The following is a 72089-nucleotide window of genomic DNA, read 5'->3' on the forward strand; positions in this document are numbered from 1 at the left end:
TACTGAATCTCGCTCACAAGGTTTAGTAAAATACTGTAATTTTTTTTATTATTATTATTATTTTTTTTTTTTTTTTTGGCTTTGAAAGAATCTTGGTGTTCCTATTGACACTTTTTTTTACGATGGAAAAAGATTATAAATGTTTTCTTTCAAGCAATAGTTCCAAAAGGTTCACCGTACAAAACTTTAAGTGAAGTTCCAAGTTCGAATTATCACCTCTGACATTTTGGTTGATCAAAAAATTTATTGGAAGAGGTTTCATTGTGAATGAAAAAGAATAGTACAAGATGGAAGAAATTTCATTGTGAATGGAAATTTTAATCTCACATTAGGAGTTTTTGTTGGTACAAAATTCTCCAGAGTTTTGATGTTTGACAAGCAACATGAGTTGACCAAGTTTGTAAAAGTGTCCAAGCAAGTCAAGATTGACTAAATGCATGAAGTAAGTGAAAAGTCTAAGTAGCACCAGATACTTAGCAGTTTGGGAACAAGTTCTGATAGATTAAGGTTAACCTAGGCAAGAGAAAAGTTCTAACAGATCAAGATTGACATAATCAAGTGAGGAGTCCAGTCTAGTCAAAGTTGACCAAATGACAAATAAAGGGCAAAGTCCAAGAAGGTCAAGGTTGATCGGATGCTCAGCAAGGGAAAGACTAAGCAAGTCAGATGCTTGGCAAAGGTAAAACCCAAGCAGGTCAAGGATTATCAGATGCTTGGTAAATAGAAAATCTTGAAAGAGAAAACCCTCAATAGTGAGATATCTTGGATGAGTAAACTCAAAGCAAGTTTGATCAAAATAATATTTTCGATCGACCATGTGTGGTCAACCAGATCAGCATATTTGAACTTTCAAAGCATAATGTTTTGCATTACTACTATTTTATTGTACTAATTTGGTGCTACAAGAAAGTCGTAATAAATTAGGTTAATCGAACACTAAGAAAAAAGAAGTCCAAATAGCAAAGTTTTAGTTGATCAGGTTGACTGATAATAAGGATAAGTCAACCGAACGCATATGGAAACCGATGATCTAATGCGATCAGATCAAACAATAAAGGAAGCTTTGGGGTTCGGTTGACAGATCAAGCAAATTCCTCGAGATTAGATTTGATCAAATAGAGCCAACAAGAAAAGAAATAGAGTTCAATCGACCGATAAAATGTTCAGCTGATCAAAAAACCTTGAATCAAGCTCGAACATGGCGGGATATGATTGGATTCAATCGACTAAACGTGGTATTCGGTCTACTAAATAAAAGTTATTAAAAGAGCTTGAGTTCCAAGGCTCCGCATAATCAATTCGATCAAGTTTTCAAGTATGGTACACGGTCATGACATGGGGCTATGGGAAGACCATGTATGGTGCTACAATGAGGCTCACCATCTCCAATTAATGCTTCCAAAAACCGAGATCTTTGTGGCTTGTTAATAAAAAATGCAAATGAGCAGTGTCCTGAACTAAAAGTATGAAAATGCATGAAAAATGTTGGAAGTAAATGTAAGTATGTTCTTGTAATGTCAGAAATAAATACTAAATAAGATAGGAAATATGGGTACGAATCACACACATCAATAGTCATATTTATCTAGTGAGGATCTTAGCTATGCTTATTCTTTATCCTTTTTGTAAGTGAGCTACACTCATGACATTTGTAACTCTAGAACTTGTTTTACATATTTTCAAGTCTATAGAAACATAAACATGCATGAATGTGATGAAGGTTATCTCACTTGTTCTTCCTTGTTTAGTTAGTAATTGAATAATTCCCTTAGCACTTTCATTGTCTTTTATATTTTTCTTGTCATACCTTTATTTGTCTATCCCTTGTCCTATCATTGAGTTTTTGGTGATGACATGACGATCTACATTGTCCGACGAGCAAATTTTAAATGTGTGTGAGAGGGGGTAGTCCTGTGTGAAGAAGATGTGTCCAAAATGAAACAAAGGTAGGTCATGTTGAGCACCATGGTCACATGGTCATGCTCTGATTACATTACAAGGCTGATTATTTTGTTTGTTTTAACTTTAAATATGTAATGTAATGTAATCTCGATTACAAAAGGTAGTGAAGTTTTGTAATCTGGATTACAAAGCAAATACTATGTAATCCGATTACATTACGAGGTCACTATTTAACCAAAATTTGAATGTCGAATATACCCCTAATCAATTGTCGGCCGCCAACCCCCCGTCGACCGCTGCCCGCCCACCACCCGCCAGTCACCGCCGCCGATCGTCAGTCGTCGGCCGCCGCCGTCGATCGTCGGTCGCCGGCCGCCGCCGCCGATTGGTGGTCGTCGCCGTCGATTGTCGGCCGCCGACCGCCGTCGCTGCCCCCGGTCGCCAACTGCCAACACCGACTCCGCCGTCCGTCGTCGCCGACCGCCGCCGGCCGTTGCAGCCGCCGTCGCCGACTGTCGTCGGGCGCCACCGTCGCCGGCAGCCGCCGCCGGTCACCGGCCGCCGGCCGTCGATGGTCGCAAGCTCCGACATAGGTGTGGCGGCCGTCGGTAGAAGTCGAAAGATATTTTTGTCATTTTATAATAATATGAATTACATTCTTATAAAAAATAATGAATATCAAACAAAAGAACGTAATCATCCTTGTAATCAAAAATTACTTACATTATATTACCAAACGTAATAATGTAATCAAGATCATGAGCGGAGTCGGCATAGGCTCAGTGTGGGCCAGGACCCACCTAAAAAATATTATTAACAAAAAAAGATTATGCAAACGAGACAACAAAAAAAAGAGAAAGTGTTTGTTCATTTTGTCTTGTTACAATAATATTTGATGCATGTTAATAATATTTTTTTTCAATCCCAAATTCTTTATAAAATTTCATTGCACTTCAAATATATTAGTGAGCATAAACATTATTTTTTACATTTTTTTTTGCTGGACTTAGGACCGAAACCACTCTTAATTTTATGATTCTCTCCTCTATTATTTGCTTTTTCCTAACTAAATAGCATAACAAGCATATGCAGTATGCCGAAAGCAAGATACATGTTGATACACTTCTTTTCTTATTGTGTTTTCCATACAAGTATAAGAAAAAAATTAGGCAAATGATGAAAAAAAATTAGCAATATACACGACGACATGACTTGTAAAGCGGAGAGCTTTAGTTGCAATTGTAATGTAATGTAATGTAATCTTGATCAAGGGCGGAGCTAGGATATTGGTTTAGTGTCGGAACTGGGTGAGGCACCCTCCGCAACATGTCCGTTAGTGGTAGCTGCAAGTACCTACACTAAACCAATATCCTAGCTCCGCCCCTGATCAAGATTACATTACATTATATTATATTACAAATTTGATTACATTATAAGCTTGATTACATTACATCCAACCAAACGTAGTCTAAGTGTAAACTCTATCCTCACAAATGTTTTTTTTGAGCGAGCGATAACATTTATCTTGTAAGCCTTTATCATTTTTAATTTACTCAAGTTAATTGAAATTACTAAGCTTGCTGACTAGTGTAAGAATTGAATCCAAAAATATCTTGATTCTTAACAATTTGATGGTCATAAGTAATTTGATTTAGAGATTAACTAGGAGATAAATTTTTAGTTGCTTTTTAGTTTTGTTAATTTATCCGAGACATGCAAAGAATAAGTGGAGGAGGGAATTTGATAACCAATATTTTGATATATTATTGTGCACTCGTACTTGACGTTTTAATCCTCTCACGTGTTTAAATTCATGTTTATATCGTATTTCACGAGTAAGGGCTTAGTTTGATCTTTATTTCAATTCCTTTCTAATAGATAGGATTTTTATTGAGATATGAGTGTATCTTGTTTTGTAGGGACTCAAAGGAGAAATCAATCAAAGCTCCGAACACTTACAAAGGAGAACAAGGCATACCCTCCATAGCCATGTCCCATTTTAAACTAATTAACCATGTCCCATTTTAAAGCTCGTTCAGAAGCTGGTCAAGCCCTCGATAGCAGCCTACACAACCTAGTCATACCCTCTGGCACTACCATAGCACATTGGCATTGGTTCAAAAAAAGCAATTGGTTCACTTGTGGGGAGCTACCAATTCAAATATAGGGCATCACGTAGCTTCTTCCTCCACCTCCATCTAGATCTCTATCATCCTCCATCAAAGAGATATCTCCGATGAAACTTCACGATCATCACCATCTCCGGCGGTCATCTCCATCTCCATCCATCGAGGAGAAGGGATGAAAGGGGATTCCCATCATCAACTCTATCTTGGGTCATCTCCATCTCACCCTGATTGGGAAGGTTCTCTCATGAGGAAAGGTGTAGAGATTTTCCATCTTCTTCCACAAGTTCATCATCCTCTATCGACAAATCAACCATCTGTGAGCCCTCTGCAAGATTGGGAGAAGCGCCTCCATCTACATCACTTGAATTGCAAGTCGGTTAGATTAAATTAGGATGTATTATTTTATATTTTCATTAATTCCTTTGCAATCGCAAGTAGGTTAGATTAAATTAGGATGCATTACTTTATGTTTTCATTAATTCCTTTGTAATTGTAGTTTAGTTATGTTAGATTAGATTATGATGATTTTCATTTATTAGTAGCATTTGAATCCAACAACAACCCTCATTTAAAACATCAAAAATCAAACCCCACAAATAACTTAATCTTGAAATTATCGTTCATCGTTGTATTCTTTGAGGATCAACCCTATACTACACTAGAATAAGGGATTTGGTTATTAAATTATAACCGTAGTACAACATACGACTTATAACGATTAGTGATAATTTTTATAATCCTTATACAAAATAAAACACGTATAGTTGTCAATATAACCGAATTTAACTGTCATTGAAATTAATCTTTATTACAATAATAATAATAAATAATGACACTTTATATTATCGTTATCTCTAAATCGAGAAACATCTAAAGTTGACGTTGATATGATATTATAAAATGTCATAAAGTTAAGGTAGCATCATATGGAGGAGGTCAGATCCTCTGATCCAAAATCTTCTGGGTTAGAGGAGACCTTGCATATTCATTGATGGAATGAACTGAACCTATCTAACAGATGGAGTACAGTTCACTCATCCAATGAACATGTAAGGATCAAAGATTGGTCCAGAGATCCTGGATCAGAGGATCCCTGCCCCACATGGAGGGCTTTTATTAGTGATCATGTCATCAAAACTTAAATATAGTTAAAAATTTAATATATGAAAAAATAATAATTCTAATTAGTCTCATTGATTATTTTTGGAATGATTAATCCGGTTTCACATAAGGTTCTCATTGACCATCAGAGTAAATCGGGAAACACACGCAGTGGTCAGTTCAGAAACCCAGTATCCTTTGATTACGCCTCCTATTTGGAAATACGTTATAGTTAGAGTTCGAATCACGGGTACTTAGGTGACAACTTAGATATCCTACCATGATACCATGACCCGAGGTTAGAAAGCTAAATATAATGACGCGGAATTTATTCACTGATATGTTATACCAATGAAACTAAACTAATTGCAAACTCGCGTACAGATGATAGACTTGAAAACAGTTCGTTTTCAATATCAAATAAAATTTTCTTTCAAGTAAAACAATTACAAATTCTCACTCAAATATCACATATCAATAACCAATTCCAACCCAAATAATTAAATCTGCAAGTGCCTCGGCCTAACAAGTCAGTAATTAAGCTCCTAAGCACTTGTTTAATTTTTTTTTTAAAAAAATAAATAAATATGGCATTGCTAATTAAACTCGATCGATATCCATGATCGAGTGCTTCACAAGGTTGATTAAATTCATGGAGCTTTGGAGCCACTCGGCGTTGCCGCATTAGTTTCTGCACAAACAAATATACTTTCATATATTAGTCTTAAGCAAATATATCCACCAACAAATTAAAGACAAATAATTTAAAGCAAAATAATTAAGAAGAAACACTCACGTGATTGATGCTCATCTGCTGGCGATCCGGCGAAGTAGCATCTGATCCTGCATAATAATCCCTCAGGGCACTTATCCTGGCACGAGTGATGATGTGCAGGAGTCGCCGACGCCGGTGCCGGCTCCGGCGAGGTCACTTCAAAAGGGGCGACCATGTTTGTCATCAGGGTTTGCAGGTGCGCCGACGTCGCCGGTGCCGGTGCCGGCGAGGTCACTTCCAAAGGGGCGACCATGTGTGTCATCAGGATTTGCAGGCGCGCTGACGCCGCTGGAACCGTGACAAGAAGCAGACACAAAATGAGAACCGCGCAGCTCTGCCTCGTCGCCATCGCCATTAATTCTAATTGCAGTAGCTTGATTTAATTGTTTAATTAATTAATTAAAATTTATTTGGGATTTGATTTATTATTATATTTTATTTAGTGGGGGATTAATTATATTAGGAGGAGGAAGAGGGGGGTCTTTATACTCGTGCAGTGGGCTATTTTTGGATTGCGAGCTTAATTAATGGTCGATGAATGCTTTACGTGGCCTCTTTGTTAGTGAGGAAGAGTGAATTAAGCAGGTCTTGTGTTTGGCCATTTCTTATCAGCTTTATTAAGCCATTGCACATCTTTGACTACGATGCATCGCCTCTAATTATCAATTAAGAGTCGCTGATGAACTACTTGGGAATTATGTTTTACAAGGTCATATCCGAGCTTTTGGCAATAAGACACACATTCCATCCCGCTTAAATCGCCTTTGTGAAGGGAAGAAATATAACAAAAAAACACAGATGGTGAACGTATGACAATTCTGACGTAATAGTCAAGAGTCGATTCTCAGGAACTGACGACTTAGGATTTATCCCACTATATACCTATGACATGTGTACCTGTATGTACCTCCCTACATATCCATGGGATCAGTACTAGGGGCCGCTAAAGTTACGGATCTACCTTTTGGCAATAAAACACACATTCCATCCTGCTTAGATCCTCCTCAACCACATTGAGTCACAAACTCCGCGAGCTCCGTATATTTGTTATCAAATCCCTAAAATCTTCATGCATACATCAGCAAAATAGGCAAAAACCTAATTTAAAACTCTTTATCAAATACATCAAAACTAACTGGTCGAACACAACCTCTCAAAAATTGATTGCACTTATATAAGTTACTCTTGGGACTAATGTAATAAGATGCTCATATGCTAGAGAGGGTTGTTGAGGTTACAAGGTTATAAATATAGTTCCACATTGAAAACATATGGGAAAGATCATGAATTTATAAGAGAAAATATATCTCCATTGACATGAAACCTTTTGGGTAGAGCCCAAGAGCAAAACCATGAGAGCTTAGGTCCAAAGTGGATAATATCATGTAATTGTGGAGATATCTAAATTATTTTCGATCCTACAATTGATATTAGAGCTCAGACTGTCAGAAGGTTTAACCATCGACTGTGCACGAGATCTATGGTATGATTGAGCCATGTGGGTACAATTTTGACGGGGGGATTGTTGGGGTCGCAAGGTTACAAATATAGTCCCACATTGAAAACACATGGGAAAGATCATGGATTTATAAGAGAAAAGATATCTTTATTAGCATGAGACATTTTGGATAGAATCTCATTGTAGAGATATCTAAATTCTTTTCGATCCTACAAGGTGTATAATAATCTTATTCCTTGACTTATGATTTGTCAACTCCTTCTCGATCAACTACTTAAAATAGAGAAATCATACAACATGCAAGAATACAAGAATTCACGAGGAAGGTTTAACATTACAATGGACAAGCTTCTAAAAGAATTTAATTAACTTGGTTTTGTCAACCTCCAAGCTTCCACCAAGCTCCCCTTTACAACCTTCATCACCTCTTCATTCTTCACTCGTTATAAGCTAACCTTTGTAGCTTGACTTTGCCGGACAATCTCTACTCATCCTCAAATGTACCAAAGCCTCAACTCGCTTCACCTATTAGCTTTCACGCTTCACATACATAGTGAACCTCCATCGAATGTCATTAACACTACCCTCCATGCTCCTTATCCTACAGTTCTCCAAATGCCCCCTTTCAACCTTCTCAAAACTCATTGAACCACAAGCCACCGAGCCACTAATTTAGTGATGTCAAGTCGTGCTTTAGAGCTACTCTAACATCACCTCAATGTTTCTCCGATCTCCGCAAACCTCCAAGTCACTAAATGTATCGCCTTGGCTGCACCAAGTCGTCGTCGTCATCATCATTACCTTGACCTAATTGAGTCACAAGCTCTCTAAATCTCTACAAATTCAAACATACATATTAAAACACAATGCAACACATCTTAAATCCATGCACAAACATCAAAATCAAAGTCAACCCCAACCGTTTAAAACACAATTCCATCGTGCTATAACCAATTGAATATAATCATCATCCAAATTTGTTTATCATCATTTGAAAATCATTCTAGCATGGCTTTACTCCATTCTATCATCTCCAACCAGTTGAGTAGAGGGACTAAGTCTACCTAGGAGCACAGGGCAAAGTTAATTTTTGATCATTCAACATTTCTAGGTCCATCCTATAGTCAAAAATTTACTTCTACCACAAAGTCACTAAAATTTTGTTATGTCCATAATAGAATACCTCAAACATGCAAATAAAATAAAAAGCAATTTAACATGATCAAGCATAAATCTGAGCCTGTAAAAAAATCTAAATGGGAAAAGGAAAGTGCAATAAAAATAGAACAAATGCAAGACAAAATTTATACAAAATCCTTTCTAATCCTCTCTATACTCCTCTCAACACAAATGAGAGAAAATAAACTCATCTCTAACATCACCATACACCAAAAATGTTTCATAGAGAATGAAAATGTTCTTGTCTGCAAATTGTTGATCTCTCACAATTTATTCACACTTTCTAAGATATCTATAGGCTGCAAAATGCTCCCGCAATGTAAACAAGTCAGCTACCAGAATTTCAATCATCAAACTCATACACAAATTGACATCAAATAATCTTGACAGAGTGAAATAAGAATTTTCCAACTTGTTGGAAGAATGTACAACAGCCCTATGTTGCAGAGTGAAAAAATCATACAACAGAAATGCAGGAATCTGTACGACAAGAATGTACAGAACTAAACCAAAAAGATTACATAACCAAAAAATTGCATGATCAAATAAAACAAGATAAATCTGTCTAATGTACCAACTCTCCACATCTTAACATCTTTACAGTCATCACTCTCTTTATCATCTTTACAGTCATCACTCTCTTTATCATCTCTTTGAACTAATTAGAGCTTACTTACCTAGAGAATTTACAACTTTTGGTACCCAGGTAAACATTCGTACTGTCTATTAACCCTGTAAGAACCTACAAAATGGCAGGAGCTCAAACTATCCTCAGCTGTACAATGTTGGTTCTCGTGCTACTGGACTGGTGCTTGGGGTCTGAAATTCAATCCTCCTTTCTGCAAAAGGACATAATGAAATGCCAATATGAAAAGGAACTTGGAAGATATAAGTGTGGGTAGTGGCAAATTGTAGAACCATTTTAATCTGTCACATGTTTTCTGTGTTCGACAATGAGAAGAGTAGCACAAGCGTTAAGAAAAGAAGGGACAAATAGAACATATTAAAAATTATAAATTTCGGTCTTTGCAAGAAGGTTTCAGCTCCACACAACATGAATGTGGCTGAATTTTGCACTGTGTTCATCTATCCTAAGGGTATTAATCAGCCCTAGGTGGATCCAACATGTATGATTTGTTTTTGCATCCCGCTACTTTAGTACACATACAAATTCTGTGATGGTTGCATTCGAGAGCACAAGTTTTCTTGTCATGGATTGTCCATCAAGCACACGAGGTGAAATATTGTTTACAATCCATCAATTTTGGATTTTAGAGGACAATAGCACTGTATGCAAACTGATTGAGAGTCTAACCACACACCATTTTTTATCTTCTGCGTATTTATTTTCTTTATCATCTTGTGCCATTGAAGATGATCAAAGTTACACAAGGTGTTTAGGGTTTTTCACCAAGGAGATGAATTTAAGCCGCATGGCTGTGTAATGATTTCAAAGTGAAAGCTAATCTATTCTCTCTTCTTGGGGCAGAAAACAAGAAATTTCTTGCTATTTTAACCTAGCAAATGTTCTCAGAGAAGAGTCAACCCCAACACTTTGATAGAGCATAAATTTTAAACAAAATCTAAATGAAATGAAGAATTTGAATAAGCTAAAAGGGAATATTCTAGTAATGCTAGGTAGTGGTAAATGGTAGAAACATTCAAAGATGGTGTATCATGTATGTATCCCATGTTTGCTATATCTTTTGATAAATAATTATGCTATAATCAAAATCATAAGCATCAACAACCAATCTATTTCTAGACAATAGGATTCATCTTCCAAACCAGAGATAAATATGGGCAAGAAAAAACAACAGTCGGATATGATTTCATAACAGTTTGTATTCCATCTAAAGGGTTAAAATTCAATGTGATAAATGGGCAATTTGGAATTTAATGACGAACACTTTTTGACATTTGACTAAAAAAATGTAATGAATGAACAAAATTTGGAATTTACAGACAAATAATGTCAGTTTCCTTTTGATTTGACTTTGGAGTAGGAAATCAAATGAAGCAACTAAAACAGCAAACTAAAGGACAATGCCTTACCCCCAGCTGCAACAAGTTTCTCCACACGAGCAACTATATGCTTTCCGTATGTATATTTCTTCAGAGCACTCAAGTGGTCTTTTATTCGTGACACTATAAACTCACGCTGCTGATTGTCACAGGTCTCTAACACTTTCTGTATAACGTAGTTAGCAAACTGATCTTTCATCATTGCCTAACACAAGGAGATTATTGTATAAGTATACAAAAGAAGAATATTTGAGTTTATACTCCTAGCTGTTCTTTTCAGACTATTATTGTAAGTCAGGATCTTGTATTGTATGGAGGAGAAGAAAACCTTTTGCAAATTGCTCATGTAATAGTTAACATGCTAGAATAAAAATGTTATACCAAGAATGCAATGCCTTTCTTTCACTTCACCACTAATAAAATGGTATTATTAGAAGACATTATTCAAAGACTCAAGTTATATTACAATATAGGAGTTGAACTTCCAATAATAAAATATGCTCCGACTAACTTGGAGCTTGAATCACTTGTTCAATGCAATAAAATGATGTCGCACACTTCAAAAGGACCATATATGAGAACAGCCAAGCGTCCTGGGAACTATTTCATGCTTGGTATTTTGAGAAAAGAAAAATGCCTTCACCGCATTGCCCAGATAAACTGTGAAAAAAATTAAGAATCTAGCGACATGGTAGAACAGAATTTGTGCATGGTAGGGTAAGTTAAAAAAAACATTTTAAATGACAGAAATAAACCTGGAGAGGCTCATTCTCATCAGTTGAACCAAGCATTTCATTTACCAAAATCTGGCGTTCCTCAAAACTACCAAAAGTCAAACACTTTTCAACAACATTTGAAGCAAACTTCTGCAAACTCATCTGAACTATCTTTCCAGACAACTGCTTAATGATGGCAGAACGCTCATCAGGATTGCCATGCTCTAAAACATGCTGTTACAAATATAATTTCAATGAGTAAAAAAGCTTCAAGATTACAGAATAAATATTGTACAGATCTCAGCATAGAATGCGACAAGAAAGTCAAACACAAGTTTAGTTAGATCCATGACTCATCATGAACTGAAGCTAGTATGTTGAACTGCAGCGAGATATTTCTGAATTTTCTAACATGAAGATGGTATTAGAACTACAGAAGATATAGTTTCCTAAATTACCAATTGTGGTGGAGTGATTTTATGCATTTCTAAAAATGATTAAATTTAGGAGGGCATGTCCTTGTCAGGTCCAAACTTGAATTGCCACTTTGAAACCACCAAGAAAAACAACCTGAACCAAAACCAGAGCAACTGATTGAACTAATTTAAGCTGAAATATCCAATGTAGGGTTATTTCAAAAGTTATACATGGTACATTTTACTTCCATATGAAATGAAGGTAGTTTTAGTAATAGTTTAATTTAACAGTCATTTGCTGAACTGATTTTAGCATTTCTAAAAATGATGGGATGTCTTCAAAATGTTAAGTCTCTTAGCAGGCCTTTGGCTTCCAAACTCCAATTCCCATTCTAAACCATTTAGAAAAATTGGAACTAGAGCAAGGGTAGAACTAATTTGTGCCAAAACAATTAACAAACTGTGGTAGTATAGGGTTAACTTTGAAGTTTCACACAGTTGATATTCCATCCATTGTTAGGAACAACAGCCTCATTATTTACTAATGAAGATATCATTAACAGGAAAAAAACGGGTAGTTGACATAGAAAGGAGTTTTTAAAGCCTTGAATGATTACCGTTTGAAAATTTTATAGGATTGTGGCATGTCCCAACATTCTTTTGTAGTTTTATGCATTGGGGGGTTGGTGAGCTATTAGGAAACAAATAGCCCAAAAGCTTAATATAGTAAAAATAAGAATGCTAAGACAAATGCACAGAGTTATTCCAAAGTTTACAATAAAATTTCAACAAAAAAACAAACTAATATGTGAGAGCATTTAAGTGTAGCTCCAGTGGATGATAAACAAAAAAAAAATGTGTTGATATGGCATGGACTTGTTCAAAGGCATAATTTTAAAATTTAAGGAGTTCAATAGATCAGACTGGAAGATGAAAGGGTAGTCAATGTAATATAAATGGTTTAATTGATTTGATTACCAATGATACAACCTTTGTGTAAAGGTCAACATTCAGTACCAAACATTTGGGACAAGTGTGGCTCAACAATGATCCTGATAAGTCATATAAAGTATTGTTTATGAGTCAAATGTCAATATTGTCAATATATTCTTTCCTTATTCTTCTTTCCTTATTTAATTTTTATAGCTATAAATTCCTTGATTGTCTCTCTCATCATTGTTATATTCTTACTGTAATTATTGCTGTATTTTTTCCTATATTAAATCCTAGGATTAAGGGAGTTAAGGGATCTGGTAATCCTTGATATTTATATATTGTAATTCTCTTAGTGAATGAGATAGAAAATATTTTTTTAGAAATTCTCTTTTATTTCTTTTTCATTTTCTTTGTAATGGTATCAAAGCCAAAACTCTGAGATCATTTCATCCTATGTCTGATTTCTTGTCTAGCTCAAAGATCTTAATGTTTTGTTTTGTTTTGTTCTCGTGTTCTTCCAAGTATGTTTTCTTCGACCTGATCTCGTAATACTTGTTTGAACCATGTCTATGGAACGATCTGAATATTTTCTTGTTCGATTTAATGGAAAGAACTATTCTTCTTGGGCATTCCAATTGCAGATCTTTATCAAGGGAATGGAATTATGAGGTCATATTGATGGGACAAATCCTGCACCTAACAGCGAGAAGGAGAAGTAGAAATATGTGAAATGGGAGGTGAAGGATGTTCAGATTATATCTTGGATCCTTGGAAGTGTGGAACTCTCCATACTTCTCAATCTCAAGCCTTATAAGACCTCTAGAAAAATGTGAGATTACTTAAAGAAAATTTACAACCAAAGTAATACAACACGAAGGTTTCAATTGGAACTCGAGTTGAGTCAGCTCAGTCAAGAGAGTATGTCAATCCAAGAGTTTTATTCTTCCTTTGGAAACCTTTGGGTTGAGTTCACCGATATTGTGTATGCAAGTGTATCTTCTGAAAGACTCATTGCTATCCCAAGTATGTGATCCTGTCCGAAAGCGGGGAGGTGGAAAACTAGGATTTGGCAGCTTCACTGACAACACAAGTTTCTAAGTAACAAATTGATGTTGATAGACTTAACTGCATCAATTTGAGGGGGGATGCCAATATTGTCAATATATTCTTTCCTTATTTAGTTTTTATAGCTGTAAATCCCTTGATTGCCTCTCTCATTATTGTTATATTCTTCCTGTAATTATCGTTGTATTTCTTCCTATATTTTAGACCCTAAGATTAAGGGATTTGATAATCCTTGATATCAATATATTGTAATTCTCTTAGTGAATGAGATAGAAAGCATTTTTTCCGAAATTCTCTTTTATTTCTTTGTCATCAAACCCCCATTCCAACTCTGAAGTAACCAGGATAAACCACCCTGAGGAAGTGGAAACCGAACAAAAGCTGTAGCTATAAAATGTCTACACACACTAGCCCCAGGTGTTTAGTTTTATTTTTACTAGTCACTATATAGATAGACATAGGTGGTTCTCAGTTAGCTAAAGTCACTATAGCATCCAGTTCCAACGTAAGTTCCAGTGAGAAAAATAGCAACCAACCCTATAGCAGAGAATCTTAATTTTATACCAGAACATAAACTGCATAGAAATTGTTGATCCCTAATTTAAGTCTGATGGACACATGAAATGCCCAACTAGAAGTATGTTTCTCCCTTAACCAGATCGGCTAAAAAGCATCTACTTCTCCATGAGACTCCAAGTAATCATGGAACATAAGAAGAGCTACTGGTCGTCTGGTCCATTTATGAACAATTACATTAGTGGACCAAAACAGAGTTAACTGATCAGTTAACCAAAAACATTAGTCACACAAACCTGGACAACATAATTTCCATACTGGTCTTGAACCAATAAACAAACAGATTGTATAATCTCTCCCATCACGATATGCTGGGTTTTCACGTCATCACAATACTCCAGAACTCTCTGAAATCAATATAAGAGTTAATTAGCCTGAGGAACAGGCAGTATGGACATAGAATTTATTATTTGAAAAATGCCAAAAGTTAAAGGGCTTATTAACCTGTATAACCCGACAACCATATGGATGTGTAGATAATGCCACAACTTGATCATAAAAAGTGGATATGATAAACTGAATCACATCCTGCGGAACACACTCGATACATTTCTGAATAACATGGTTTCCATTTTGGTCACGGACACATCGAATGACACTTCCATCAAGTTCCAAAACTATTTTTTTCTTTTGATCCAAATCAACCACTTCTATGGCCTGTGAAGTATGTCATGTTTACTTTCTAAGAGATTAATCAAAATATTCCATACTATTAAGTTCACATAAATCTAGAAAGAAGCAAACCACTAGCAAGACAACATACAAGTCAAGGATATCCTGAAATATCTGTAATTCATATTAGGAAAAGGCATTATAATTAAATTTATTGCATATTTTACACTAGTACTTAAAATAAATAAAGATGTACATCTAACATTGGACAATGAGAATTCAGTAGCAATAATTAATAAACCTTAATTGAAATTTTTTCATAATCAATCTGGGAACAAAAGCAACAGAAAAATCAGTCATTTAGGCAAAGAAACTACAATAATATTTGATCAGTAAACCTCTCTTAGCAAACTTTTCACACCCTGAATCAGGAAATTGCCTTGGTACAGAAAGTTCCAGCCTCTTCCAAACTAGAATGATGGTTAGACTAAGCTGCTACATGATTAAAAGCAAAAAAAGTAATATGATATGAACAATGGACACTCACAAGAGTGTTCAAGCATAAACTTCTTGCTCCTAAGATTTTCAACAGAAACAAACAGACACCTATATGATATATATTCTTTTGTAAATAAGAAAATTTTCCAGCAGTGCCTCCTTTTTTTGTTTGGCTCTTTTCCTGATTATTACAGAAATGTCACATGGCAGTTAATCCCTTTATTCCTATCGTCACTCCTTGTCTGTCCAATTTTCACTTCTCGCAGCATTGCTTTTCACCATCTCATCACATGCCTTTTATTCCTTTTTCATTTGCAAAAACAGAAGGTGCTTATCCTCTCACATTCATTTTCACTGTCTCTTTGCATTACTTTTAGCAATATCTATTGTCTTTCTTCCTCCCCAAATCATGAGGTTGGCCTCATTTGTATTTGCATGTTGCTTATGCCACTCAAGGTGAAGAGAAAGGACAAGGTAGACATAGATGTGATCATCAGTGGGACACCAGGCAGTGTACATCAACCATAAGAAGGGCGGACCACCACCATCATAGTGGTTCAAGATACCACTAATTTACATCAACAATTCCCTGTTGGCAGAGTTGATGCAGGATGTCCAAGCAGAGAGGGTCACATGATGACTCAGGCCTATGATCCAGTAATATGGAACTCTAACACTGCCATATTTGTTGATGATTAGTATTAGTCATAGGGATCACTCTAAGCCCGACGTCCATTGTGGTTGGAATTGAATGGATCATACAGAAACAATAGAGAATTGCAATGAATTCGACAGAGTAAAATTAGTGTTGTTTTCAGCAGTGAAGACAGCAAAGCCTAACCTCTTTATCATCTATCAATCTTGCCTTTATTTGTAATCAACCTAGGTGGTTCTTATAACATTGCAAGAAAAATGAATAATTTTGTCTATAAATATGAACTTTTGTGTTAAACACATAAAGAATATGATTAAGTTGATTCCTATGAAACAAACAAGGATGAAACCAAATCATGTCTCTGCTGACTGCTCTCAATCTCATCTCTTCCAACCTCTTCTTTACTGAAACAGAATTGAAACCAGATGTTTTATCGTATTAAAAGCAGAAATGAACTCATAGGAACTGTGGAAGCCATTTTGAAACTTCCTAAAGCATGAACAGCAACTAACTGATCAAATTGAGAAGGTGATGCAAAACTAGTCTAATGCTTCATCTCAGATGTAAACACAATAGATAATTTTTAATTAAAATTATCATATATGTGTAGCAAAGCTTTAGAATGGAATAAAGAAACTAGGGTTGTAAATGAAGCAAACATTAATGAATAAACTTGGTGTTCGACTTAGTAAGAACTTGTTTATGTTCATTTAAGATATACAAGATCAATTAAATGAAAAGGCTTGAACAACTTGTGTTCAGCAAATTAGTGAACAGCGTTCACAAACAAAACTTGTGAACCATGTTGATCAACAAAGCTTTTATCAAACTTGTAAATAAAAAAAAAAGTTCTAAAAACAAACAAACGCACTTGTTATCGAATTGAGAGCTCGATAATATCTAAATGAATCAAACTCAAACCAAGCTCAAGCTCGTAAAAAAAGAAAGCAAGCCAAGCTAAAACAAATGTTTCAACAGCTTGGTTCATTTTAGACTCGGCTTGGCTTAGAATGGTTACACTTAAACACAAAATTTTGCACAAAACTTGGAGCCAACTTGGCTGGTTTACAACTCTAAAAGAAATTGAGTGAGAACAATTTATGTTTGATTTTTGTTAATGCATTTGAAATTTATTCCAATGAACATAATGAGATCTCTTGCCACAATTTTTTTTATTCAAGCGTACATTGTGTTTTATCATTCAAGCATTTAATTTTTTCCATGAAGCTAAGTGACACACAAGGTAGATGAGAAGAACATGTAGAATAAGCTAGTCATTCTAAATAAAGTAATAAAGTTACTCTTTGTAAATTCTCGTGTTCTAAAGATAACAACAAATAATTTTACCAGCGAACACTAATAAATGCACAAAGTCTTAAAGAATGGTGTCTTTCCAAAAGATGTGTAAAGTGTGTGGGAATTTACTTCCCACAATCTGTCATATTTGCAAATTGATTTAATGCTTAAAAATAATTTTACCAGCAACCAGTGATTAATACAAGGAAATAAAATATTAAAGAATGACACTTGAAACTTTTCTAATTTGTAGTCATATTTATATTTTACATATAGTTGACCTATACTAAAACTTGTACATATAAAAACCTAAAAAATTATAAGACAATATCCTAATTTTTTATTATTAATCAAAATTACTTTAAGCTAAGATAAATAAGAATTAATTCAATGGCCCTAAATTTCAAGCTACACATAGCGCAGATATTTATCTAGTTGAAAAGGTGATAGTAAGTTTGAAAAAACATATCACAGCTGTTTGAATTTAAATAAATGAATGATAACTTTAGTAATTTTAAGTACAAGATCAACATGGGAAAGCAACTAGGAAGTTTCTTTACTTCAACAAAAAAAAATTAAAAAAGTGTCCATTACTTGGTATATCATCAGAGAAAGGTCATATATCACATGAAATCATACAAAATGAAGATACTAAAAAAGAGCATACACGCACAGAGGACTTAAACTAAATACCTTTTGAATTACCCGGCAACCATACATTTGAAGGCTGAGAGCCAATACATGCCCATTAAGTTTGTTAGCCAGTTCCCTTCTCTGAGCTGAAGATCCATGCTCAAGAAACTAAATCAAAGCTAAATATAAGTGACATTGTGGCACGTGCATTTCACAAATAACATTTCATACAATACCTTCTGCACCACATAATTGCCAAATACATCCGACATCAAAGATATAGCATGAGGCATGATTTCTTGGAAAACCATGTTTTTCTCTTCAGTTGTAGCTATTTCAAGTTTCTGTTGTATAAAACGACTCCCATATTGGTCAGCACTGGACATAAACAAAAAGAAAAAGATTGATGGTTTAGACCATGACACACAAAATTATGTCAAAACCTTTATAAACATGGATCTTAGATATATTTTAACTTGGCTAAAAGTTTGATCATATTAAATTAGTAATTATGCCACTGCAAGAAGCTTAACGGTGGTATTCATGTGACTATTCACAAATAATAGCTACACAAGACTTGTTTTTATTGTTTCCAGTGGTTATACAAGGTTCTATTCCTTTAATGTTCATTCATTTGGTTGGTTTCCTTCTAATAATAAGATCATAGCTATTTGATAGTCTATTGAATTAAATTTTGAAGAAAAAAATTACAAACATATAATAAACATCTCGACTAGTGAGCTATCAACCACCAGATGTTCACTGGAGATGTGTGATCCACTATCATATCACAACGCTTACAATGCTAGTGGAATTGATTCTCTGGCCTATGGGTTTGTTGAAGAATTGGACTAATGTTGTATTGGTGTTATTGCTTAGACTTCATTAGCATGTCAAATAATTAATTACAAAAAACTACTTATAATTAATAATTCAAATTTTCAGTTCCTCGGATACTCTAAGCCATCCTTTGCGGATCACCTCTAAGTACACCTCATTTCAGACCTCTAAGCTTTATCGAACAAAATCCATCTAATTTGATTGTGTCAAAACCATCCATAACAAGCAATCTTATTAAGTCACAAGCTATGAGAGCTTCATATGAAGTTGATTGCTTGAGAACATTTTGCACCAACAATTGAGTCAAAAGAAATATGCCAATAGAAGTTTTAATTGATTTGCAAATTTAAAAATTAATTATCTAAGACTCCAAGTTCTTGATATCATTTTGTTCAATTTGCCTTTTTGGCTTCTTTGGATAATATGAATGAGTTATGTAAGCCTGTGTTGATCACATCAAGTTGTTTCTTAAAAGGGTTAAGCCGATTATCAAAAAAACAACAAATTAAAAGGGTTAAGTCAATAAGAGGTTCTTTTAAAATTATATTACCAAGAGGATCATCGAAAATGTTATTAAAGGATTCTTTTAAAGTTACATCATCTAGGGTTCATCTAAAGTGTCATTAGGGACTCTTCTAAAACGTTATCTAATGACTTTCATAGAATCAAGTTAAGAGGATTTTTTAGCATGATTCTTTCATTTTAACTACATGATGTTGACTTTGAGTTTGGTTTACCTAAGGAAGATTACTTTGAGCTGACAAACTTATAAGGAAATTAGCATTTTACGGTCAATTTTATTTTAATTTCAAGGCAATACATGATGAGGTTTACTCACATCATGTAATGGTCGTCCTCAACATTGTCAAAATTTCTACAGCTCCTATGAATTTATTATTGGCAAATTATATTCATTAACTGATGTCAAGTGATGCCAATCAAAATGATTTTCAATGTCATCAAACTATCGCATGCATAAGCTTATATCGAGCATGATTTTTAGGGAATAATTTAATTCTTCTCTAAAAAAGAGACAATTTAATTGTGCACAAATATCCCTGTAACTCATAGAGTTGTAAGTGTAGAAATAATTATTTTAGTTCTTATGAATTAAACTCACCCTTTACATGGTAGTTGTTGGTGCTGGGAGCACCACATTGAGCCTATGTTTTGATGTAGGACTAAGTTTAAAGTTGGTTTATTTGTGATTTGATGAGTTTATCGAGTTTGCATAAGCAGGTAACTTGACAAATGATAAAGTCCTAGTTGGGAATCATGCAATGGCAAAGACCTAGTGGGACTAGGCAATGGAAGTTTTGATTGGAACTAGGTAGCTGAATGCCCTAGTGGGACTAGGTAAGGAGGTCCAAGAAAGAATCAAGCAAAGGAAGACCAAGTTGGACTAGGCAAGAAAGACTTGATTGGGAACCAAGTAAGGTATACCTAGTTGGGAACTAGGTGAAGAAAATCTAGTTAGGAACCAGACAAGGTAAACCTAGTTGGGAACTAGGTAAAGAAAGTCCGAGAGAATCAGTTGGGATCTAAGGTCTTGGCAACAAGTCCAAGCAAGTCAGCTAGGAGCAGAGGTCTAGGCAACTATGTCTAAATGGGTCATATGGGAGTTGAATATCTACTCAAGGTACGTTAACCATTTATAATCTCGTACTTATTAATGTTTATCGTGTAGGGAGCTATTCAACAGTTCCAAGCGATCGGAAGGAATTCTAGGCGAATGGTTGCGGATAAGTCTCGACTGACGAAGTCAATAGCTTCCAAGCAACCAGAGTGAGAAGCAGGGCAACCTCAGCGTCCAGGCGACCGGAGAAGGCTTCCTAAGAGATCGGAGACGATGTGATCCAACGATTAGAGGAGGCGATCAAGATTGCAATTTTACCATGCTCTAGGCGCTCGAAGGGAATCCAAGCGACTAAAGATCGTAGAAACGTTATTTGCAACCACGTCAGCAAGCTCCAAGCGACCGAAAGGAGCTTCCAGTCGACCGAAATGGTACCAAGCTAGCTTCGACAAGGCTCTATAAAAGGAGGCTAGAGGCAAAGCTTTACAACAATCCATCAAGAATTCTCGCTCTCGAAACTATGTTCATGTGCTTCTGTTTTTTTGTGTCGACATGCTACGCGTGTAAAAGATTAATGACAACTCCGATCTTGTAACTTTTACTTTTCAAGTTGCCGTATTTTCTCATTATTTGCGCTTAACTTTTGATTCTCGTTAAAATTTTCTCCACCTCCAGAGAGTTTATGGAAAGAAGCAATTTTAATAAGAATCCTATTTTTATTAACTTAGATCTTGAACATTAATTCTGCTCAACTTACTATTAAATTTTGCATGCTACTTGTGCTAAGTACCTTATTGATTCTTGCATGCTAGTCTGCTCAAGCGTGTTGGTGCTGGGAGCACCACATCAAACCTATGTTTTGATGTGTGGCCAAGTTAAAAGTTAATCTTGTGTTGATCTGATGGATTGTATCAAGTGTGTAAATGTAAGTTACTTGACAAGAGGTGAAGTCCTAGTTGGGAACCAAGTAAAGCTCAAGTGAGACCAAGGAATACTTGATTGGAACCAGACGGTGAAAGTTCTGGCAGGGCTAGGTGGGAATGTCCTAGCTGGGCTATGTGAATCAAGTCAAGGGGAGTCAATTGGAAGTTGAGATCTTGGCAACAAGTCCAAGCAAGTTGGAAGCTGAATCTTGGCAACTAAGTCTAGATGGGTCGGCTGGAAGCTGAACATCTAGCTAAGGTGCGTACGAGTAACATTAATCTTCCGTCATACTCATTATGTGTTACTTTTTGCAAGGAAGCATTTTTACCGGTTCAAGCAACTAAAAGGGAGTTCGGGCTACTAGCTAGGGATAATCCTCGACTGATGGAGTCGGAAGGTTCCAAGCAACCGGAGTGAGGAGCGAGGCAACCTCAGCGTCCGGGGATAGCTTCCAAGTGATCGGAGATGACAAGATCTAGCTATCCGAAATAGGTCAAGATCGGCAATTGACCAAGCTCAAGGCAATCGGAAGGAGTCCAATTGATCGCAGACCACGAAGAACATTATCTATCGAATAGAGTTTGCAGTCACGTGAGCATTGTCCAATCGACTGGAGTAGTGCCAAGTCAACATCAACTCTGGCTCTATAAAAGGAGGCTTGAGACACTTGTTTGAGGATCCATATCTCTGGACTACTCTCTTTGTGCTCTCCGAAGTTCTTCTTGTGCTCCATGTTAAGGTGTTGTGCTCACGAACGCTAACGACCAACGGCAACTAAGAGCGTCTAATTGTAATCTCTATTTGTTGTCATACATTTATTATTCATTTTTGTGCACTTAACTTTTTATATTCTTTTTGAGGTTTCTCCATCTCCAGGAGTTTAGTTGTTGACTCTGGCATGCTATTTGTGCTTAATACTTAAAAATCTAATTAATACTTGCATGCTTTTTGTGCTCAACATATTATCAATTTTCGCATGCTTATTATGCTAAGTGTTCTAGAAGTCCTACATTCAAGCTTGGTACTTGATTGTTGAATCTTGCTTGATTGTTATCTAAGTTGCATACATTTCACTTGATCAAATTTGTGTTTAAGTTAGTTTCTTTTATTCCGCTGCATACTTAGAATTCTTTGTTTAGAATTTTAAAACGATCACTCGTAAAATTGTAAATGTTATAGCATGCAATTAGATTCTACAAAGTGTTCTCTAAATTATTGTATATCTGGCTTAGGATTTATTTGGTCTTTTGTTTTGTTTATGGTTTAGCAGTTTTTATTATTATCAACTCCTAATTCATAAACACTATCCCCCCCTTCCGTCTTGCATTAATTAGATCCAACATTAGTAAGGCTTGTGTCTCTCATATCTCATGTATTTTAGAGTCAGTTGTGGTGATTCCTCTCATGATGTTGATCTAAGTATTAACAAATAATGATGCTTATAAAATAAATCAGTGTGATGCAATGAATGACAATATAAAATTTAGTTATGTTTATGATGATCTTTAATTATGAAGCTCTATTAAACTAAATAAGATTGACAATTTTAATAAAGAAAATATGTTTTATATAGGATGATGTGATTCAAGTTTGATGTCGAAGTTGCATATAGATCAAGTCTCAGTTGATGAAATAAGTTGCATTTTGTATATCTCCGTCTAGAAATTTGTATATTCCTCTAGCAATAAGCATAATAGTGAATCCTAACCTTGTATTATATCTCACTTAAATGGCGAGCACTCACTTAAACTTCTTAACTTTTTTCTAACCAAAACCCGGTAATATTTTTTAACTACCACTTTCTTCACTAATTTTCTTGATTTTTTTTTAAAAAAGAACTTAACTAAATTAAATGGATCCGGCCTTCATGTTCAGGAACATGAATGTGAGAAGAGTGTGAGAGGGAGAAGTGAACCACTAGGCTTAGACTTTGGCTCTAGTGCCAATTAACTCAACATCGGGCTATAGGTGATAGACACTAACCTTTCACAATAAATTTCACCAAAATATATTAATGATTGCAAGGGAGGAATTAGTGTGGTCATTGACAAAAGGGACCAGGAGGAGGTTTTCTACTAATGCCAACAAGGGCAAGCATTGCAGTGGCACTGAGTCATAAGGCAAAAGCAGATCTTATGTGCTTGCGACCTATGAGCACAATTATAGCAGCGCAACTAGGGAAGCAAGTGGTTGGCATTGATGGATAATATTGGTGCCCAATAGAGCCTTTTGGGCATTTGAGTATGGTGCTAGTGTGCTTCGGAATAGTAAAGGGGTTAAACAGCGCAAGCAATGGAGGACAAGGGTTGTTGCACAATGTTTTGTGGAGGATAAATGTCGACTATGATCATAGTTGGTAGGCATAGAGGTGGTGAAAGATGATGTGATGTACAAAAAAGGGTAATTAGTATCGAGATCAAACTGCCATACTCTGGCTTGGTTACCAACTAAAGTAGCACCACACTGGGCAAACGAAAATGATCTTATCGAGAAGAAAATATTATTAATTCAAAGATGTCTTACACAGGAGTTAGGGTCTTTTTAAAACCTCTAACCCAACAAAAAATATAAATTTAATAAAACAAATGGATAAAAAGTACAAATTTGATATGGTTTGACAACTTAGGAAACAAATTGTTGGAAGAGCATTCTTTTATTTGTTAAGATAAAAGGGAAAACACTAGAAGGGAAAGGTTTTAGGCTTAGTAGAATAAAAATAGAATATATGGAATTTAAGTTTAGCAATATTAGACGCAATGAAACAATTGTTAAGATAGGAGATAACGAATTGCCCGAAATCGAGAGTTTTAAATATTTAGGATCATTTTTGCAAAATGATAGAGAAATTGAGAGAGATGTCTTACATAAAATACAAACAGGATAGTTGAAATAAAGAGTGTCGGGTGTTTAATGTGACCGTAAAGTACCTCTAAAACTTAAAAGTAAATTTTATAAAACTATAGTTAGACCTGTTATATTATATGGAGCTGAATATTGAGTATGACTCGAACACATTAGCAGAAGATGAGAGTTGCAGATATGAGGATGTTAAGATGGATGTGTGGGCATACGAGGATGGACAAAATAAGAAATGAGAGCATTAGAGAGAAAGTCGAAGTTGCATATATTGAGAGAAAACTCCGATAGACACGTTTAAGATGACACGAATATGTACTTAGATGATCAATAAATGCTTCAGTTAGACGATATGAAACTATGACAAACACGCATATTAAACGAGGAAAACAAAGACCAAAAAAGACTTGGTTGGCAACAATAAAACAAGATAAAAATTATTTAAGTATAGATGATGATATAGTAGGAGATAAAACTCAATGGCATAAAAGAATCCATATAGCCGACCCCACCTAGTGGGATAAGGCTTGGTTGTTATTGTTGTTGTATATTAGATTAGTGGATATTTTTTACATTTTTGTTTTTTTATTTCTAATTTTAATTGCTTGGAAACAACTTCTTGCAAAAAAAAGGGTAAGGCTACGTACAGTGGATCCTTCCCCAGAACCCCGCATGGCGGAAGCTTTGTGCACCGAGCTACCCTTTTGGGGAGCCTTGGCGCAACGGTAAAGTATTTCTAATTTTAATTGGATTAGAGGATGACAAAGACCAAAACTCCCCTTTGTGTTGGAAATTGAAAATTGAATTAAATGAAAAGTATTAACACATGGAATCCTAATCCTTTTTTATAAATTGTCAGCTCAACTTATTTTCATAGAATAATAATTTTCCCCTCAAACTCCCCTCAAGCTAGTGAATAAGTGTATCATTTTTAGCTTGGATACAATACTTTGAAAAAGTGAGTTGTTTATCCATTTAGTAACTAAGCTATCCGTGTATAGATACTTAAGGATACAAATCAACCTCCTCTCTAGTTTCGTTGATAAAGTGTTTGTCGATTTTAAAGCGATCTGTTCAATCATATTGTATCAAATTGTGAGCTAATTTAATCACGAGCTAATTATTATGATAAAATCTCATTGGGTCGTCTTACTTGATAAGTCTTCTAAGATAATCTTTAACGAAATTAGTTAACACACACCATGAACCACTAATCAAAATTTTACCAGTGTACTAGACTGCATTACCACATGTTATCTCTTGCTCCTCCATGTCACAAGGTTACCACCAAGAAAGGTGCAATATGTTGGTGTAATCGACCTCCAGAGTTTTGATGTTTATTTGACAATATGTTTAATGGGATCTAGTTAAGATTTGCCAAGTAATTTAATCAAGGTTAACCAAGTTAAGTGAGAAGTCATGATAAGTAAAGGTTGACCTAGGCAAATGAGAAGTCCTGACAGGTCAAGGTTGACTAGATGTCTTGCAAAGGTAAATCAAGGTTGACTAGATGTCTTGCAAAGGTAAATCCCAAGCAGTTCAAGGGTGATCGATGTTTGGCAAAAGAAAAACTCTAAGGGAGTGAATATTAGATAGTAAGAAGTCTCGGAGGAGTGAACTCCAAATAAGAGGAAAATCCTAAGGGAGTGAACCTTAGTGTAATAAGAAGTCTTGAAGGAGTAAACTCCAAGCAATTGTGACTGAAAGAAGATTTTTGGTCGACGTGTAGTCGACCAGACCAACATATTTGGTAGCGTTGCTGACACTGTTTTGCATTACTACTTCTATTGTGTTAACTCAGTGTTGCAGAAAAATTTTGGTGGGTAAATCGGACACTAAGCAAAAGAAGAAGTCCAAATAGGTCAGCTGAATTAGATGTTTGTCGGGTAACTAAGGTAAGCCCTAGAGAGTCCCAATTGGGACAACCTTAGGCGTTGATCAACTAATGGAGGTTTCTAAGTCGAGATCAGACAGTCCTAACCGTCAAGATTAACTCATGCGTAATTATATATATCTAACTCTATTTTGCAGGTGTATTATTATTATTCTTGTTGTGCTAACTTTGTTTTGGAGAAAAGCAAAGTTTTGGTTGAACGAAGGGTTCAATCGACTAAACAGGGAGGTTTAGTCCACCGATCCTAAGAAGATAAGCACAATCGGATTAAGATCAAGTCCAAAATGGAAGCAAAGGTCCAGTTGATTGAACAAGTTTGGAAAGTGCAGATTGGATATGATCAGATCGAAACAGTAAAAGAAATTTTGGGGTCCAGTCGCTTGGATAGGTGTTCAGTTGACCGGAAAAGCTAATTTCATGGGATCGATAAGGAACAGGATCCAATTGCCTCAGTCGACCGGACGGTATTAGTCACTCATCATCTCCAGTTGACCAAATGAAGCATATAAAAGAAGCCTCATGATCCAAGGTTCAACACTTCAATCCAATTCTCTCAACACTCTCTCTTTCTCTACTATTATGTTCATGCAAGTATTGCTACACCAAAACGCTTTCCAACAACCTACGACAAAGCTCTATCTTTAAGTTGTCGGTATACTTTTACCTACTTGCATTTACATCAAAAAGGATAGTAGCTTGTTACTATCTCCTTCATCTTTTGTACACTTTCCTCCTCCGAAAGCTTTTTCGGAGAGAAGAATATTAGTGAGTTGCTCATTCGGAAAAGGTCCAAGGGTTTGTTTTAGTTTTCGATTGCGTATCTCTATTTGTTTTTCAAAAGAAAAGAAAGATTTTCAACGAGCGATATTCAACCCCCCTCTATCGCATGATCCAATCCTATACAATATCCTATGGTTGACCTCCTAACAACTGTTGACCCAGAATCATCAGCATCCATATGTGGCTCTAGTACAATCATTTCCTTTAATACTCTTTCCTAGTATTCCTTTGGGCTGCTCAATGAGTTGCTTGAAGATGAGCTTCTTATGCTATGTTTGGTCGTCTATAAGACAGATAAGATTATGGCATTCTTATCTATTATGGCATCTTTCTCTTCCAAGCATAAGATTTGGGTCTATTAAAGAACTTGCTAGCTTGCATGATATCTTGTTTGTTTGTTTAAGAAGATCTATAAAATTGTATTGCTTATCTAAGGAGCCACATCATTTATCACTCTTATATCATCAACATATACTAAAAATGCAGTGACTCTCCTTGAAAAAGAGTATTTGATAAACAATATGTGATCCCCTTAGCTTTGTCTATACCTTATAGCAATCATAACTCTTGCAAATTATGCTCGTGGTGATTTCTTAACTTCGTATAAAATTTTCATACAATATGAGCTTCCAAATTATTTTTATATCCTGGTGGGACTTCCATATAGATTTGTTCCTCTAGTCCTTCATGCAAATATGCATTCTTGACATCAAACTCATTCTCAGCATTTGGGTTGGATTCTTGAACTCACAATAGTTCAGGGGTGACCATCTTATTCCTTAAACATGTCTGGTCAAGTCTCACATTTTTAACGAACAAGCTTGGGATTTTCAAGCACAAGTTCAAACATAGAATTTGACATAGACTTAGATACTGATTTAGATATTGGAAGTAATACAAGAAAAAAAAAACCTCCATCCTAATCTTCTACCTCCCTGAAGATAAAGTGGTGAAGTAAGGCCTGTGCATTAAAAGTAATGTCTGACAGATGGAACTTCTTTGATAGAGGATGATAACACTTATACCCTTTGATAAATAAGTCAAATATCTTATGGACAAGATTATTTTTAGCGTGTATGTTTAAATAGTATATTAAAAGTGTTTCTCTTGAACTCTTAAGCCCTAAGAAATCCAACTATGAAGAGAATTGAAGGACAAGCAACTAGGAAAAATATAGCTATGAAGGTTGGTAGAAGAAATCCAATTATAAAAGTTGGTAAAAGAAATTCCTCGCTAGAAGACCGGCAACAAGGACAAGTCAACAATGAAGGTCGAACAATAATAGAAATATCTAGCTGTGAAGATTGTTAAAAGGAATCAAGCATAGCTCATATTAGCAATGAAGGTGAGGCAATAGATAAAAAACCAGCCTTTAAAAAGAATCCAATTACGAAGGTTGGTAAAAAAAATGGTAATAAAGGTTGAGGAAAAAAAATCCAGCTATAAAGGCTAGTAAAATGAATTCAACTATGAAGGCTACAATAAAGGTCAAGCAAAAGGAAAAACTTCAATATAAAGGCTAGTAAAAGGAAAAATCGGCAATGAATGCCAAACAAAAGAGAAAAATTCAATTATAAAGGATTCAACTGTAAAGGCTGATAAAAGAAATCCAACTATGAAGGCTCTAAAAGAAAAAATTAGTAATGAAGACCAAGCAAAGAAAAGAATAGAGCCATGAAGATCAGGAAAATAAATCCAACTATGAAGGTTGATAAAAGGAAAAAATCAATAATGAATGCCAAGATAATCTGATGATGAAGGATAGAGAAAGGAATCCAATTATGAAGTCCAATAAAATGGAAAAGGGAAAATTCGAGAATGGATGAGAAAAGGAAATATAATAAATCTAGAATAGTCCGACCCTTCCTTAGGACTCTGCATTGACAGGAGTTTCATGCACCAGACTGCCGTTTTGGGTTTTGATTGGAGGCATCACAAGGGGAAAAAAAAAGAATAAAAGAAAAGGAAAAGGAAAAGGGACAAAATCTATAATTCGTGAGAATAAATGAAAAGATATTTCAAAAGATGAAAGTAGCGGGGAGATGAAGAACATAAAGATAAACACTAATAATAGAAAAATCAAAAACAATGAGTTAAAGAAGAAGAAAAAATAATAATAAAAATAAATTAAATGAGATCGAGATAAGGAAGATAAAGGAGTATAAAGAAGAGAAAAAAAATTAGAATAAGTTATCATGGACATAAAGCAAAGAGAGAGATAGGTTTCCCAAAGAAACTAGTTATCATTGCTAAACTTAATTAATAAAAAAGATATTGCATTCATTGGTAAGGAAGAAATTTGTATTGTGGGGTTATTTCACCGGTTGAAGATGGAGATGAAAGTTTTGTTTTTTTTTCTTTTACGCACTAATCAAGAAGGAAATATATACATGGATAAATTATAAAAAGATAAGAGGCAAAAAAAAAAAAGTAGAAGAATTACAAAACAGGAAAATAAGATTAAGATGACATGAAGAAAGAGAGGATAGAAAAAAAAATAAGATATAGAATACAAAAAAAATCAAAGACTAAACTTTTTATTCGTAAAGAAAGAATAAGGAGAGGAGGAACCAAACAAGACACCGAAGTAGTGCAAATAATATATGGATAGGACGGTGTTGACAATGATGATGAATTAAAGGATAACCAGAACTTAGACTGAATCACTAAGTTTTGGCTTTGATACCATGTTGAAAATTAAAAATTGTATTAACTGAAAACTTCTCTAATACATGGGATCGTAACCCCTTTTAATAGATTGATATCATAACCTATTCTTCATAAAATAACATATTATTCTAAATAGACTTATCAAATAATAACATTTTTATGGAACCTAGCTACACTATTATATATATATATACAAAATCAAGTTTCCTCACACTTTGTAATGCATCTTTGAATCAATAATATTTCTCTTTGATAAATTTATCGTCGTGGAAATCATGTACTTCAAGTTCGTCCCTCTGCAGCCTATTGTTGTTTCGTGCTCCTTCATAAGCTAAACCTTATCAGTATTATTATCATTCTAAGCCTCGCCTTCCACTGCTATCATTTATGCCACCTTCACTCCCAAACTACAACCTCACTACCTCCACTCAATAAATAAAGGCATGAACCTAGGTGGTTGTTGTGCCTCTTCCATAAGTCAAGTAAGCCATCGTTGCACAGGGCACCCTCAAGGGTTATCATCAGTAGCTTTTACTACACCTTTTCTTCATCTTTGTTCCAGATCTAGAGATCTCTCTTATATCTTTTTCTTCATCATTGTTCCAGACCTAGAGATCTCTCTTAGAAAAAAAACAAAAAAAGAGAATTCAAATGGTTGATCTCCACCTCATCCTTTGGATCTCATACAAAACTTGGTCAAAGACAAAACATATGTTCAGCATCAAGATTTGCTCCAACATTTATTACAAATAAAATCTTACCAGGTGTGATCTGAATCTTGCAAAAGATCGAATAATTTTAGTGCAAAACGGGGATAGTCTGAATTTTGTACAGCACAATGATCTGAGTCTTGACCTTTAATGTTTTCACCATCTTCTTCTTTTGATCTCTCTAATGTACTTTGTTTCTCCTAGTTACTAAAAGTTGAAGCTTGATTTCGTTCTCACACTTTTACCACCCTTTCCAAGTAAGAAAATATTGCAATTGATCACAAGATAAAGATGATGCTTGCATCTCCACAATAAGCATAGCTATGAAATTTATAATGTGAAGGAATCAGTTGGTACTAAAGATTGACGAAGCGTGACATGATAAAAAATTGATATACAAGGTGAAGACTCAAGTGTCTTATTATGAATTACTAAATCTTCTTATTTGAAAATTAAACTAATGTTTGAATAAGCCACTAAGTTTAAAAAAAAATGCACTAAAATCAACTATACTCAAAATATGGCTAAATATATTAGACAAGTAACCAGTTGTGTGACAATTTATCCAGATATTTTATTATAATCATTTAGCAGTCTATAATTATATTCTTTGGTGGATGAGAAGAAACATCTATTCCATGACATCAACGCCCTTATCCCAACAAATCTATGGCAATTCTTTAATTTGGGTCAAAAAAATTATAACGTTGATCTCAAGGATGCTAGAAGAATCAACCCTCTCATCTGATACACAAGACTCATTTAATTATCAGTTAAAGTATTATCATCTATTAAAATAGTTATTAGCAATTTGTTACTATAAAATTTTCGTTCAATTGATTTCCTAATTATTATATGCTTCTGTTTGGAAGTAAAGGGCAGCCCAATGCACGAAGACCACGTAAACCCGTGACCACTAAGTCACATGGCAACAACTTTACCGTTACGCAAAGGCTCCCCTTCATGCTTATATTTGTATGTAACAACCAAAATTGGTCATTATAAGATTAAAACTCATTTGCGTTAATTTTATATCATTGTTGAAAGTGTGCTACTCAACCAAAACCAAAACTCGAGCACATAAAAGTACTTTAAATCTTGACTAGAACCCATGATATAAAATATTGAGTTGTGCCAATTGAGATGGGTGGAATTTACAATTCCACCTATCGATCGACACCAGCACGAGTTCGAAGCCTTGAGGTCGCCCCGACCTCACGACAACCTCGTGCGATCGTGGAGACAGTCGAACCACACAACAACCTTTTAAGGTCATAAAGGTAGTTGCTACCTTGTGAGGCTATGGAATTCATTTTCGTTTTTATTTTTTTCATTTCCATTTTTTTTATTTTTTTTTATACAGTTAATTCTAATTCCTTTCCCTCTCTTAATTTTTTCTTCCTTCATCCGTTAATTTTTTTCTACTTCATCATTAATTATTTCTTTTCCCTTCATCCATCTATGAGGGTAAATAGAGAAGAAGAAAAAGTCTCTTTACCTATTTAAGGATAGTTATTTTTTCGCTCCTTCATCCATCCACGAGATAAACAACAAAAATACCTCAAAAAGGATAGTTAATTTTTTCCCCTCATTCATTTATCCATTGGTAAATAGAGAAAAATAAACTTTAAGAGGGCGGAAATACATTGTTAGAAAAAAACATATATAATATACTATAATATAATATAATATCTAACCTTATAAAATATACTACTATGAATTAAAAAATATATATATATAAATTTGGTTTAATTTTAAAATAATTAAAATAAATTATGTCTACATGGTGGACTTCAACTAACCCTAAATTGACTTTTACTCAATAAGCATCAAACATTTTTAATAACAAAACTTGAATTCAACATTCAACATCTCAAATATAACTCAAAAGTAAACATTTATATCAATCAATATTATTAAAAATATTTTTTAATTAATATATTTATATTTTAGAAAAGGTACCAGAACAGCATTGGCACGAAAACAACATCATTCCGGTCATAAATGAAACTTCACCATGATTCAAAATTTTAAACCTTGACCAAAACCATGATAAAGTTTAGGATCCCATGACATCTTCAATTTAGCAAAGATGATTATATCTGGATCGTCAACAACTTTGTGTTTTGAAGATGGGCATCTTCAAGATTGTCATCTACTTCAATCAAACCATTGCATCCTCAAAATTTCTCAATCTTTTGGCAATGCTCTAGCTTTATCACCTTGGTTTAATGTCTTTTCATAATTTTTTTCTACAAGACATTTGATATAACAAGTTGTACATAATATTTGTGCCCAATTTGAGAAGAGTTAAATTATTAAAGTTATTAGTAACATTTACAGGTTTAGTCCGGAATTGGGTACTTTGTCTTTGAGTTTCATGAAATGCTGCACCGCCTTAGCCCCAAGACAACTTTTCCCTACCTCCCAAATGTCAAACTTTTGAACTACTCCTTGGAGTTGTTCCCAATATTGTTCCACCGCAATGTCAGGGTTCTAGATTACTCTTTGCTGTTTTTCATACATATAATAAATCTTCTGAAATCATTTTTAAATTGGATAATTCTTCATCAAATTTCTTTTTTATAAACAACTGATATTTTCTCATAGCAATATGTGTAGATTCTGCTAATAATTTTGTTCAAGTAACTCTAGCCTATTTTCTTCCACTGTATTGGTCATAATAGCACAAGAACCTAAATCTCTTTAAATAAACTAGCTGTTCTATCTAAAAACATAAATGCCAAATGTATATAGCATGTAACTTCAGCATACCTGAATTCCACAACATGGCCAGCAATCTCAGCAAGCTCAAAGCATCTTGTTTTGTTGTTCTTGAACTCCTCTAACAGTGAGGATGCTATGTGTTCCTCCATGTTCTGGAGTTTATTAAAAATCCATGATCCTATACTGCTACCTTTTTCGTTTCTCAAGCCATAAGGAAATTGCATAGAGCAATCACCAAACCAAAGTGTGCTATTATGTCCAACCGGAGAACCAAGCCGTCCTGCTAAAGGGCTTTGTGGATAAGGTAAGCCAAGTCCAAAAGTAGGATTAGCATAGTAACCAGCATTAAGTGAACCAGATTTTGCGAGCATTGGGAAACCAGACTGTTTCTGTGATTGAAAATATGATTCAAGGTAAGCCTTTAATGGAGGATCACTATAGTTAGCAGCAACTGGAGAAGTATATTCAGCAGCTTTCAGGTTCTCAAAGTAGAGAGGGTTATTAAGAGGTGTATGGACAGCAGATGCTGCAGACTGACTGCCAATTAGACTATGATTCTGCCAATCTGCAAGTGGAGTTAAACTTGGTGTTACATAAGTACTGCCTCCAGAAGCCCTGGATTCTGTTGTAAGAAATGCTCCTGAAGCAGAAGCATAATTTCCAAATACAGAGGGCATAGTTCTTGAGTCAATATAATTGTGCAACGTTGAAGGTAATGCAGAGGTACCAGAATAAGTACTGAATCCACTACCTGCAAAGGATGCATTTACACTCTCAAAGTTCTGATAATGGCAAAGTGAATTATCAGGACCAGTAACGATAGTTGACGAAGGTGACTTCACATATGAATTGGCAGTTGATTTGGTAGACCTACATGGTTCAACTGAATCACTAGCTCTGGGACCTGAATCTCTGACCTCCACCACACGTCCAGAAGCAGCATCAAGTGAAGACTTGAATGAACCTGCAAGAGAGTGGACCTTTAAAGAATATGGATCCAAATTGTTCTCCATAGTGCGCATGTTAACATTTTCTTGGATTGACAGCGAACCAAATAGAAAGTTATGGTGATCATCCAATTCACTTCGAAGATCTGATTGACATACACTGCCATTGTTTAGTGTGCCATTAGTTGATAAGTTTAAACTTGATAATGCAGCTATAAGGTTATCAGAGTCAATAGAACTTGATATGTCTTTACACTTCTGACCATTGGGACCAATTCTCTGGCCTATAGGTGGAAGAGAAGGACTAACAACCCTAGCAACTACCTGAGGATCAGAAGCAGTGTTTTTGCCAAGCGATGAATTTCCAACTGATACAAAATTATGTGGCATTGGAAGTCCGTTGATGCTTTGTACGTATTCAACAGATTTTTGTGCAGCTAAAGTTGAGATTTCATTGTTTAAAACAAGATGAGAATCAACAGAGCTTGATACTTCAAGATCATTCACATGGTTACGACATAGTGAATGTGGTGGCACTTCACAGTCAAAGTCATCCTGAGAAGACAAACAATATTTCTAACTAAATTTAGAAAACAAATTTTGAACAAGTAATGTGCGTCTCTAGATGACATCCATAAAACAATCCTAGAGGATATCCATCTAGAATGAATTATATGCATACTGAATAGAGATTGAATGAGAAATAATTTAACTTTTGGTTCCAAAAGGCATGCTATTAGTGATCAATCATAATTCATAATGAGGGTAAATAAGAACATTTATATACAAAAACATCTTTACAAGAATGAGAACATTAACATTTAAAACATCTTCAGAAGAACCATGATTCACAAACTCAAGGAGTATTACAAAAAGTTAATATTAAAAAAAATGTGCTGATTGTAATTCCAAAAGTATGTGTGACATTTTTGCCAAGTGTATGATTCTGAGTGTTACACCAAAATCATTGGTTAAAGATGCAGTATGTATATGATGGCTCGAACTTCAAATTCCATTGTCAATATGCTATTTGTCGTCTCATACCAATTTTATAGTATACCGATCCAATTCCATTTCATTCTCATGTTAAGTATCTTTTCCTACAGGTCTTAATGATAATATTAACTTAGTAATATGCCACTTCTACTTGAAAATTCTAAATTCCTCCATGGTCCACAGTCACCTTAACTTGCTGTTTCTGTGTCCATCACCGAACCATTTTCCCATCTAGCAACATGTAATTAGAATCCAGATATTTAATGACCACGAACATTGAAGGAAGATGAACCACTAGGAAGGTCATAGAAAGTATCTTGGTTATTGCTCAAAGTAAGTCAGCGAGCAATTTAAGATTCTTCATTGAGGACAGTTCTACTCCAACAAAACTTAGAGCATGGCTTGCTATTTCTAGAATAACTCACCATAGGCAGCAGAACATACTGCAACAATAAGTAAAAGGAAACAAATTTGAACAAGATATAGATATACTGGAGGAGATGTTTTTGGCATGGAAAATCACCTGAAGGTCATCAGCAAAGCTCTTTTGTCGACCCAGTGAATACTGAACCAACCCTGCTTCTGTGTTATCCAACCATTCCCTTTTTTCTGGGACCTCCCTTGGGTCGACAGCAAGCTCCTCTGGAGTGAGCATTAGCTGCTGCGACAAAAGTGAGGCACTGCCCCCTTCGTCCCACAGGTTCATTGTCCTCCTATTCCCAAACCACTCACTAGCTGATCTTCCAACTTGAAGCCTATGAATCGACCTTGAGTCCTCTTTGGAGAGCAACGGCGGTGGAAGCCTAGGGTTCAGATTGACATGCGAGCAGTAATAAGAGAAGTAAGCCGGATGGGATCGGAGTTCCTCCTCAGATGATGGCTCATTTCCATTCTGCGATTGCAACAAATCCAGCACACCGGCTCTGACCTCCTGACTCAATATCCCTCCCACAGCATTTATGGACCCCTCGACGGTTGGTGGGGCTGAGCCGCTGCGGAAAATATTGAGGTCCCTCTCTTGATCACTCATCTCATGCTTCCTCTGTTCCAGCAGCGGCATTCCCAGCGCCCCCAAATCATCACCCTTTAAACTCTCTCTTTTCAGGTCATCAAACCAACGCCCGTCTAGGAATGCATCGTCACTGGCCTCTCCTTAGGACAAAACTCGTGGCAATGGGACACTGTACAAAAAAAAATTAATGAACATAGAACAAGAGATGCGTTAATGATTGTAATTTTACCAGCTCTACTCTTCGAAAACACCAACATAGCTACCACAAATTAGCAATTGTATCGTTCACCACCAAACTAAGTAGCGCATCAGTTCCGATTGAAAACCTCAAAATCCCAACTCTACAAACGGGCACATAGCGGTTCTCGGAGATGCACCGCTGCGCCAAGTTCAAGTTTTTCTTAAGGAATTCGATAGATCGGAATAAAAAGGTGCAATCTCAACTTCACTGAACTTGAGATGATTGCTAGTTGGCGACCCGCTCCGCCATTAGGATGGAAGGTGCAGCTTGCTCCAGGCGCGGCCTCCTCAGAGGCAGTGGGAGCGGAGAGTGGGAGTGACGTAGTGCGGCGATAAGCAAAAGATGAGGAGGAGGCCAGCCGTCTGATTCTTCATCGAACGGCCCAGGTGGATCGAGCCTCCTGCAACTGCAAGAACCCTAGGTTTCTAAGGCAAATGCTTAATCCAGATATATTAGCAAATTTACAGAAGAAAAAAAAACGCATTTTAAATTTTACTTGGAAAAAACTCTAAAATATTTAATGTGACTCGTTCATGCCTTATTTTATCCCAATAAACGCAGTAATGAAATTAAAAAAAAATGAATATATATATATAATTTATACATAGTGAGTAATCTTGGTTTGCTGCAAACGTCAAGGAGATGAAGGGATGTCCTTTCCCCTTCGTCTTCCTCGATCTTCCTATAAAAGGAGCGTCCAAGCAATGAAAAAAAGCAAGCGAATGAAACGGAGGTGATCAGAGAGCACAATGAAATTGTGAGGTGATCAGCGAGTGTTGGAGAACGTCTAGAGGTTGGGATTTGATTCGTAAAAAAGTTCGAGGAGGTTCCGAGTGGTGATCTTCTCGACGACAGCAACGAGTTCATCGGGAGATCCATGTAAGTAATTTACAGTTTACTTTTCGATTGTATTTCATGCTATCCGAACCAACAATGGTATCAGAGTAAAATTATGGTTCTGAAAGCATTAAATAAAACTGTGAAATGCTCGTGTTTTTTTTCGTCGAGAAGAAGATGAACAATACGTACTGTTCATCCGTCAAGTGAATCGATTCAATTCAATTGAATCATTTCAATCGATTCAAAATCGTAATGCACAGTGTTTTCATTTTTTTCAAAGTATGGTACTGAATCGATTCATGAATCGATTGAGAAAAAAAATGAATTGATTCATCAATCGATTGAGAACAAAAATAAAAGATGCAGAGTGTATTTTTTGACGAAGCACGGTGTACATTTAATTAGTTTTTTTTCTCCTTCACTTAGATAAACCTGCATGTGTAAAATTTTAATTAAATATATTTATTAAGTAATTAAATACATAATGAAATGAATTATTAATTAATAAATAAATATTTAATTAATTTATTGTTCAATTTACTAAAAATTGAACCATACCAACTTGTCCAATCAAACACAGGTCTAGTTTAAATTATTAGTTGATTTAAGCAGACCAATTTGATTCAATGATACCTAGATCTGGTTCAAATTATTTATTGGTTTAACCAGTTCGGTTTATTATTAAATCAATTGGCGTGATCTTGATTACATAAGTTGGGCTGATCAAATATGATAAAATTAGTTCTATTGTATTATATTTGATCAAAAAGATTAGATTTGTTCTAATGAGTCAGACTTAATCCAATGGGCATTGGATGAATCAAACAAACCTAAGTTTGATCAATAAGTCTGAGATTGACTCAAATGGTCAGAAAGCTCTGACCAATTAGATTAGTTCTAATGAGGACAATAGACTAAGCTTGAAATCCGAACTCTTGATCGACCGGTCTAATGGGTCAGTCGACTTAAACTCCTGAAAATCGAGAAGATTTATTTTTCTTGATTTATAATAATGGTTTTATGCCTATATAAATTGAATTAAACTAGTTTTGTACTGGTTAGTCGGTTTTGTACTGACTTATTTAAATTCAATTTTTCAGATGACACGGGCTATTACCACATTGACTCGTCGCGAAGTACGGCGAAACTAGCTCCGAGAGGAGATTCAGGAGATAGAGTATAAGTCTGCTTATAGAGTCACGGGCATGTTAGACGGCTTAATAGACTATTTTGGAAACTTGAGCAAGAAGAGTTTCCAGTCCTAGACGGTTATAGGATCTGGGCATTGATGCATTCATTGCAGAGTATCCTAAGGTAATAGCAGACTATGTATGGGGACGTCATGAAGGACGCGTCACATATTCAGAACTATGTGAGAAACTGCTTCACCATATAGGTGAAGAAGATCCTGAAGAATCTGAAGAGGATCCAAATCCCAAATAAATGGACCTCGAAGAATCTGAGGAGGATCCAGAAATGGATTCTGAAGATTTAGAGGAGGATCCAAATCCCGCAGAATCTGAGGATGATCTGGAGATGAACCTCGAAGAATTTGAAGAGGATCTAGAAATGGATCCTGAAGATTTTGAGGAGGATCCAGAGATGGATCCCGAGGAGGATCAAGAGATGGATCCCGAAGAATCAGAGGATGATCCTTAAGAGTGTGTAAAAGATCCAGAAATGGATCTGATGGATACATCTGAAGCTGAACCACCCATCATAGAATCCGGGATAAACAGGATACAATTACCCACTGCTATAGCATTTATCCTAGTGGGAGTAGTGCTAGCTTATCTATGTTACTAGTTTTTTGTTTACTGTCGTTATGTACGAACAGTGTTAGCTCATCTAGTTTTTGAGTCATGTAATAATTTCTGTCGTTATGTACGAATAGAATTATATAATGAAAAGTTATGTTATATGTTAACAAACTTGGAAATGATTAGTTCATATGAAAATGATTAGTTTATTTTAATAATGATTCGTTTATTAGATGGGATATATGTAATATGATTGATTAACGTTGATTAGATTAGAACATACAAATGATGAGTGAAAACAATGTTATCACTTGATTTTGTAAGCTAACTTTAATTTGCACTGAGTCAATAAATAATTGCACATATATGAATTACACTGAAATAATAAATAATGTGTTTATTTATGTAGATCTTGACAACTAAAAACATCATAGTTGAACTCAATAAGGGTGAGAAATTATATGAGGATAACTACAAAATCTGGCACCTCAAGATACAATACGTCTTGAGGAACAAAAAGTTCTAGAGACTGTAAATCAAATCATGGAAAACCAGCTGATGGTTCAACAACACAGCACAGACGTGACCTTGATGCCTATAAGGCATGGAAAAGGAAGGACTCCATTGCTAAGGGTATATTGATTAGTTCGATGTGGATAACCTAGTATTTGAGTATGAGCCATTACCATCTGCTCATGCTATCTGGGTAGCCCTTAGAGAGAAGTACAGTGGAGTAAGTCTGAGTAAGCTCCATTAGCTAAGTATCAAGTTTGATAGCTGTAAAAAGCGCTCGAATGTTACCATGACCCAACATCTTAGGGAGATGGGTAACATGATTCGAGAGCTTAAGACTGCTGGTTATGTATTGACCGATGAACAACAGGTTCAGACAGTTATATGTTCCCTTCCTGATTCTTGGGAAACGATGAAATATATTTTGACCCACAGTGAGAGTATCAAAATTTTCACCGATGTCTCACGCCATGTTGAACTTGAGGCGGAGAGGATTGAATCCGCAAGGATTTCTGGTCAAGCTTTTGTATCTGAAGGTTCTGGTTCCAAGAATAAGAAAAGATGGTTTAAGAAAGGAAAGGGAAAAGGAAAGGAGGCTAGTATTGTTGCTGTTAAAAACCAAATCAAGAAGAAAGGAAAGAAATATGGACAAAGACCTATGAGCAAGTTGACCTGCTTCAACTATGGCAAGAAAGGTCATTTTGCTCGGGATTGTACTGAGCCTAAAAAGGTAGGTCCATTGTTATCTTCTTTCCACGAGCAATATGTTGCAAGTACAGTGTTGTTAGCTGATTCGTATCCTTTGTGAATTGTAGATTCAGGAGCAATGAACCACGTAGCACGTGATCGAGCTACATATGTGGAGTACCATCGGGTACCAGCTAGCAACAAATGGATATATGTAGGAAACAATGCAAGAATTGAAGTCAAAGGAATTGACACTTGCAAGCTCAACCTACGTGGTGGGCGTACCTTGTTTCTGCATGATGTCCTGTATGCTCCAGAGATTCGACGGAATCTGGTTTCCATCATTTGTCTTCTTGATTTAGGTTACAATGTAAATTTTTATAGCCGTTGTGTGGAACTTCGAATTAACTCTGTGTTAATTGGGTATGGTTATGTAACAAATGGTTTTATGGTTCTTGATGTAGAACCAAATAATAATGATGGTTGTTTTTCAAACATTGCTCTTACTAATAATGTTGATGTTAATGATGAAATTTGGCATGCTAGGTTAGGACATATAGGACAAAAACGAATGAATATATTAGCTAAGGAGGGTCTTTTAGGCACTCATGCTAAGATTAACTTGTCTATATGTGAGCATTGTCTTGCAGGAAAGACGACAAGGAAACCATTTGGTAAGGCTATTAGGGCTGGATCACCATTGCAATTAATTCATTCGGATATTTATGGTCCAATGAATATGAAGGCTAGAAATAGGAGTTCTTATTTCATTACATTTATTAATGACTTCACACGTTTTAATCATGTGTATTTGATTTCTCACAAATCTGAAGCATTTGATTGCTTTATTCGTTACTTGAACGAAGTTGAGAATCAATTGGAACATAAGGTTAAAACCTTGCGCACTAGCCATGGAGGTGAATATTTATCTGATCAGTTCAAGACAATGTGTAATGAGAAAGGGATTATTAGACAGCTAACTATCCCTGTAATTCCACAACAAAATGGGGTTGCTGAAAGAAGAAATAAGACTCTTCTTGAAATGATTAGGTCTATGATGGGGCAGGCTAATTTGCCAATCTCCTATTGGGGAGATGCATTATTAGTTGCGGTCTATATATTTAACAAAGCGTCTTCAAAGTCAGTTTCATCTACCTCACATCAACGTTGGATAGACAGAAAGCCGGATTTAAGTAATCTGAGACCTTGGAGGTCAGCTGTCTACGTTCATGATAAAACTCACGAACATGGAAAATTAGGACTCAGAGGTAACAAGTGTATCTTTATAAGGTACTCTAAGACTTCTAAGGGTTATGTTTTTATTGGTAAGCGACAAGATGGAATCATCTCTGAAATAGAGTCAAGAGATGCTACTTTTCTTGAAACTGAGTTCCCAACACGAGGTGAAGTTGATAAGACAATTCCTCTATATGAGATAGAGGAGGATGATAGTATTCCTTTATCCACAGATCAGGAGATGCCTAAATCTAGTCAACCTAGTGGAAGTAATTTGCCACTGAATGAGTCAGTTTCTCAACAGTCTAACCTTCGGAGAAGTAGTCGTCAGATTATTCCTCGGAGAAGGTTTGATATTGAGAATGAGGCATTGATGATTCTCCCGGTTGATGATGAGGAACCTCGAACTGTTGAGGAAGCTTTGAGAAGCTCAGTTAGAAAAGAATGGAAAATTACAATGGATGAAGAAATGGAGTCAATGAGAAATAATCAAGTTTGGGATTTAGTCAATCTTCCTCCAGGCCGAAGGGCTATTGGGAATAAGTGGATTCTCAAAGTAAAGAGGAAAGTAAATGAATCGATTAATCGATACAAAGCTTGATTAGTTGCAAAAGGATATACCCAAATGGGGGTATTGACTTTGAAGAGACATTCTCCCTAGTTGTGAAGTTTGTGTCAATACGTGTCATCCTAGCTATAGTAGCATAATATGACATGGAATTACATCAGATTGATCTAAAAACGACTTTCCTTAATGGTAATCTTGACGAAGAAATCTATATGGTACAACCAGAAGGTTATGTTGCTGAAGGCCAAGAGAAAAGAATATGTAGACTTCGGAAGTCTATATATGGGCTAAAGCAAGCGTCAAGACAATGGAACATAAGATTTAATGAAATAATATTGTCTTATGGTTTCGAAATGGTCAATGAGGATCATTGTGTTTACCAAATAAAGGAGAACGGAAAGTTTATCATTTTATCATTATATGTTGATGATATGCTAATAGCTGGAAGCGACATAAAGTGTGTGATAGAAGTCAAAAGTTGGCTTTCATCACAATTTGACATAATAGATATAGGAGAAGCAGAGTACATCTTAGGAGTGAAAATCAATAGAGACCGATCAAAAAGGCTTTTGGGTTTGTCTCAAGAAGCTTATATCACTAAGATGCTACAACACTTCAATATGTTAGATTGCAACATTGAACAGACGCCTATAGCGAAATGTACTATTTTGAGCAAAAGTATGTATCACAAGACTCCTGAGGAAATAGCCGAAACAAAGAAGAAACCATATGTCAGTGCTATTGGTAGTTTGATGTACACTATGTTGTGTACTCGTCCTGATATAAACTATAATGTTGGCTTAGTTAGTCGTTTCCAGTCAAACCCAGGATCGACACACTGGAAAGAGGTGAAGAGGGTATTCAGATATCTCAAAGGAACAGTGGATTATTATCTCTACTTCCAAGGATCAGAAATGAGTCTAAATGGCTACTCAGATGCAGATTGGGTAGGGGACCTTGATGACAGAAAATCCACATCTGGCTATGTCTTCTTGTTGAATGGTGGCATCATCTCATGGAACAACAAGAAGCAGGCTTGTGTAGCATTGTCGATAATGGAAGCTGAGTATGTGGCTTGTGCAGCGGCTGTGCAAGAGGCTGTCTGGCTAAGAAGGTTTCTGAAGCATCTGAAGATTGCTGAGGACAATGGGAGTCCTGTTATAGTGTATTGTGATAGTCAAGCTGCGATAGCTTTTTTCAATGATCCCAAATATCACAGCAAAGGCAAGCATATAGAAATTAAGTATAATTTTGTAAGGGATATTATTGACAAGAAAAAGATTATTCTTGAGTACATCCCTACATAGAATATGCTTGCTAATCCTTTTACTAAGCCATTGACTAAAGAGTCATTTCATGGACATGTGAAGTCTTTGGGACTTCGAAGAATATAACTTGTTGTAAAGACATTTTAATAAATAAAAAATATCATGATCTATTCAGTGTATATGTCTTTGCTACATTCGAATAAAAGTTTCAATAAGCATGTTGACAGATTGAGATTGGTCCACTCACATGGACAATCATCTCTATTTGTTAAGTACGAATAGAGGTAAGACTGTTACTTATGTGATAGCTTATGTAGCTATTAATAGAGGTTTACCCATAAGTTAAGGTCACATTGATAATTGTGTCAAGATGAGATCATTTGTGTAATGATTGGAGTAAATGCACCCACCATTTACTGAATCTGCTGAAAGGCCAGATTAGAATTCATATGTTGAATTCAGGATTAGACATTAAGTATATCTAGATCGAAATTTGTACGATGTTAAATTTGGGAAAAACATGTGCTCTTTTTAGTAAAGAGAATAACATTGTAGCATGTGATTCATACCACATGTGCTATGACGACAAGAAGGGTAGCAGGAGAATGGATCTCTGCTTCTCTACTATGTGAGACCTTTGAGATTATAAGTTAATCTTAATCTTACCCTAAGTGACTATTTAGCTGTCTACTTGAAGTTTTGATCAGTGTATGCTACTTTAGCATGTTTCCTATTAGCTATGGATGATTCGGTGTATGGAGCATAACTACGAAAGCGACTGATTAAAATGAATAAATTCTAGCTAAAAAGGAATATTAAGATTGATTTACATCTATAATATTTATTCACTGGTACCAGTTACATTTTTAGTTCAGTACATAAAATGTAATTGTGAATAATTTGTTTGATTGAAGATGTTGAACATACTCTTGACATATAGTCAATATTAGGGATAAGAGATGTTCATAATGATGGGGTAAAGGCAAGTAATTTATGTCTCTGATTCATTCTATGGACATTTATGTCTCTGATTCATTCTATGGAGCAGCTAAGTAAGGTGTGACAATCTTCTTAGCGGTTGAATGCTCAATGTACTTGTTGTCGCACGAACCATTTCCCCTAATGTATGGAATGGATGTTCTTATTTGGTCTTTGTGACTAATTAATTTTACTTTAGTCTTCGTGACTTGATCCTCATAAAGTCTAAGTGACTTATTTGATCTTTGTGACTAATTAATTTTACTTTAGTCTTCGTGACTTGATCCTCATAAAGTCTAAGTGACTTATTTGGTCTTTGTGACTAATTTTGTTCTGATCTTCGTGACATGATCACCTTATAGTCTATGTGACCATATAACCTTATGGATTGACTTAGACGAGTGGGAGATGTTGGGCGTTACAGGAGACGAAGGGGGTTGTCTTTTTCGTTGCTGCAAACGTCTCGTTACTGCAAACGCCAAGGAGACGAAGGGACGTCCTTTCCCCTTCGGCTTCCTCGACCTTCCTATAAAAGGAGAGTCTAAGCAATGAGAAAAGGCAAGCGGATGAAGCAGAGGTGATCAGAGAGCGTAGCGAAGTTGTGAGGTGATCAGCGAGCGTTGGAGAACGTCCAGAGGCTGGGATTTGGTTCGTGAAAAAGTTCGAGGAGGTTCCGAGTGGTGATCTTCTCGGCGACAGCAACAGCGACGTCTTCGACGATACCTTCAGCAAGTTCATCGAGAGATCCATGTAAGTAATTTACAATTTACTTTTCGATTGTATTTCATGCTATCCGAACTAACATAGTGTGCGCATCAAATTTTATGTTTCATGTAGCCCTTTATTATCACGTGTTTAAGGTGGGGTGTTAGCTTTGAAATAGGTAATAATGTTTTTCATTGTACATGGAGACAGAAAAATTATAAGAAGTATTTTGCTTAGCATAATGATAATCCCAGTTAGCTTCATTGACTATCCCTGGGGTGATCGGGCTGGTCCCACGAAAGTTTCCCACCGGCCACCAGGGTAAATCGGGAAGCGCGCGTGGCAGTCAACCCAGACGCCCAACATCCTTTGATTGTGCTCCACATTTGGAGGAAAATTCTTGCAAATACGTCGTAGCTGGGGATCGAACCGCGGGTGCTTGGGTGACAACCTGGATGTCCTACCGCGACAACATACATAATGACATACATGGAAGAGGCGAGAGGTATGATATTTTATATCCTTGAAAAGTAATTTTAAAATTTATTGAAATAAAGATATTAATTATGTGTTTCTTTTGTAGTTATTATCCATCTTTAGACAAAAGAGGAACCTGCAAAATATGTAAAAAAACAAGCCTGTAATCTTTGTCTTCAACAACTATTCTCTATTACGATACCCATAAGCCAGCTCTCTAAAGGAGGCACTAGAAATTTTTTATTAGAAACAAGAGTTTCTGTATTAGAAACACGTATTAATAAATTAGAAATAGAAATTGAGATCCTAGATAAACAAATAAAAGAAAATCTTCCTCCACATTCTTCTTCTCAGGCTACCCTTGATAAAGGAAAAGGTTTACAACTTACACCAACAGATGTAATAGATCGAGATTTAGTCTTTATAAAAGCCTCTAGTATATGTAATACAGGAAAAACTCTAGACATTAGAGTCAAATGTCTGGTAAATATCCATGGCCATGAATTCACACTACATGCCTTTTTAGATAGTGGAGCTACCAACTCCACCATAGATGAAAATACACTTCTTTCTGTCTTACCGAAAACTTTTATAAAAACAGCATCACAACCATTACTAAGTACACAATTTGATGGCCAACAGTTAGCTTGCACGCAATTTGTTACTAACACCCATCTAAGGTTTTATGACAACTGTGGTAAATATGGTACACCACTCTCACTTCCTAAGCTATGGATTAAGCCACTCTTACATCCTAATATTCATTTAATCCTAGGTTTAAATTTTCTGGTAGCATCAGATATAGCTTGTCTTCTAACTAAAGATTATGCTCTTTTCTTTTCCTCACCCATAATATCTCCAATAGTATCAGACTATCCCTCTATTGTCCATCCCTTAACTACAAAATCCCACATAGAACTCCTACCTTCAGACAACACATCTTGTTAATGTTCTCCTAAAAATGCCTGTAAACAACCTAGTAAGAAGACACAACCGGATAACCAGACCTGTGCCCTAGCTTTTTCTGACTACCAAGACTCGGAAAACTAGCCTCACTTGGCTGGTCAAGCCCTATAACTGATGACACCTGTATCCCACATGATCTTATACTCCCACAACAGTTACTTCAACTAATAAACACACATAAACCTGATTTAGACTCTCTCATTTCTAGATTAGAAAAATTAGAAATAATTGGAGAAAATCCTACTAAATATTGGGACAGTGATAAAGTATACTGCAAGCTATCAATCATTAATCCAGACCTTACAATTAAGACCCAAGACTTAAAATATACAAATTGGGAAACTGAAGAATGCAAAATGCATATTAACCAACTCTTAACTTTAGGAGCCATTCAAAGGTCTACATCTATGCACCGAAGTCCAACTTTTATAGTTAATAAAGGATCAGAACAAAAACGTGGCCAATCTAGAATGGTATTTAATTACAAGAGACTAAATGATAATTGTCAAGAAGACGGTTATAAAATTCCCGACAAAGACCAACTCTTAAATAAAATCCAAAACTCAAAATGGTACTCAAAATTTGACATGAAATCAGGATTTTGGCAAGTTAAAATGCATCCTGAGTCTATTGAATGGACAGCCTTTTCCTGTCCCGAAGGACATTTTGAGTGGCTTGTTATGCCTTTTGGCCTCAAGGTTTCTCCTCAAATATTCCAAAGGAAAATGGATGATATTTTTCGAGATTTTTCTCTCTTCACTTGTGTGTATATAGATGATATTTTAGTTTTCTCTAAGACTAAACAAGAACATTATGCTCATCTTCATATTATATTTAATTTATTTGAGAAACATGGTCTGATTATTTCTCGAAAGAAAATGACAATAGCCACTACTCATATCGATTTCTTAGGAGCAGAAATAGGACAGGGACAAATAGCCCTTCAATCTCATATCTCTGCTAAAATCCTTGCTTTTCCAGATAAGATGGAAGACACTAAAACTCTAAGAGCCTTTTTAGGACTCCTAAATTATGCTAGACCTTATTTAAAAAATATAGGAAAAATCAGCGGCCCCTTATACAACAAAACCTCCTTAACAGGACAAAAACACTTTAATCAACAAGATATAGCACTTGTAAAACAGATTAAAGAATTAGTAAAAACAATTCCCATGTTAACACTACCACTTGATGCTGACTACTTAGTCATCGAAACAGATGGATGTGAAACAGGATGGGGAGGAATTTTATATAGAAAAACATCCAAGTATGACCCTAAAACTACAGAAACCTTATGCAGATATGCCTTTGGAAAATTTCAAGAAAAAGGACATCTTACCTCATTAGATTTTGAAATATTAGCAGTTATTTATTGTCTAGAAGCCTTCCGATTATTCATTTGTAATAAGCAAGAAATTACCATTCGAACCGACTGCGAAGCTATAGTCAAGTATAGTCAACAAACTAAAGGATTAAGAAAAGGATTAAGTACTAAGAGATGACTAAAATTCACAGATACTATTATTAATAAAGGTTTACGTATTCACTGGGAACATATAAAAGGAATTAACAATTCTTTAGCTGATACTTTATCTCGTTTACTCCACTAACAATTTTTGTTTAGGTAATGGATCGGCCAAGGAAAGTTCGCACCTCGTTTGCTACTAAAACATTAAGATTTGGAACAGAAGAACTACAACAGTTTACACAGCAAGAAGATCAGTTTCGCTCTTTATTCAGAGACAAACTATATCACATTCAACACTGTTTGATAGATAACATTTGGCACATTCCTACCATCCCTAGTAGCTCCGGACACAAGATAGCAGTCATAAATGCTTTAACAAACTACTTTCTAACAACTATACAAAAGCCAGCAGGCAAGAAATTCTCTTGCTATGTAGTCTTTTCTGGGCCACAAGCTGGGGTATATGCTACTTGGGAGGAAACAAATATGGCCATACAAGGCTTAGAACATCCTTTCTTCAAAGGGTATTATTCACTTGAAGAAGCTTTTAATGCTGCCAGAACTCAACTTGGTGCTAATTTCTTTATTAGCACTTTATTAAAAACAATAACTATGGTGCCAACTAGCTCACAATCAGAAGACACTCCTACATATGCACAAATTACTGAAGGAACTCATGGGTCTCCTTCCTCTTCCACAACATTAGAAGAAAATAAACCACAACGGGCTAACTATCTAACACTGGCCTAGTTAAAAGAACAAGCTGCTACAACTTTTGCTCAAAGAACATCTGCAGCCCATATATTGAGCCTGCCCAACACTATACCCGAGGATATCAACTCCTACGTTCGGAACCTAGCAAAACAATCTACACTACAGACATTTTTTGAATTATGTGAAGCATTAAAGACCTTCCACAAAAATCCCCCTCCTGGGCTAACTATTACCTATGAAGCAGAATTTGGCCCAAAACTTAAATGTCAGAAAATTGGGCCAACCTGTGAAGACTCTGCTAAATACGGATGTCCATGCCAGTTGCTATATTCCTTCCGAAAAGCCAACTTAGACATGTATAAAGCAATTTCATACAAAGGAAGGCTTATTACTCCTTTTCTTCTGATGGACTATGGACTGCTATACAAAGTCTGGATACATGATCCAGATTCGGTTAAACATTTTCCTAAAAAACTTGGTATTATTATTTCTCTGGCCCTCGAAGAAGAGGAAACGTTTGTTGTATGTACTTTCGACAGCTCTCCACCGGAATGACTTAACCTTAATATTGAACCAGCCAAACATCTGGTTAAGCTGGATATCAATGAAGTCGGGGGTATCCAAACAGAACTTGAAGATTACCCATCTGACCCCGATCTCCATTGGGAAGATCAATTAAAACATTGGAGAGCATCAGTACAAGGAACTAATTGGGCTTGGGATCGCTTGACAGATCCAGATAATTACTTCCTAATAGGAGAAACTTATACTGAGAAGATCTATTGGCCAAAAGATATGGGGACTAGATTCCTCCCTTTCTCCTTCAAAACACAGCATACGACATTGCTTTAACATTATAAAAGAAAAACTGAAAGATACTGTCAGAAGAGACTAGCCAGCTCTGTTCTCTCTGCTAGAGCATATAGAACAGCACTCAACAGAAGTATGCAGCCAGACTTAGCCGAAAGTTCACAAACTCCCTCTCTGGATCTTACCAGTGACAATAACCTCGACAACTTAATGGAGACTTAATAACGTCATCCATGACGTCCTCTCCCATAAACACAACACTACAGTAACATCTACCAAAAACGTCATTCATGACGTTTTTTTGCCACCTAGCCACTATGTCCACCCACCTAAAAAGAAGTCATCTGTCCCCTCAACTAAACCCTTCTTTTGCCAGGCCCCCTTTCCATTTTCTAGAGCTTTCCACTTGTCTTTCGCCAAGCTTTCTCTTTCCAGGCCCCTCTCTTTCTCTGCTTTCCTTCTTCTCCAAGAAAAGCTCTCTACTCCTCCTATAAAAGGACCCCCAAAACTCTCTTGCTGAAGCATCCACTTCCCCCCACTGCACTCACTACTGTCCATACTCTCCCGCTGTTCTTCAAGTTTGCGCAAGTGTGTTTGTAAGTTCTCTCTGTTAAGTTATGTAAAAATTCGGTACCTTTATGTAATATATGTTGTCTTCTATGTAAGCTATCTTTATGTAAAAATTTCATGTAACTCTCTGTAAAAATTCTCTACTAAATAAGATCTATGCTTGTTGCTTGTTTTATAATGATAATCTAAGTTTAGACTCAAAAACATTCTGTCTCTCTCGTCTTGGTTCTTTTCCTCAGTTCTTGTCTTAGTAACCGACAGGTGAACAGTAACTGTATCAGGAATAACCAAAATCATATAAGACCTGTGCGGGCTAAGTAAGAAGGGTAGCAACCCAAAATCTTACACATAAGCCGGGGCACTGATTGAAAGGTGAGGTCCTGAACAGGTGAGGCTCCCTGGAAAACAAACAAGAAAAGAAAGCAGTTTAGTAAAAAAAAAAAAGAGTAAAAATTTAAAAAGTCAATATATTTAACCATACCATCACGGTATTGTGACTATCTACTTTATTTCTGCACTTCACTATTACTGTATTTTTCTTTTACTATTTACTATTTACTGTTTACTATTTACTATTTACTGTTAACTATTACTGTTTTACTATTACTGTTTACTGTCAAGTTATTTACTGTTAATCTACTTTTGTTACTCTATTTCTGTTAATCTACTTCTGTTTCTTATTAAAAAAAATTTTACTATTACTGTATTTTTCTTTTACTATTTACTGTTTACTATTTACTATTAACTATTACTGTTTTACTATTACTGTTTACTGTCAAGTTATTTACTGTTAATTTACTTTTGTTACTCTATTTCTGTTAATCTACTTCTGTTTCTTATTAAAAAAAAAAATTAAAAAAAAACCAAAATTTTAAAAAAAATCATATTGTTGATTTTTTAATTGCTTTTGTATATGGATATAGATACATTTTTCTTTAAGTATGAAAATAATGTGTTGAATTCTTACTCCAATGTTATCGTATTGTGGTGCTACATTCATGTCTGTCCAAGCTTTATGTATTTCCTTTCCTAAGTCTCCTGGAAGTTTGCTAAAAAGTCTTTCCCCTAGTTCCGGGTTACAATAGTTTCCCGAGACTGCTGTTAATGCTAGAAAGTCATTACAAAAAGGTTTAATCCAGTTCCAACTAAAGAGTTGTAATTGTTCTAAGTCTCTCATAGCTTCTCTTTGTCTTATATCTAATCCAGTATTAGCATCTCTGGCAGTAAACAACCTATGAATTGTATAGCAAAAATTGAGTATGTTATTTCCTTGTGATGCCATCCTGGCTACTTCCTCGGGATATGTAGTTTTATAGGCTTCCGATGCTGCTCTGGCAACATCACCTAGGTAATTTTCTCCTACTCTTATCATGACTTCTCCTGTTTCTATGTCTAGTTCATGTCTAGCTTGATAATCTCTTTTAACAGAGACTATCCATTGTTCTAGATAAGTATCATAAAGTTACGGATCATCGCATTCTCCAATATTTAACAAGACCGAATTCTTGCCAAAGTAAGTAATTTCAGGTGGTCTTCTTTTTCCTATTGTTCTTAATAAAGGATTATTATTAGTATATGGGGTAATATTTGTTCTTGGGGGATGTCCTTCCCCATAATCCATAGTTCTCATAGAACTTTCAGGGTATCTTACTTGTAGCGGTTGTGGTCTGAAGTTACTAGTGCTACTAGATTCGGCTGGATTCATTAGATTTACTGTTGAGAAGTAATCTTGTTTTTTAGCAATTATGCTATGCTCTTCGTCGAAATATAACATCCAGTCAGGCTCAGGCTCTAAACCCAACTCCCTCTCATCCTCACTACCTTAATATGTTTAAGTATAAGATAAAATGACATTGATATTAATTATTCCCAATGACAGTATGCAGATAACCCAAGTGGAAGGTCGAAAAGGTCAGGTTCAAATTTTAAATCTATATATTTTTTACTTCAAATTTTAATCTTTGTATATATATATATGTAATATACATATTAATAAGATATAATATTCAATATTGTTTGTATTGCGTTAAGATAAAGAGGTAATGCTATAAGGATATAAAGATCGAATTTAATTTATAAAATTTAGTTTATTTTAATCTAGTTGTCTATTTTTCCTTATTTTAAAGTGTTGGTTTTTTCTTAATTTTTAATAACTATTTATCTTATTAGTATTAAATGGCTCGACTGGCTTATCCGCGACTCGCCCGGAGATGAGCCAATCAGACCCGGGCCAATCGAGCTGGCTGCCTGGCTGGGCCCTTCCCCGTCACCAGCTCAATCTCTCTCTACCTGTCGGTAAAGACAATCACAAAGATTCCTTTTTTTTTTCCTTCAGCGCGCACCGAGTCTCTCAATAGAATTAACGAGGCAAGAGGAAGAGCAGCGAAGTTTCGACATCGATCGATCGATCTCTCACCATGAGTTTTATTTTCGGGAAGCGGAAAACTCCGGCAGGTAGACTTCGCGATCGCAGTTTCTTGTTAATTTTGTCTATATTATCACTACGTGGATCCAAAGGGACGCTGTATTCTGACCATGATTCACTGTCGCCGCAAGAATTGCTTTTTGCCCCAAATCAGGCTTAGTTATGATTTAGGGTTCTGAGGTGTTTCTCATGCGACGGCTGAATTTTGTTCTTGTTATCTGACCGCATTTCTTCTCTCAACGGAAAGTTGCAAAGGATTCGAAGTCTCATGGGTGCTAATTTTGGTTGCAGAGCTGCTGAGAGAGAACAAGAGAATGCTGGATAAATCAATCAGGGAGATTGAAAGGGAGAGACAGGGGCTGCAAGCACAGGAGAAAAAGCTTATCGTGGAGATAAAGAAAACTGCTAAGCAAGGACAGATGGTATTTATTTGTGTTCTGCAAATATTTAAATGTTTATAATATGTAATCATTGGCCTTTTTTTTATGTCCGTTTTACCTTCTTTAAATTCTTTTAGATTTATAATTATGCTTCAAACTCTGGCTTGACAATGATGGGGTGGGTTTATAAATCATTACAATATGTTATTACCAGAAGGAGAATTACTTTGTAAACATGAATGATAACTAATTCTTTTTAAGCATTGCTCCACTTTACTTCTTTACATGTTGTCCGAGCTAAATTCACTTGGCATGATGCAAGCCATAGCAGTTAGATGCCTAAGCATGGTATATTTCCTCCAGCTAACTATGTTAAGTTAATATGTTTTTTTTTTCCTTTTAAACTCTTTTTTATACACATACCTCAATTGCTTAAAGAGAGGTTTCACAGGTTATGAAGTTGAAGTGGTTGCTTATACTGATTCTACTTCTGAGATTTTTTTTTACTTAGAATATCAAACTACAGAAGTTGAATATATATATATGGATAAAGTCTAATAAAGCTTGTCTAGCTTTTACCTATTTGTGTCCTAGGCTTAGTATCTGATTTTGCTTCACAACAACCCATTGACGCTTTTAGGAAGGTTCTTATATTCAATATACTTATTATAGTCTAACTATGTCACAATCTGTTGAACAAGCTTCTTCTGTCTTGTTTTCTTGTACGGAGTGAACTTTTCTGAAAGAACACTTTGTAATGGAGGACTCATCTATGGAAACACTTGTCTGAGAAAATGGATAGCTCCCTTTCTTCTTTACACTATTTCCATATGTGCATGTGTCTGGATGTAGATGGTTTGCTGCTGCTACCCATTTACAGTTCATTGTACACTGCTGTTTTACTTCACAATGAATGCGCTCACCTATCAACCATACATAACATGTATTATACAAGTTCTAACTGCATGCATATGACATATGACACTACCCACAAACTTAATATTGATACAAAAACAAAAAGTGGTTGCTTCCCCAAGTTGCTATCCGTTGTTTCTTCATTTGTCTTACTCATCTCATTGGTCTTCCTCTTCTTGGAAGAATGTTGTCAATATACCTTTGTGGAGCCCATAGCAAACTAATTTTGGTCAGATTCAACTTTTAATTTATTGTTCTACAGAGAATAAATATTTTGCTCAAATTATTGAAAATTGAAATAAGTTTTAAAAATGATCAAGAAGTTAAAGATATTGATCACTCATTTTTTCTCCCTTTATGCTTTATTGCACTATAAAAGTAAAAAAAAAAAGAAAAAAAAGAAGTGTAATTAAGAAATTTGAGAAGTGTGGATAATTAAAAGTAATTGAACGGCGATAAAAAAAAAATTGAATGCTATCTCCTCTACATTTTCATATCAAATTTTCCCTAAATGTGATCCATGTATTGCAACCTATGGACAGCATGAAATGATTTTGGCGGGGTCTCATTAAGAGGTTATTCATGTCTGGTATAAATAACCTCTTAATGAGACCCCACAGAAATCAGTTCATGCTGCCCATAGGTGAAGATACATGGAGCACATTCAGGGAAAAATTGGAATGAAAATATAGGGGAAATAACATTCAATTATTTTTTTATCGCAGTTCAATTACTTTAGTTATCCACACTTCTCAAAATTCTTAATCATGCTTCTTGGTTGTTATTTTGACTTTACTTCATGTATAGAGTTTTCTTTTAGATTCTAAGACCTCATACCTGTTGGATGTCAAGAAGTAGATTGAACATGCAAAATATCTCTATCAAGTCTAAGAGTAGAAAGAAGTTGGATTCTAACAAAGTACTATGTTACCTGCTTGAGTTAGTTTTTGTTAGATATGACTGAATTCTTTCTCATCTATAGGGACTAAGGGTATGTTGAACTCCTTTACTCTATCAATATAATAGACCTGCATTTCATGATTTGATGATGGCAAAGCAGAAATCTAGATATACTTAAAAGACTCATAAAATGTTTGTATGGGTTAACAAGATGCTTATTTTCCTTGGTGATCTGCATGGATCTCACTTCACATGAAAGATGAAAAAGAATAATTTCTCTTCGATAATAATATGGGCTGGATGCTCTTTACGTTGAACCTTTGATTTGGTTTTTCTCTGTGAATTGCTCTCTAACATTTGGCTAATTTTCACTATGACTGTTTTCTGCCTTATTTTCCATTATATATGGTTATTGTATTTTCCAGCTATATTATTTTCCATATGTCATTCATCTTATATGCGTGTGAGTGTTGTGATATAACTTCTCTTTGTGTGATAATTATTGATGACAGGCAGCAGTCAAGGTCATGGCAAAAGACCTAATTCGAACAAGGCATCAGATCACAAAGTTTTATGCACTTAAATCACAACTCCAAGGTGTATCATTGAGAATTCAGGTAAATGCTATCTTTGAATTTTATTCTCTTATTCATTCAGTTAAGTAATAATTACTTCTCAGGATGAGAAATGCTATGAGTCATCTCCATTTATTATTGATATATGCTGGTATGTGGGAATTCTTCACAAGTGTTTCGATAACATGAGCGTTAAGGGGAAGATGCTAAATTCCTATTAAGATAAATGTCTCAATCATGTTTTAAAATTTCGAATTGTATCGGAGTTTTGGTTTATGACCAAAACGATATAGTGGTATCGTATTGTGCCATGCTCATATGATTTTGATATTTTTAAATATAAATTATATTAATTAAAAACAATTTTTTTAACCTAAATATTAAAAAAATAAAAAAAAAATTAAAAAGAAAAAAAATGCGGAATTGTGATGCCCTTGCGACCCCACAAAGGTTGTTGTGGGATTGCGGTGCCCCCGCAACCTCGCGGAGGTTGCTGCGGGATCGCGGTTGCCTTCGCGACCCCATGAAGGTTGTCGTGGGATTGCGACACCTTTGTGACCATGTGGAAATTGCCATGGGATCGCAAAGGCTCGTGGTGCCAGTGCCGATATCGATGGCCGGCGAGCGGAATAACAAATTTCGCTGACCATGAACTAAAATTGAAAGATGCAACTCCAGAATTGAAGTTTCAAGCCATACAAAAAATTAAGATGAAATTGACAAAACAAAGCATAACTATCTCAAGAAAATAAAACCAGACAAAATATTTGAAAATGAAATAGTTTATTAATTGAAAGTTGAGATTAACATGGGACACTTTTATAACTCGATGCTTTGAAAACTAGGCTACAAATAAGCAAATTGAGAAATACAACAATCTTCATTAATTGATTATCAAAAATGAAAGATATCAATCAAAAATAGACTAATTACCAAATAACTTAACTAATTATTAAACATCTAAAATTAATTTGAGTCAATCAATCTACTATAGTTCTTGTTTAGGACTATTGCAACACATAATTGAACTCAATTCAAGTCTTAAAATCCACTATAGTTCTAATTCAAATAATACTTGAATAAACATGCATTTTGGCTTAATTGGAGCTATAGATATAACTGTTAGAAACCTAATTATAAATATGTAAGGGACTTGGTTGTAAATATCACATATTAGAAGAACAGGTGTAAATTGTAAACTTAATAATAAATATAAATACAGGAATAGGAGATTACCTAGGTAAGAAATCCCCATTAATTGTTTCATGGTACTAGAATCAGACCTGTCAATCTACTACAGTTCTTGGTTCGGATTATCAATACGCATGGATTAAATCTTGAGCTCTCGTGCCTGCCTCTGTGCAACACTCAGTCTGCAGACACATGCTCACCATCATAGACCTGTTTGATACCATGATGCACAATTGCAATCCCCTAGTTGTGGACAGCTGATTGTCATCGGACCTCACTCATGATTGCCATTCTTCTCCACGGCCATGCGACACCTTGTTCATCCTCTGCTTTGATCTCACACATGAGGTCATCCTTCTTCTTGCAAGGACTTTCGGGCAACCTCTTGTGTGATTCCTTTACATTAGACTCCTTTGCCATGTATTTTGGTGAGGAAGACTGCACCCTTGCTGTTGGTTTTCGGCAAGCAACACAATGCCCTCACCGCTGTTCCTTTTCATCATGCTGGGACCCCTTTGCGGCTGCTCTTTCCCTGCTTTAAGCAACAAGAAACATATTGTTTCCATCATCGTGCTGCTTCCCACAGTAAACAATTTCTCGCAGCTCCCTTGCTATTTCCTTTGAGCAGCAAGCAACATACCATTTTGAACAGTAGATAACTGCTCTCACTTCTGACACTGAGCAACATCCTCTTGACTTACAAGATCCACTCAATTTAAAATGTTGGATTCAGCAAATTCTTCCCAATTGTCTTACATCGTTGGTTCTCTATGCCTTTCTGGCTCGATAGTAAAAGTTGATATTGAAAAAAGGTTCTGTGTTGCCCATACTTTTTTTTTTTTAATTTGAGGAAATTTTTTGATTCAAGTTCTTTAAATTTTAAAAGATTAGAAGGCTGATTTATTTGGAAAGACTGTCATCTTGTATCTTCTCATCTAATTGATCCAATTGAGAGTATTCTACTGAATCAAGATGCTTCTGCATGGACAATCTTGGTTAAAATTTTTTGTGGCTGTCATTGGAGTTTCAATTGTTCCGCTCGATTTTGGTCCTCTTTTTTGTATGATTATATTCAAGATAAAAAAAAACATCTTTGCCAGAGGATTTCAGTTCACCTAGGAGATGGTAATTTTTGGTGCTCCTTTTTTTTTTTAACCTAGGACCATGTATCCAGTCCTCCGGGCCGACTAATCATGGGGATGATTGCCCGACCCTATAAAAGTTTTCCACCGACCATTAGGTTAAATTGGGAACTGCTTGGCCAGTTGCCCAACATCCTAGGTTTGTCATCTCACTCTAGGAAAATGCCCTTGTGCATCGTAATTGGGAATCAAACCGTGGGTGCTTGGAGGACTACATGAACGCCCCCCGCTACACCATAGCCTGGGAGACATTTGATAAAATTTTGGGTGCTCCTTGTTTGATCACTAGTTTGAGGTTACACTTCTTTGCCACGAGTTCAATTCATTATTTGAATTTAGGGTAGCTCTTATGCTAAACTATGGCTCAAATCAGGCATTCTTAGGTAAACCTGGGTCTCACATCATGCTTACCAATTTAATGGAGTGACATGCAAAAGCTCCATAATCAAGGAACTACTGTTGTTCTTAATTATGATATGGATTAGTTACAATGGTGATACAGTGATGAAGAGGGTCCCACCAAAGATAGGTCAAAGCAAGAAAGATCAGCTGACGTAAAGGTCAAAGTCAAGGAAGGCAAAGAGAAGCTGTCCACAGATCCAGCGAGGTCGGTTGAACGGGCTAGTTATGGCTGAACGGGCAGCATGTCCGAGCGGACGAGCAAGGCCAAGCGGATAGTATAAGGTTAAGAAATAAACGGACAATACATCCCCCGACCGCCGTCACGGTCGAGTGGGTGGCGTGTCCGTCTGGAGGAGAGGTAGCCCTTCGACAACGGAAAAGCTAAGCGAAGGGAGAAAGCTTTTTTCAATATGACCGAGCTAGGAGGTCCTGGCCGAGCGGACACCGGTCGTCTTGCAGAAGGACCCACGTACATATATCATCGTACCCTTTTAGAAGTCTGCGCTACTTACAACAGAGCATGTTCCGCAAATGAATCATATTTTAGAAGCTTCCAACTTGTCACATTAGTGATTTGCATACTCGCTTAAGGAAATATGTCAGGACACTTTTTGACTTATCTTTTCCTAGGACATTTTGAAAAACGTGCATACACTTTGAAATGTGTGCACTACAATAACATTATAAAAGGGGTTTCTATTTACAGGCGAAGGTATGCACAACTTCGTTATTTCACACGCTCTTTGCTATAGTATTTCGACTCTCTTCTACTAGATCGAGGACTGACTTGAGCGTCGGAACTCCTTTCCGACCCGGTACTAGCGCCTCTTGTGTTACAGGATCGCGTGAAGTCTTCGCCTCGTCAACCTTCGAAACATATCCTCAGCTTGCCATCTTCCCCGCTTTCGGACTGAATCAAATGACATTGGTGATCTTTGGATGTCTTCACTAATCAGTGCTTGCCAATTTTCTTCTGTCCAGGATCGTCGAAAATTCCTTCTGATATTTATTATCTACTTAGCCATTTTCATTTTAGTTCCTTGGAAAATTTCGTAACATATGTTGCACTAGGGGTAGACAGGCTTATTTCAGAGTTTAATAAGTTTGCATAATTACTGACTCGCTGTTATTTTTCAGACACTGAAATCGACACAAGCAATGGGAGAGGCAATGAAAGGTGTTACAAAGGCTATGGGACAGATGAACAAGCAGATGAACCTACCTGCACTACAGAGGATAATGCAAGAGTTTGAGATGCAAAACGAGAAAATGGAAATGGTCAGTGAAGTCATGGGAGACGCCATCGATGATGCTTTGGAAGGAGACGAGGAGGAGGAAGAAACTGAAGAACTAGTGAACCAAGTGCTCGATGAAATTGGAATCGACATTAACTCAGAGGTGGATCCAAATGTCTCCTTTATCAAGATCTTTAGCTTAATTGAACTTGTCTTTTATTATGTTTAGTAGCAAACATTCTTGATTTGTTCCTTTGCTTGCAGCTTGTCAAGGCACCTTCAACTGCAGTCACAAGCGCTGAGGCAAATAAAAAGGTTGCTCAAGTCGAAGCTGCTTCAAGTGAAGGTGGTGGAATAGTTGATGACTTGCAAGCTAGATTAGACAATTTGAGAAAAATGTAAATTTATATAAAGTAGATGAACACAAGGGTGATCAGAACTGAGAATTAATAGTCGTCCCATAAAGTTGACATAGTAATGTCCTTGTTATCTTGTGTTGAATGATACCAGAAAATGTGGGTGGCAAAAAGACTAAATTAAAGTCTAATAAGGTTGATGGCCACGTCGCTGAAAAAATCAAGTCTTTTACCTCAAAAATCAAGCTAGCAAGGTTGTTTATGGTCAAGTCACAACAAAAGAAAGTTTGAATATAGTTCTTTTCATGGTTTAACTCATGCTAGTGATACAATAAGCTAAAATATGCAACAATAAAAAATTACCAACTCTCTGAGTGATTAATTGTCTATTAGCAGTTTAGGGTTTTCAACCATCAACTTCTGGGCAGTTCTGCGTTACAGAATCTGATAGTTTTGTTCTCAGATATTCTATGACGTATCTTGTCATATATATATATATATACATAACATACGCGCTATTAACTAAAATATTGTCACAAAACAACATACATTCTTCTGAGTCAGAAAAACAGAAATCTCCAGAGGCATCATTGTGCTACCCACTACCACCTTTCTAATTACTGCTATAACCATAATAGACTATAGTTATACTTACGTGAGTTTTAAATATTGATTAAGGGTTTTAAAACTTAAGCTTAATCGTGATCTATTAAGGTTGATTAAATGTGTAAATAGTTTAATCAGGAAAGTCCTAGTGACACTAGACAAGTGAAATTCCTAGTAGGTCAGCTGGATCAAATAGTAAAAATCTTGATAGATTGAGAACACCAAATGAAAATACTAGATAGGTCAGCAGACGGGGCGTCTAGCAAGTTAATAGGTCAATGAGGACCGAACATCGAAGGAAAACCTGGGGGTCAAGGATCGGTTGCTGAGCAAATTGTAAGTACCCCGAGATAGTTTTGATGTGATCAACCGAGTTAACTTAGACCCTGTATATTTGATGTCTTGTGTCTGAGTGTGCAGGGGCTTAGGAATATAAAAAGTCGAGCGGAAGATGCAGCGAGCGAGAAGGATGACACAGGAAGCTAGTCGATGGGTGCAGTGCATTCAAGGGACAAGGAGTTGCAGAAGAGTACACTGGTGGAGTGAGAAAGACGCGCGTGGAGCGTCCGAAGGACGAGAAGTTGAGGAGGAAGCCTGCTCGAGGAAAAGGCTGGAGTTGAGTTCGGATGAGCTCAATTTTGGATGATTGGAGCATCACCCGATCGTCCGGACGAGAGAATGGTCAAGTTTTAAGTTGACCATTCTAGACACCTGGATTCATTTCAGGTGCTCAGATTTTAGGTGCCTGGATCTAATCCAAGTGCTCGAAAAGGGTGACCACGCCAGCGAACCATTGTTGAAGCATATCAAGCATAACGACCATGTTAGTAGACTCCAGGTGCTCGCATTGCTTACATGCGATTGGAATGCCCGAAGTCATCCAGAGTCATTAGGCGGACTGTTGCTGAATGGTTCGACCTCGACCGAGTCTAGGCATCCAGATCACTTCCAGGTGTACGAAAGGTGCCACATTAACAAATGGTCAAATTGAAGACGAAGGTTATAAAAGGAGGATTGATGCTCAAAATTTTAAATAACACGCTTGTATTCACTTTCATTCAGTCTTATTGCTTTTGTACGTAATCGTTGTAAGGGGTTTCTCCGCCTCCAACTTATAGTCGAAGAAGGAGGTCTTCGTAGTGTGCTTCATAATCTTGTACTAGCAATATTCTAGTTGCAAACCATGTAAAAAATTGATCTGTAGTCTCTTTTATTTTGCATGTTATTTTATATATTAATTAGTGTGCGTCCTTGCTAATTCGATAGTAAGAAAAAGTTGTAACTTTGTTTTGTAGGTCTCTATTCACCCCCTCCCCTCTAGCTTTATGAACCAGTTTCGTTGCACTAACATAAATGTCTAAATAAGTTTGGAGGATTAGATGTTTGACATCAAGTAAATTCTCCTAAGAGGAGAAGTTCTTCTAAAAAGAAGAAAAGGTAAGGACGAGTTCCCTTTATGGGAACAATAGACATCAATTCGACTAAGGATTTCACTGGAAATCCAAAGTTAAGATCGGATAGTTATATTACCATCCAAACTTACTTATATTATTATTGTGCTAACTCTGTGGTACAGGAACCTAAAATCGGGAAGTTGGCCAGACTTAGTTGACTCTAGGTGGCCGAAGCTCCAAGCACCCTGATAGGGTCAAAGTGTCCATGATGTTTGATCCAACCATGTGTGTAGATGTCATGTTCGAGTCTGGTTGGTCTGCGACATGGGATGACACATCGACATCTAGGCATTTGGACAGGGTCTAGGCGCCTGAGAAAGGATAAGCTGAGGAGGATAGAATTTAATCCAAAACGTTCCACATCAACAATCTAAGTCCTCGGAGATGGATAAAACTATAACACAGTCAGATCAGATGAGGTCGAGCTAGGGTGCCTGCGGCTGGTCTAGGCACTTAGGGAGTATCTATAAAAATCCTACGAATAGAGGCTTTAAAGAACACTTTTGATCATCATCTTCCAAGGTCTTCTACTCTCGCCTTACCACAAAAAACTAACGACACGACAACCTACTACTCCGACTGATCCGGTGGTAAGAGCCCGGGACCCCCTAACGAGGGGTCAACGCCACGTGGAGGTCAAATGGCCAAGTAGCCCGCCGGAGAAGGGTGAGCCGACCGGACTTGGAAGAAGTGGATAAGACCGATCGGCCGACCAAGGGACATTCGGTAGTAAAAGGCGCCCCGACCGGGTCGGGGTTCCGACGCTCTGTCGAAACAGTAGTTAAGAGCCGAGCGGAAGAACCAGGAGAAAATGACACTGCTAACAGTCTCTACTTAGCGCCTACTGGAAATTCCCCCAGCACACCAATGTCAACGGCAGGCCGGACGCGAGGTGAGTGCCGTTCGGCCAGCGCATAAAAGGAGGAGGGGCCGGCCGGACGGACTCCCTGTCCAGCCGGTCGGACGCCCCGGATTATGAGCAGTAAAGAAGGGGGAACATCTTCTGACATCCGTCAAGTCATATGGCTAGGTCATACTCCTAGTCTGACAACGGGGTGTCCTGTTGTCCCATCGAAGGCGCAATGGGACTGTTGCAGTATGGCGTCAGGTAAGCTCTTTGACAGGTGCATACCGGGGTATGGGCTGCAGACACATATGCACCTCGGTGGACGTGCATTAGTTCTTTCACCGCTCTATATAAAGAACCTCTCACTTCGCCGGAGGTACGCACACTACGAGTTTTGGAGCCCCTTTCTCTCTATTGAGCTTTGCCTGACTTGAGCGTCGGAGGGTCGCCGCCGGGAACCCCTTCCCGGCCCGACTTCTGTGCAGGATCGCCGGAGCTTCGGAGGCCTGCGCCATCGACTAGGAAAGCACCACGTGCCCAACGCCCTTTGGTTCGGCGATTCGGACAGGATCACCGACAACTGCGCTTATCTTCGATTTTTAATTGTCAATATAATTTATATTATTTATCGTCTTTCATACTTGATTTTGAAAAGGAATGGTAAATGTGTTACCATTCCTCGATTTTTTTTGTAAAAGCGAGTCTTTTCCTCTGAATCGTTGTTCGGAGGAGAAGACTCTTAGTGGATTGCTTATCCGAAGTGGTCAAAGACTGCAAGCCTTGACCAAGTAAAAATAAAGTGTCTATGTGCTGTGTGTGTGTGTGTGTTTTTTTAATTTCCGCTGCTATCTCTTAAACAAGTTTTCAAAAAATGTGAAAAAAATGACATGTGCTATTCAACTCCCAGTACTTTTCAATCCTACAATTGGTATCAAAGCGACAATCTGAATTAGTGTAACTACCAATTAAGCAGATTTTTTCCCCATAAGTCTTGGAACGTTTTGTCTCATTTTTTTTAGTGCAAGGTTTTTTTCTTAATGATCTATCAAGAAGGAGTACAATATGGTCTGATCTGTTCTCTAGGGAAGATTTTGGTTATTGGAAGGGTCAAATAGAGTATCATCTGAAAACTTAGGTAGAGATGTGGATCGTGATTTAAACGAGATTCATGCTCCCCAGCAACGAAGGAGTACCACTTAGATACGACAAATGGGAGAATGCCCAAAGAATAAGATTGAAGTCGGATGCAAAAGCTACTTTGACTCTCTAGTGCGGTTTGACCAAGGGAGAACTAAACCGATTTGAACCCCTTCATCAAAGCAAATGACCTATGGGATATGCTACTTGAGCTACATGAAGGAACCTCTGACATTAAGGTATGTAAAAGAGATTTATATTTAAGTAAACTATATAACATCAAAATCTAGGATGGAGAATTGACAAGTTAGCTACACGTTCAGATCCAAGACATTCTTAATGGGATGTATGCAATAGGACAACAAGTGGAGAACCACGACATAATAAAGTATGTATTAAAAGAATTTATGAGAAACACTTTATGGGCATTGATGGTCAATGCCTACAAGATTTCTCAAGATCTTTCAAAAGTTAAATTAGATGAGTTATTTTCAGAATTTGAAATACATGAGTAGACTAACATGAGCCAACCAAGAAAGATATAAGCATTACTTACAAGTCAAATAAATAAGGAGACCAAATTCAAGTCAAGACTTGAATCATAGTTTGAAGAGTCAAAATTCGAAGAAGACAATGAAACCACCTCTGAATTGGTTAACCTAGTCTGAAAACTTTGCAAGAAGAAGAAGGGATTACAAAATGGGAGATCAAAACGGTGATCCGAGCCAAAGAAAAAAGATCTGAGTCCAACCTAACCACCAAACCCAAGTCCGAGGTGATTTGCTATGAGTGCAATCAGAAGGAGCACCACCAGGCGAATGTTCAAACTTGAAAAGGATAAAAAAGCAATGGACAGAGAAGGCTCTAAAAGCAATGTGTGATGAATCATCATCAGAAGGGTCAGAAGAAGAAGAACAACGTCAAATGAGTTACCTAGCTATGATGGCAAAAGATAAAGTGATCGAGTTTGAGACCGAGTTTGAAGCCGAGTCTGAGTCAAGCCATGGACCCATATCCAGTTTAGAAGGTCTAGACCCAACTGTAACTCTGTAAATTTTACTTTAGTTGAAAAATCATATAATATGACACCATGTTTAACTCGTAAATTAGCCAAGTTCAATGTCCAAGTCAAGTCACTCTAAAAGGAAGTTCAAATCTTTAAGGAAAAGATTAACCCGAGTTCTTTAATTGACCCAGTTCAAAATGGAACCTGAACTCAGGTTCAAAATTTTGAGGAAGAGAATTCAATTTTGAAAAGTCAAGGTCATTGGAAATGTTCACTTTGTGATCCAAGAACTTTGACATGTTACTTGGATCTCAATGAGTTGTGTACAATTAAGACTTGTATTCAAGGCTAATACTTCAAATAAGTCGTACTTGTCTTTAGTTAATTGGAATAATAAACCAAGAATCTAAGCATGGATCTCTAAATCTAATTTGATTAAACAATTCAAACCTAACTAATATTGGGTCTCCAAAGATTAAGCCTGCTACTTGAATAGACCTTATCTAAGTTATAATCTAGGGGGAGCTAATAGAAAAACTAGCTTCTTAATTAAGTAAATTGCATGCTTGATTGCCTTAGTTTTAATTTCAAATGCATGTAGATCCTCTGGTCTATTTTTTGTGAATTAGGGAATGGTTTATAATGCAATTAAGGTTGAATTGCGGCCGCAATTCGGTCGTAATTATTTGCGATCCCTGCCTAGGTTCACCTTCTCACTCCGGTTATATTTGGGTCGGGATAGGCAGCCGAAGGCCGCCCTCGGCTCGTCGCCCGACAACCCAGCCACCCCCGGCGGCCTTCGACCGCTCACCCCGACCCAATCACTGTCGCAATTCGGCCACAATTGAATTGTGGACCATCCCCTGGTCCACAAAAAGAAGACCAAAGGATCTTTGTACATGTATTTCATTGCTTAACTTAGAACGGTTAGATAAAACATATGTTTGGTTGACTCTTGCCAACATAATATCAGGATTCGACGAGATGATAGTACGTTAGGGACACTTAGTCTAAGTATGTCAGGTGGGGTAAGGAGTACCCTACTTAGTGTGCTTAACTAAGAGAATTAAGTGAAGTTATCTCACTATATTCTAAACTAATTAGACCAAGATTTTTGAATAGGTTAATTAAGTGTCCAATTTCTAAAATCGACTTCGTCAAAAGAAGTGGTCACTGCTCCAAACCCAAGAATGTCATTGTATCTCACTTAATTAAAGATAAAATTAATAACTATTTTATCAAATTTATAAGACTAATATCTTTGATAATTTAGAATGAGTGAGATATTAAATTAAAAATCCTAATTTAATTAATTTGAAACTTAAATTAATAATCTTAATCTAATTAAATTCCAAAACTTAAATTAAAAATCCTAATCTAATTAATCCGAAACTTAAATTAAAAGTCATAATCTAATTAAAATCCGAAACTTAAATTAAAAATCCTAATTTAAATGATTCAACTTAATTAAAAATACTAATTCAAATAATCACAATTAATTAATAATTCTAAATTAAATAATTAAATGTGATTAATAATTCTAAACAAAATAATTAAAATTTCTAAATTAAATATCAAATTAACTAATAAACACACTCCTCAATTATCTAATTCAAATCTAATTAATTCAGAATTAACTAATAAATTAATTAATGATGATAATTCTAATGTAAAAAATTCAATCAATTAGTTAATCCGAAATTAATACTCAAACCAACTCTATATTTGAACATTACACTTAGATCTATGTAACTCACAAGTCACAAAATAGCTAATTACTAAGTGGAATTAATAATACTCAATTAATGGTGTCTCAAAAAATATTTGAATAATCTAGTAATTTGTGAAATTTATTAAGAAAATAGAAAATATATAAAAATTAAGGGAAATTAGAAGTGGCTAAGATTAAAATTAGACTTAATAAGAAGAAGAGGTAAATCTAAAATAAGTTCAAGGCATATGATCAATCAAATCTTAACTGACCCAACTCAAGCAATTAAAAATTCAAATCACTTTATGAGACATGAGTAAAAATTGAACTAATATCTAAGTTTGAATCCAAAATCATGGTTGAAATATTGGGTAAAAGCAATGAAAGAATAACTAACCCAATTCGATACAAATCAAGTTTGGAATTTAGTACCGCCAACTAGAGATAAAACCAGTAAAAATAAAACAATTTCCAAAATAAATAGGTTTTTTTTATTATCATGCTTGACTTGGCTTGTGCAGCAGCTTTGCTTGTTTAATATATCTTATATCTTGTAAAATCTATGTTGGAATTCCAATTATTAGTATGTTGACTATCTTAAATATGTCTCCTTAAATTTTAGTCAATATCTTCTAATAATTTGGTTAACATGGAATGCATGCTTGGATTCTAAGGACACACTTAACCATGCCTAGCTGTTTAGCTTAAAATTGCATACTTTTAGCTTGCTTGATTTAAATTTGCCGTGACAATTCGCCGCGACAACTTGCCGTGACACACTCACTGATTGGTCTATAGACCGATCAGGAGGCAACCTGATCGATCTACAGATCGATCAGTAATTCTCGATGAGTTGTCGCGGCAAGTTGTCGCGGCGAATTATCGCGGCAAATATCATTCCTCTTAAAATTATGTCTAGATTAAAAGCATTGATAGCTTTATATTCAAGTTTCATAATTTTTAATATTCTAATTGAAAAATCTTGTTCAGAATTTCAAGATATATTTTTAGGAAAATTTATTTTTAATTACTTGAAAAATCTCTCTATTATTAGAAAAACCTTTTATTACTTATGAAATCTTGTCTAGAATTTTAAAGTTTTTTATTTTCACGTGAAAAATCATGTTTAGAATTTTAAATATGTTAGCACTTGAAAATTCTTGTTTCAAAATATTCTCTTGAAAATATCTTTTTAGAACTTGAAAAATCTTGTTTCAAAATATTTTGAAAATTCCCTTACTACTTGAAAAACTTACTTAGAATTTCAAAATAACTTTTGAAAAAAAAATTATCCTTCAAACATTTTTTTAAAATCTCTGTGAAAATTTATTTTCCAAATTAAACCTATTTTCTGAAAACCCTTTTGAAAAAAAATCTATTTCTAATTTGAGACATTCAGAAAAATATTTTGAAAACTTATGTTTGTAACTTCAAAATCTTTGAAAAGTCTTGTTAAACATATCCTATTTTAAAATGTTGTTTTAAGCACTTATAAATATTTTTTTTAACAATAGCATTTTTTCATAAACACTTTTGAAAAATCCATCGAGCACTTAGAAAATCTAATTTATTTTCCAACTTAAACCTATTTTCTAAAAACACTTTTGAAAAAAATTCTATTTTCTAATTTAAGACGTTCAGGAAAATATTTTTGAAAACTTATGTTTGTAACTTCAAAATCTTTGAAAAATCATTTTGAAAAGTCTTGTAAAAAAATATCCTATTTTAAAATGTTGTTTTAAGCACTTATAAATATTTTTTTAACAATAACATTTTTTCATAAACACTTTTGGAAAATCTGTCGAGTACTTAGAAAATCTTATGTATGAAAACATTTTCAGTGCTTTTAAAAATTTTAAGTGTTTTCTTAGACTTGAAACCTGTTGAAAAGTCCCATGCATTTCAAAATATTTGTTTTAAATATTTTTTTGTAAAAGTGTGCCTTTCAATGCTCGTTCAAAAATTATTTCCACATACTGACGTAGTTATCTTTTGAAAATATTTTGAACTCACCCTTTATTTTTATTGTGATTTTTTTTTTGAGACACCCTCTTGACTTTTTATGTAGTCAAAGGGGAGAAAATAGGTTAAAAGTTCAAATTTTTTCAAAAGACATTAATTGGGTGGGGGGAGGGGGTAAATTGAGGGGAGATTTTTTGAAAATCGAAAGTTTACTTTATACTTTTCTTAATTATTTTATATTTTTCGAACCAAATTGTTATAATAAAGAAGAAGAAGATTATTGGTGCAAGGAGCATTAGATAATTGAACTTTAGTTTTGAAATTAACAAAGGGTTCAAAAGTTAAGCTTAATCGTGATCTAACTGTTGGGACCGTTACGCCGGCTCGAGGGGGTTGAATAGTTCTGCAAAAAATTAAATAAAAATACCCTTCTCGGGCTTAAATAAACACTTGCATAAATAAAATTAGAATAAACAGAAAATATAGTCTCAAGGGATTTACTTGGTTACAACCAGGGAGGTTATTAATCTAAGGAAATGAAGGACACTAAATACTCCTTCAGGCGGAGAAGCCTCTTTACAGTAGTGAAAGCACAAAAATGAAGAAGCTAAACAAAAATGGGAAGCACACAAGTGTTGTAAACGAAATTGCTTGTTTATTGTAGCTTCTTGGACCAAGACTATATTTATAGCCTTGGTCGGTGCGCCTGGAAGGGTTCCAAGCGCTTGGAGGGGGATAAAACTTTATTCTCTCCGCAACGGATCACGGTCAAATGCGATCTGGATAGAATCGGGTTCTGGGCGCCCGGAATCGCTTCAGGCGCCCAGACTGGTTTGGACGCCCGAACCCTTAAAGTCAACACGGTTGACTTTTTCGGTCTGGGCCCTCGCTCCAGTGTTGCTCGCCCCGGTCCAGGTCTTCCGCTCCGGCTCTGCTTGCTTGGGTGATTTCGGCCAATCGAAATAAGGCTCACCCGAACCCAATTTCGACCTTCTCCTCGAGCAGGCTTCCGTTCTGGCTTCTCGTCTCTCGAACGTCGCACACATTTTTCTCGTCTACCGATGTACTCTTCTGCGGTGCCTCATCTCTTAGACCCATCGAGCCTGTCGGCTCTCTGTCGTGCTGTCTTTCTCGGTAGCTGTGTCTTCCGCTCAACTTCCTATGCTCCTAAACTCCTGCACACTTAGACACAGAGATTAAAAACTAATAGGACCTAACTTAACTTGTTTGATCACATAAAAACAACTTTGGGATTCAAACAATCTCCCCTTTTTTGATGTGAGCAACCCAAGTTAAGATAGGATAAATAAATAAAGTTAAAGTAAAAATAAATTTTACAATAAAGTACAAAAAGTAGAAAATTTAATATTTAGCTACCTTCCCCTAGACTTAATATTTTTTTTCTCTCCATTTGATCACATAAAAAATGGGTTACCAAAAAAAATCTAAAGGTAATCCTGATTTTCAAAAAAACATGGTATCAAGTTTTGAAAGTTGAAAAAATTTCTCAATAGTTTTAGAAGGTTTAAGTGTTGCAGAAAAGTTTCTCTGTTAAAAAATTCTAATTAAACTCTAATTTTGGAAAATTTGATTTTCAAGAATTTTTTTTAAAAAAAAGTTTTGGAAAAAAAATTTCTAAGTAAAATACATTAAAAAAATAACTTAAAAGAAACTTTAAAATAATTTCTAAGTTTTTAAAAAATTTGTAAAGAAATATTTTTTTTAAGAAGTTAAGCAGATTTGTAATTTTTTTTAATAAAAATTGAATAACTATTTGAAGCATTATTTAATCTCAATTTTAATATTTTATCAGTTAGTCAATTAAATATTTTATTTTAATTTTTGGGCCTTCTTGGTTATTGGATCATCAACCACTTCTAGATAAAGCCGCATAAGAAAATTAAACGTTTAATTTTTCTTGCTGAAAGCTCTAAGTCTAAATAAAGTTCAAGTTAGACAAGACTTGGGAACCTAATATATGTTCCGGCCAACTTGACTGATTAGGTATTTCTTAGGGACATATTTCTTTGAAATGTTTTTAATTTGTCCTTTGTGATATCTAAAATATCAATTTAGGTTATTGAACTTTCTAAAACTTGTATTATATGAGCATGCATTATTTTTCAAGTTACTTATTTCTTTTTGCAAAATATCATTTTCCAATTTAATCTTGTCAAATTCTTCTAATGGACAAGATTTTGCTAGAATTAATTTTAAAATTTTAATTTCTTTTTCAAGTTTGTAACAATCTTTGGTTAATAATTTCACAAACTTAAATAACTTGTCAGGTGGGAGAGATCGTACTTGACTTACTTTATTGACTTCGCTATCTATAGCTTCCTCTGAACTGCTGCTTTCTTCCGATGTAGCTCCCCCTTCATCTATGGTCTTGATACTCATTTTGGATGAGCTTGGTTCGTGTTCATCTTCTTGATGACTTCCCATTAATGCAAGTCCGGAGAAAGCCTCGACTTCCGATTCGAACGACGTATCATCCCACGTCGCTTTTATTGTCTTGTACTTGTTTGTTTGAATAGGCTTCTTTCATTTGTTCTTATCCTTGTTCCTTAGCTTGGGGAGTTGTCTTTGACGTGTCCTTCTTCGTTGCAGTGGTAGCATTTAATCGTCTTTTTTTTTACCCTGCGGATGGTTATTTTTTCTAGATTTACATAACTTTTTAAAACATCTTATCATCATCACCATTTCCTCGTCGTCGAGAGAAGATTCTGACTCATGTTCATCTCTTGTTACTTTGAGGGACATGTGCTTCGACTCCTTCGTACCTGCACATCTCGATTAATGCACTTCAAAAGTTGAAAAGAATTCTTCTAAGGTAATAGATTCTAAATCCTTAGAGATATAGAAGACATCTACTAATGATGCTCATTTGGTATTCCTAGGGAATGCATTAAGAGCGTACCTTAGCAAATCTCGGTTACTTACATTTTCTCCGAGATTCGAAAGTCCGGTGATGAGCTCCTTAGTCCTCGAGTGAAGATGTGCAATCGTTTCGTCTTCTTCAAGCCGTAGGTTCGTCAACTGGTTGCGGAGTAAGTCTCGTCTCGCGAACTTGGCCTCGGACGCCTCTTTGTGTAACTCAAGGAACTTCTCTCAAAGCTCCTTTTCTGAGTTGTAGGTGCCGATCCGATTGACTTCTTGTGGCGGAAGGACGCTCAGCAGATGAAATTCTGTTTTGTCGTTTGCCACATAGTCGACCTGCTCTTTCTTCATCCACTGGTATTCTTCCTTACCTTCGGGTACTATAAAATCGAACTTCATTATTAAAAGTAATTCAAAGTCGGTTTTAAAGAATACCTGCATTCACTTTTTCCAGCTAGCGAACTCCCCCTCGAAATTCGGCGGGTATATGTTCGGTCCAGCCATCGTCTTTACTTCGATCGACGGTTAGTCCTCCTGAAGCGCCTTGACTCTGATACCACTTGTTGGGACTGTTGGGCCAGCTAGAGGGGGGGGGGGGGGGGTTGAATAGTCCTGAAAAAAATAAAACAGAAAATACCCTTCTCGAATTTAAATGAACACTTGCATAAATAAAATTAGAATAAACAGAAAATAGAGGCTCAAGGGATTTGCTTAGTTACAACCAGGTAGATTGTTAATCCAAGGAAATGAAGCGCACTAAATACTCCTTTAGGCGGAGAAGCCTCTTTACAACATTGAAAGCACAAAAATGAAGAAGCTAAATAAAAATGGAAAGCACACAAGTGTTGTAAACGAAATTGCTTGTTTATTGTAGCTTCTTGGACCAAGGCTATATTTATAGCCTTGGTCGGAACGCCTGAAGGGTTCCAAGCACTTGGAGGGGGATAAGACTTTACCCCCTCCACAACGGATTACAGTTAAATGCGATCTGGATAGAATCGGGTTTCGGACGCCCAAAATCGCTCCGGGCGCTAGGACTTGTTCGGGCGCTCGGAATGGGTCCGGGCGCCCGGACCTTTAAAGTCAACATGGTTGATTTTTTTTGGTCCGGGCCCTTTGCTCCAGTGTTGCTCGCCTCGGTCTGGGATTTCCGCTCCGGCTCCACTCACTTGGGTGATTTCGGCCAATCGAAATAAGGCTCACCCGAACCTAATTTCGGTCTTCTCCTCGAGCAGGCTTTCGCTCTGGCTTCTTGTCCC

At 36.0% G+C, this 72089-nt stretch overlaps 2 protein-coding genes across 5 annotated transcripts; one reads left to right on the forward strand and one right to left on the reverse strand.

Moving 5' to 3' along the window:
- Positions 1-9049: 9049 nt before the first annotated feature.
- Positions 9050-36569, reverse strand: LOC122006934 (pumilio homolog 3-like). Of its 4 annotated transcripts, none has more exons than XM_042562639.1 (11): positions 36360-36569; positions 36169-36284; positions 35417-36074; positions 32999-34452; positions 18210-18351; positions 18034-18141; positions 14724-14936; positions 14516-14626; positions 11326-11520; positions 10601-10775; positions 9050-9384 (listed from the first exon to the last, which is right to left on the reverse strand). In XM_042562639.1, the coding sequence occupies exons 3-11, from the start codon at positions 35951-35953 to the stop codon at positions 9317-9319; spliced, it is 3003 nt and encodes a 1000-aa protein (XP_042418573.1). In that variant the 5' UTR covers positions 35954-36074; positions 36169-36284; positions 36360-36569; the 3' UTR covers positions 9050-9316. The 4 variants fall into 4 exon arrangements, with proteins under 4 accessions (XP_042418573.1, XP_042418571.1, XP_042418574.1 ...); XM_042562637.1 differs by having other exon boundaries at positions 36135-36284; positions 36360-36568; XM_042562640.1 differs by having other exon boundaries at positions 32999-33701; positions 33825-34452; positions 36135-36568.
- A 15390-nt stretch (positions 36570-51959) lies between these two features.
- Positions 51960-59407, forward strand: LOC122006936 (vacuolar protein sorting-associated protein 2 homolog 1-like). The gene is made up of 5 exons (XM_042562641.1): positions 51960-52160; positions 52423-52553; positions 54839-54943; positions 58774-59034; positions 59136-59407. The coding sequence occupies exons 1-5, from the start codon at positions 52124-52126 to the stop codon at positions 59271-59273; spliced, it is 672 nt and encodes a 223-aa protein (XP_042418575.1). The 5' UTR covers positions 51960-52123; the 3' UTR covers positions 59274-59407.
- Positions 59408-72089: the final 12682 nt, after the last annotated feature.

This window comes from Zingiber officinale, chromosome 7B (genome assembly GCF_018446385.1).
Source record: "Zingiber officinale cultivar Zhangliang chromosome 7B, Zo_v1.1, whole genome shotgun sequence".
Lineage (NCBI taxonomy): Eukaryota > Viridiplantae > Streptophyta > Magnoliopsida > Zingiberales > Zingiberaceae > Zingiber > Zingiber officinale.

What these genes read in the sequence shown, in the direction of transcription:
- LOC122006934 (XM_042562638.1), bottom strand. Translation starts at nt 35,953, where the DNA reads ATGCCGCTGCTGGAACAGAGGAAGCATGAGATGAGTGATCAAGAGAGG. An exon ending in GTTGCCGGGTAATTCAAAAG is followed by an intron (nt 14,937 to 18,033) that starts GTATTTAGTTTA and finishes CATACTTCACAG; the next exon opens with GCCATAGAAGTGGTTGATTT. An exon ending in GAAACTTGTTGCAGCTGGGG is followed by an intron (nt 9,385 to 10,600) that starts GTAAGGCATTGT and finishes GTCCTTTTGCAG; the next exon opens with AAAGGAGGATTGAATTTCAG.
- LOC122006936 (XM_042562641.1), top strand. Translation starts at nt 52,124, where the DNA reads ATGAGTTTTATTTTCGGGAAGCGGAAAACTCCGGCAG. An exon ending in GAAGCGGAAAACTCCGGCAG is followed by an intron (nt 52,161 to 52,422) that starts GTAGACTTCGCG and finishes TTTTGGTTGCAG; the next exon opens with AGCTGCTGAGAGAGAACAAG. An exon ending in GTGTATCATTGAGAATTCAG is followed by an intron (nt 54,944 to 58,773) that starts GTAAATGCTATC and finishes GTTATTTTTCAG; the next exon opens with ACACTGAAATCGACACAAGC.